Genomic DNA, 72,089 nt, shown 5'->3' on the forward strand with positions numbered 1-72,089 from the left:
CAACTCTTACCTACCCAGTAAAATTTTGCAAAATACTACCTCCCGAACCCTCTTACTACAATAGCACTATTTACGGAGGTGGGGGCGGGGGGAAGAGGGGTTTCTAAGCATCGCCGGATTTGGTGAGCAAAGTTTACACTGTCCATTAGGACCAGAATAGCAGGCATCCCAACGCACCCCACTCGGACGAAAAACGTCCGAAACGTGAGCCACTAAACAACGGAGGGAGACAGCGGCCAGCCCAAGGCCGCGCTGCCAGCGGAAGGGTCATCGGATAACGCCCGGCGCGTGAGGTGAGGCTGGGTGTGGCTGCAGCGGCAGGAGACCCAATTGAACTGTGGGGGCGGCGGGTAAGGAAGACCGGCCAACTCCCGAGGCTCTCGGGACACTCGAGGTTGCTCCGAGGGAGCAGAAAGAGCGAGCGTGACCATACGAGTTTTAAATTAGGTCCAGCGATCAAACAGCCCACTGCGGACCTACCTCGGGAAAGTGACCCTCGCAGTGCGCGGCTGGACTTCCCATTGGCCTCCCGAATTGAACACCCGCCTTCCCAGGGGCGGGACAAAGCGCCTCTGCCCACGCCCGGATTTTTGATTGGCAGGTAAGGCCGCCCAATGGTGGGCAGGAGGCCGCGGGTCGGTCCAATACGAAAGGCATTAGATCGCGGCGCGCGGAGTTTGAGTCTCGCTCGTTGGCGACGCTCGCTGCCGCTGGGAGGACGGGGCGTGACCGCGGCGGCTGGGTCGGAGGACGGACTCGAGGCTGGACAGTTGGTTGATGCGAGGGCGGGCGCCAGGTTCCCGGGGGCCTCTGGAGGGGCCGAGCGGAGCGAGAGGTGAGTGAGGCGGGCAGTGCCCGGGGAGGCCCGGCTTTCTGCCGCCTCTTTCCCCGGGGTGTTCACCAAGCCCCGGAAGCCGAGGCCCGGGGCAGAGAAACGGGGAAGCGGAGGAGGGTCTGGGCCGCGACCCGAGGCCAACCCGGTGTTCCCAGATCGACCACTAACGTGGCCTTGGATCTCCCTCCTGCCTCGGTTTCCTCTTCCTCTTCGTTAGAATGACCTCGATTAAATTAACCACGGTACTCCTTTATTCTCGAGTCTTCATGACGCCATTTGCGGCATTCTTGACAAAGATAGTGGAGTGGTCTGCCATTTCTTTCTCCAGCTCATTTTACAGATGAGGAAACTGAGGCAATCACAGTTAAGTGACTTGCCCAGGGTCACAAAACTAGTGAAAGGCCTTAGATCCATTAGTGTCTTAGGTCGAGTTCGGATTGGAACTCGGGTCCCCTGGATCCGCTGCTTCACCTAGTTGCCCATGAGTCAGAAGACAAGTTCAAATCCAGTTCCAGAAGGTTGCTAGCAGTGTCCCAGGCCTGCCTCTGTTTCTCTGCTCTGGGGTTACAGTTAATGAAAAGACTGTGCCTGCCCTCTAGGAGCTTACAATCCAATACTGTTTAAATGGTCGCAAGCCCTCACACCCGGAGCTAGTACTAACTGAACTCCGCATGCATCCCAAACAACTATTGTTTAAAAATGCTGACTGGAGAGCTCTGGCCTTGGAGTCAGGAGGATCTGAGTTCAAATTCGGCCCCAAACACTTTACACTTACTAGCTGTGTGACCTTGGGCAAGTCACTTAACCGTGATTGCCCCACCAGAAAAGCAAAAGAAAAAAATGTCAACTAGAGTAGGCACTTAACTAGTGTTTGTTTACTGCACGAGTAAACTACTTTATTTGTATTGCTGTGACTCTGGAAGACAAAAGTTGTTAGGGTTGTTCTCCCCATCGGCTTGATAAGTTTACTTGAATAAGCCTTTGTTCAGAACTTTAATTGGTTTACTTAACTTAAACACCAGCAAAACTATAATCGTATTTCGCAGGCCCCACCCTAAATGAATTGACATTCTGTCTCAGAGACCAAAAAAAAAAAAAATACCAAGTTGGGAGGAGGGTCAGCATTAGCAGCTCTTGGTATCCAGAAGAGCATTAAGAAGGTGGCATTTCAGCTAAGCTTTGAAGGAAACTAGATATTCTAAGGGGCAGTAATGAGGAAGAAGTGAATTCTGAACATGATAGATAAAAGGAAAGGAGAGGAGGACATGTGGTATGGTAAGTGAAGAACAGCAAGAAGGCCATTTTTCTGGATGATGTAATAATTTTGGTTGGGGACAGGTTTAAAGGTCTTTCAAGGCCAGAAGTTTATATTTGGCTCTAGAAGTAATAGCCCCTGGAATTGGAGTGTGTGGAGTGAAGAAAATCACTTTGGCAACTTGATAGGGATTGGAAAGCAGAGAGACTTGAGGCCAATTGGGAGGTCTCTTGTTTAAATAAGAGGTGATGAGGGCTTGAACTTGGAAGGTGGACACATGCCTCGATGAGAGGGGTGTTGTGTAGAGTCACAGACAAGATTTGGCAAATAATTGACTGCCTGGGAGGTGTAGAGTGAGGAGTAAAAGTGACTGAAATGACTGAGCTTTCAAACCTGGATGAGTGGAAGGAAGGTGAAACCCTCAGCTGAAATGGGGAAATCTGTAAAGAGGGAGGATTGCTAGGAAAGATAAATTCGTTGTTTTTCCTATGTTGAGTTTGAGATATTTATGAGACAACAATAAGCAGTTGATGATGCAGAGCTGAAAGTCAGGAGAGACACTCAAATAGTTTAAAACTGCACTAAGACTTTTGGGACACTGTAGATTTAGAATTTAGCCACATAGAGATGATAATTCAACATATATGAATTGATGAAGTCAAGGCTAGAGTGCGCGTAGAGAGTTGCACCTAGCCTTTCGGTGTATACACAGGGGTTGTGATGTGGATACTGATCTAACAAAAGAGACTGAGAAGGATTGGTCAGGCAGGAGGAAAACCAACAGAGACTAATTTCATGAAAACCCAAACAGGAGAGAGTATCCCTTCAGGTGGATAGGATAATTAACAGTATCAAATGGTGCACAGAGGTAAAGAGTGAAGATGAGAGACCAGAAGATATGTTGCTTAAGAGATAACTGGTGATTTTGGAATGCAGTTTTAGTGGAGTGATGAAGTTGAAAGCAACAGAAGGTTGAGGAAGAAATGTAGTTAAGGAAAATATTTAGCTTTTTCTCAGTTTGGCCATGATAAGGAGGAGACACAATTGATGGAGGGAATGTTAAGATCAAGTGAGAGTTTTTAAAGGATTGGAGGGACTTGGATTTGTTTGTAGACATTAGGGAAAAAACTAGATTACTTTGTACATTTATAAACACAGTAATTTTTTGTAGGGAGGGCAAAGCACTAACAGGGCTTTTTACAGTGGTGGCATTTTAGCTGATCTTTGATGGAAGCTAGGGTTGCACTCCCAGAAGAGGACGTAAGAAAGGATTGTATTTCAGCTCTACAGTGCAGCCTGTGCTAGGCAGAGGTGAGGGGCAGAATGGCCTGCTATGGGAAACAGCAAATAGGCCACTTGCCAGGGAGGTCAATTAGGACACTAGGTGTGGGGGAGTAATCACCTGGAGAGACACTTTTGAGAATATGAAGAGCTTCGGATGACAAATAGAGGACCTGAAGTCAGTAGGGAGCCTCCAGATATTACTGAACTGGAGAGTGTTAGGTGGCTTAACAAGAAAATTCCAGTGACCTAGTCTTGGAAAGCCTGAAAGTAAATAAATCATATACCCAAGTAAAAGGTCTAAATTTGAAATGGTTCAGCACGAAAATAATTAGTACATTAGCAAAACCTTATTTAGACTTTAAAAACTTCCTAATAATTAGAGCTATCTGAAAGTGTGATGAGGTTGTCTCTGGAAGGTCTTTAGTGATTATCTGGATGACTGTTGTTGTTAGGTTGTAGAATTGACACTTGTTCGTATGAGTTGGACCAGATGGCCTTTAAGGCCTCTTCCAACTCAGAGGTCATTGATTCTGTACATTCAATAGTAGTGAGAGCTAATGGAAGTTCTAGGGGTTTGCAGACCCTTGGCTACATAAGTTCCAATTAAAATATAATTCTCAGTTTGAACACATCACCACTAAGAGAGTAAATTTACCTTCTTTCTGGCACATTTCTTCCAATAACCTTTTTCCTTCCAGAATAAATAATTCTCTTTGAGGACAGAGTTGTTGGTGTTGCCTTTGGGTGCCTGCTTCATGTTCTTTAACCAATTTCTGTGCCAGTTTCTTTCTCCTATAAAGGTGTGAAGTCTCAAATTTTTCCACATCTGATGTATTTGTCCTTTTTATTTTCATTTTGAATAATATTTTCCAAATTTTTTCCTGAGTCCATTGTTTTATTGAACTTATATTCTACCATTTCAGTGTCAATGTCTCTCATGTTGAATCTCCTCAGGCAGCTCCTGGAATATTTTGGCATCCCCAGAGAACAGGTAATATATTTTCCCAGACAAATTACCTCATTGCACCTGTCTTCAAGTTGTTTTAGATAAATTTAAAATATAAACATTTAGTTTAAGGCAACATTTAAATTTCTCGTTAGGTAGGAAGGATGCACATTGCTTGGTATGTAATTTTTTGAGATAATGATCAATATGTCAGGTTTTCACTTCTTCTGCCCCTTCATGCAACAAGCACTGAAGTGTCCCAAACTGCTAGCTTCATCTGTTAGCACAGAAAAGACTAAGTTAAAGAACAAAGATACCATTGAGGAATTTTTATGAGATAGCTGGGTCAAAAAAATTATATCTATAGATCTGTGTCTATATTTATATAGATACAGATCTATAGATATATATGACAATATGTAAGCAATTATGAGATTTGTATTTATTATGTACACTAAACTGAATACATTTAGAAAAGTTCTTTGAAGGGGAGGGTTGATTGAGATACGGTAATAACATGGGCAAAGGCGTTTTGATGTCATTTGACTATCAGCAGTGATTTATTGAGTACCTTCTGTTCTAAGTAAGCATGTGATTCAGAAAATTGTAAGACAGTCATGGTCCTTAAAGAGCTTACGGTCTAGTAAAGATTGCAAAGCTAATAATCAGTCAATCAGCAAGCATGTATAAAGTGCCTACTTTATGCTGGGACAGAGAAGATATATTTTCTGTTCTCAATGAGCTTATATTTTTCATGGGGTCATGTGCATATATACAAGTATATATAAAATAAGGTAATTTTGCTGACCAGATCATAAATCTCTAAGGAGATCAGGAAGGAGTTCACATAGGAGGCAGTACTTGACCATAGGATCGTGGATTTAGAGCTATATGGGACCTTAGAAGCATCTTGTCAAAACCCCTCATTTTACCCATGAGGAAACTGAAGCCTACAGTTTTAAGTGACTTGCCAAGGTCACATAGGGAACAAGTGCCACAGGGATGTTTGAACCTTGTTCTGACCCTCAAACTATTTCATTTCTTGACCTTGAGCTGAACCTTGAAGGAAACTAGGAATTTCAAGAAGCAGAAATAAAGAGGAAATGCATTCTTGGTACCTTAGTGACTTAGTGAATATGGTGCTGGACCTAGAGTCCAGAAGCATTGCCTCAGGGCTTCATATCCTGCCTCAGTAGCTTACTGTGTGACCTGAGCAAGTCTCTTAACCTCTGCTTGCCTCAGTTTTTTAGAGGGTAGAATGGGGATAATAGCCCCTAGCTCATAGAGTTGTTTTGGTGATCAATGAGGTAGTATTTCTAAAGCATTGACCACAGTGCCTGGCACGTAGTAGCTGTTTAATAAATGTTTGTTCCCTCCGCATTTTCATACATAGGATTTATTTGGGGTATTTGGTAAACATGTCTTCCAAAATGATAATTGTCTATTACCATGATAATATGTCTGTTTTTTTTCTTGGGGCTTTGGAAACAGTTTACACCAATATGGGAAGCTCATGCAAATGGTCGAAGTATTGTTCGAGTCATAGTGACACGTTTATCTTCAAATCTCTTTTCAAGAGCTGACTTGTACCAGTTATGGGCCACTGTAAGTAAATATTAGCTTTTTTCACTCTGTTAGTGGCCAGAAGGTCTTTCTGGACTATTATTCAGTTTTCTCTTTGTTCCTTTGTTTATATGTAATTTTATTTTATTTTAATTTTTTTAAATTTTATTTTTATTTTCAGTTCTAAATTCTCTCCCCCCTTCCACTCCTCTCTTACCCACTGAGAAGGCAAGAAATATGATAGCCTTTATACATAAGAAATCATGAAAATATTTCTACATTAGCCACATTATGATGAAAAGAAGTAAGAAAGATAAAAGAATGAGAAAAAAAAAATAGGCTCTAATTTGCACTCAGAGTTCCATCAGTTCTGTCTGGAGGTGGATAGCATTTTTCATCCTGAGTTCTTTGGAATTGTTGTGGATCATGTATTGACCAGAGTAGCCAGGTCTTCCACAGTTGATCATCATTACAACATTGCAGTTACTATGCACAATATTCTTTTATTGCTGCTCACTTCACTTTGCATCAGTTCACATAAGTCTTCCTCAGTTTTTCAGAAACAATCCCCTTCATCATTTTTACATCACAAAAGTATTCCATCACCAATCATATACCACAGTTTATTCAGCCATTCCCCAATTGAAGGGCATGCATCTCCTCAATTTCCAATTCTTTGTTACCATGGAAAGAATTACTATAAAATTTTTGTACAGGTAGGTCCTTTCCCTTTTCTTAAATCCATTTGGGATACAGACTTAGTAGTGGTATTTCTAAGTCCAAGGGTATGCACAATTTTATAGTCCTTTGTTCTTAGTTGCAAATTGTTCTCCAGAATGGTTGGACCAGTTCACAGGTCCACCAACAGTACACCTACATCCCCATCCGAATTTGTCATTTTTCCTTTTCTGTCATGTCAGACAACCTGATCGGTATGAGGTGGTACCTCAGAGATGTTTTAATTTCCGTTTCTGTAATTACTAATAATTTAGAGCATTTTTTCATATGGGTATTGATAGCTTTTATTTCTTGTTTTGAAAACTGCCTGTTCACATCCTTTGACCATTTATCAATTAGGGAATGGCTTATTTTTATAAATTTGGCTTAGTTCTCTCTATGTCTGAGAAAGATGCTCTTTATCAGAGAAACTTGATGTAAATTTTTTTCCCAGTTTCCCTCTTTTAATTTTCACTGCATAAATTTTCTTTGGGCAAAATTTTTTAAATTTAATGTAATCAAAATTATCTGTTTTACTTTCCACGAGCCTCTCTCTCTTTTTTGGTCATAAACTCTCCTTTATCCATAGATCTGATAGGTAGTTTTTTCATGCTCCCTTAATTTACTTAAGATATCAACCTTTATTTCCAAATCATTTACCCATTTTAAGCTTATCTTGGAATATGTTGTGAGATATTGGTCTCTACCTAGTTTCTGTATATATATAATTTTTTTTATTGCTATCTAGATTACTTGCTGTTTGTATGTTAAGTAGAATTTTTTATAGCCCATTTGTCAGACTTGTAATTTGATTTTTGAGATTAGTAGAAATAGAACAAAATAAACAAACCAGTTCTTTTTTATAAAGTTTTCCTGGTCCTGTCATAAGTAAATGATTTTGTAATTATTGCCTAAACAATTTTTTTGGCGTTCTCCTGTAACTGCCCTTGGCACCACCCCATCCCCCTGGTTTTTTGGGGAGGGCAGTGGGGGAAATAACATGATTTCTTGGAATAAGTTTAAAGAATACTTTTATATTCTCTTACATATGTTAATATATATAAAAATTTTTGACAAATACTTCATGATATAATTGTGGAAAATATGATTTGTAAGCTGGTGATAGAAAAAAAAAAGGTAACTGATTAAGTGGTTGAAAGACCATACCTGTAGCATACTGACTAATGGATCAGTATCAGCCTGACTGACAATCTCTGTTAAAATGTTTCTGGGCTTTCTCCTTGGCTTTATCTTGATAGTTATTTTTATTAGTAACTTAGGTAAGAAAATAGATGCTATTAAATTTGCAGATAACACAAAGCTAATACATTAGATGATAGACTAGAATAATGGGGGCAAGTATAGGAAATCAAATTTAATAGGAATAAATGTAAACCTTTACAATTTATAAGTTTTTTTGGTGCTAGTACAGAAAGAAACGTAGCTAGAAAGTAGTTCATGTGAAGAAAATTTATGGGTTTTATAAAGTCCATTCCAACTCTACAGGCTTCAGTTTAAGGTACTTTTTGTATGTGTTGATGACACTAGATTTTAAATCAGTTTTCCAAAATAAATGTTTAAATACGTTTTTACGTTTAAATAGATTTTATCAATATGGGAAAATAAGGAATATGGATCTACTCGAAGTGTTGTTCGTAGCATTGGGAAAATTCTTCCTTTAGAACCTTGTCCAAGGCCTAACTTTGAGGTAAGTCAGTTATTCGTTGTTTGATTAACCATACTAAGTTCTGCTAAGGGCGAAGTGGAGGGGGTAGGGATAGTAGAGAAATGGAAAAAATAGCCCTTGCTCCTAGTGAATTTAAAATCTTAATTTGGAAAACAAGTCATTTTACTTTTGAACTGAGGTGAACTTTTTATCTTTTTTCCCAAATGCACTCCTTGGAGCTTCACTCTCACAGTAACAGTTGCCTACCAGACATTTCAAACTGGAAGTCCTGGAGGCATCTCAAAAACTGACCTCATTATCTTTCTTCCAAAAAATTTTCCACTTATCTAAAGTTTCTTGTCAAATGTGTCACCATCCTTCTCAGGTTCATATTGAAAATCTTGACATTATTCTCAACTTTTTTCCCTCCCTCATCCCATCTATATCCAAATCAGTTGAGCCACAACTTTTCTCACATCAGACCCCTTCCCTGTACTGCTTTATCTTAATGCTGGCCTTACTACCCCTTGCCCCGCTTTTTCTGTCTATTCTGAACTTCAGTACCAATAAAAAGAGCATTTCCTTAAACAGGATTACTTAGGAAATCTTGAATCTCAGTGTCGTAGCTGTTACTTTTAAAATGGTCCTTCTTGACTGTGCTTTGTTCTGAACTTCCTTTTCCCTTTTGTATATTTTAAAAATGTTTCACTAGCTTTATTTTTGTGCCCGTCTACTCACACTAATCTCTTTGCCACTGCTTTTTTATTGGTTCTGTTTATAAAGTGTTATATAAACTCTGTTTAGCTTTTTTTTTTTCATTTAATATTTTATTTTTTTTCCCAATTACATGTAAAAATAATTTTAACATTCTTTTTTCAAATTTTGAGTTACAAATTCTCTCCCTCCCTTCCCTCCCCCCCATTAAGAAGGCAAGCAATTTGCATGCATGTGTAGTCATACAAAACATATTTCCATGTGAGTCATGCTGTGAAACAAAACAAGGACAAAAAAACCGCAAGAAAAACAAAGTAAAGGAAAAGGATTTTTGATTTGCATTTGGGCTGTACCAGTTTTTTCTCTGGAGATGGACAGTACCTTTCATCTGTAGTCTTCCAGAATTGCCTTGGATCATTGTATAGCTGAGAATAGCTAAGTTATTCACAGTAGTTCATCATACAGTGTTGCTGTTACTGTGTCCAATGTTCTTCTGGTTCTCCTCATTTCATTTTGATTCACTTCATGTAAGTATTTCCGGATTTTTCTGAGAGTGTCCTATTTGTCGTTTCTTATAGCACAATAATATTCCATCACAATTGTATACAACAACTTGTCCAGCCAGTCCTAATTGATGGGCGTCGCCTTAGTTTTCAATTCTTTGCCACCACAGAAAGAGCTGTTATAAATATTTTTGTACATATAGGTCCTTTTCCTTTTTGTTTTTTAACTCTTTGGGATACAGACCTAGTAGTGGTATTATTGGTCAAAGGATATATGTGGTTTTATAGCCCTTTAGGTATAGTTCCAAATTGCCCTCCAGAATGGTTGAATCAGTATACAACTTCACCAGTAGAGCATTATAGTTTTATTTTTCTCACATCCCTCCAACGTTTGTCATTTTCCTTTTCTGTCATATTAGCCAATCTTTAAATTTGACTCAGTTTTCTATATATTTGAGAAATGAGGTCTTTACCTCCACAAATCTGCCCTCCTTTCTATTAGCACCCTTCCCACTCTTTCTCTCCTCCTTCCCCCCATTTATTTCCCCTCCTACTTTCCTGTATCGTAAGATAGATTTCTACAACCAACTGAGTGTGTATATGTTATTCCCTCTTTGAGTCAATTCCAGTAAGATTTACTCGCTATCTACCTACCCTTCCTCCATCTTCCCCTCCACTATAAAATCTCTTCCAGGATTCTTTTATGTTGGATAATTTGTTCCTTCTACCTTTCCCTTTTCCTTCTCCCAGTTCATTCTTCTTTCTCACCCCTTAATTTTATTTTTAAAAATAACCATCCCATCATATTCAACTTATACCTGTGCTTTCTTTCTATGTATACTTCTAACTGTTAAATAGTAATAAAATTTTAGGAGTTAAAAGTTTCGTTTTCCCATGTAAGAATGTAAACAGTTTAACCTTATTGAATCCCTTATGATTTCTCTTTACTGTTTATCTTTTTATACTTCTTTTGAGCCTTATGTTTGAAAGTAATATTTTCTATCCAACTCTGATCTTTTCATCTGGAATGCTTGAAAGTCCTCTATTTCATTGAATATCCATGTTTTACCCTGAAGGATTGTACTCAGTTTTACAGGGTAGTTGATTCCTAGTTCCTTTGCCCTCCAGAATATTATATCCAAAGCACTCTGATTCTTTAATGTAGAAATTGCTAAGTCTTGTGTTATCCCGACTGTGGCTCTATGATATTTGAATTGTTTCTTTTTGGCTGCTTGTAATATTTTCTCCTTGATGTGGGAAGATTTGGAATTTGGCTATAATATTCCTGGAAGTTTTCATTTTTGAGGATTCTTTCAATTTTTAATTTTAACCAGGTCAGTTTTCCTTGATAATTTCTTGAATATCTAGACTCCTTTTTTTTTTTTTTTGTCATGGCTTTAAAGTAGTCCAATAATTCTTAAATTATCACTCCTGAATCTATTTTCCGGGTCAGTTGTTTTTCCAATGAGATACTTCACATTTTCTTCATCCTTTTGATTTTGTTTTATTGTTTCTTGATGTCTCATAAAATCATTAGTTTCCATTTGACCAGTTCTGCTTTTTAAGGCATTCTTCTCTTTGTTGGATTTTTGTGCCTCTTTTACCATTGGTCTGTTCTGTTTTTTAGGGTGTTGTTTTCTTCACTACTTTTTTTGTCCCTCCTTTACCAAGCTTTTGACTCTTTCTTCGTGATTTTCTTGTATCACTCTCATCTCTCTTCCCAATTTTTCCTCTACCTCACTTACTTGATTTTTAAAAATCTTTTTGAGCTCTTCCATGACCTTGGGGCAATTCATATTTTTCTTTGAGGCTTTGGATGTGGGAGTTTTGACTTTGTTGTCTTCTTCTGAGTTTGTATTTTGATCTTCATGTCACCATAGTAACATTCTATAGTCCAGGATCATCTTCTGCTGTTTGCTCACTTTTCAGCCTATTTCTTGACTTTTAAGTATGCTAAAATGGGACTGTGCTTCCAGAGTGGAGGGGCACTATCACAATCTTCAGGTTTTTTGTGCAGCTATTTTCAGAGGTAAATATGGGGACTTGTATGTAAGTTTTTGGTTCTTCCAAGGTGGTATGTGGGAGAGATGTGTTTACTGCCCTCCTGTAATGTGCTTGTCTTTGAGCGACCACAAGCGCTCTTTCCACCCTGGAACTGTGACCAGGGTCCTCGCTCCCCTGAAGCCACAAGCTCTGGTGTGCTAATGCTCCTCCTTGCCCCAGATCCAAGTGTGGACAATGTGATAGAGCCCCCAATGCCAGCAGAGGGACCCCTTTAATCTCCTTCTGATCAATTGTTCAACCCCCTTACCCTCTGTGGACTGAGAGGTCAGAAACTGCCAATGTGGTCACTGATTCAGTTGCCCCCCAAGGCCTGCTCCTGGTTTGCTGGGGCCTGGTCTGCACTGGCATAGCCTGCACTGGACTGTGTCCCATTCTCAACCTGGGGCAACACACCTTTGCTGCCAGACTTCTCAGTTGTTTTGGGTTGGAAAATTGTTTCAGTCCATCCTTTTGTCAGTTCTGCTGCTCTGGGATTTGTTTTGAAGCATGATTTAAAGGTGTTTGAAGAGGTTTAGGGGAGAATAGGAGAGTCCCTGCCTTTTCTCTATCATCTTGGCTCCGCCTTCTGTTGAGCTTTCAAATCTCTTCACAGCCTAGTCCCCTCCTATCTTTCCTTCTTCATTAAATATTGCTCTGCTTCCTACACTTTTTCTACTCCATGAAACTGCCTTTCTCTCTGTGAGATTCCATTTCCCATCTGTGGACCTTTACATTGGCAGACTCATGTGCCTGGTATGCACTCCTTCCCTATATCTGCCTCACAAAGTCCTTTTTTTTGCTTTATTATTTAGTTCCCTCCTCTTCATATTATATTACCCTGATGCCTATCTTGTGAAAAGGTGGCTTTTCTTGTCAAGGCAAATCCCTTTTGTGTGCATCCTTCCTTCTACCCTAGCCCAGTCTAACACAGCACAGGATAGCCAAACCCATTCCATTTTCTCCAACAGATTGGCCCTTTTATTTTCTTAAATCTCTGTCAGTCTTCTGGCTCCTTCCCTGTTGCCTGCAAGCATGCTCACATCTCCTTTTCCTTAAAAAACCTTCACTTGATCTTAGAATTGCTTTCTTTCTAGCTCTTTTCCCTTTCATCTGCTAAATTCCTTGAGAAAGCCTGGTGCCTCTACTTATCTCATTCTCTTCTATCTGCCATCTGCCTTTCAGTATCATTGTTCTACTGAAACTGTTCTCTAAAAAGTCACCAGTGAACCCTTAGTTGTCAAATCTAATAACCTTTTCTCATCCCTAATCCTTGTTGACCTCTCTGTAGCCTTTGATATTGTTGATCACCCTCTTCTCCTGGATACTGTCTTCTCAAGTTTTCATGACACTACTGCCTCCTGGTTTCCCTCCCTTTCTTACCATTTCTTCTTAGTCTTCTTTGCTAGATCTTTATCTAGGTCATATTTACTAACCTGGGTGTCCCCTTTTTCCTCGTTACTATCTTGTTTAATGATTTCATCAGCTCTCCTAGTCTCAGTGATACTCTCTGCAGGTTATACTCAGATCTACTTATCAGCCCTAATCTACCTCCTGACCTCCAGACTCATATCATTATCTGCCTTTTGGACATCTTGTCCTAAATGTAGGCATTTCAAATACAGCATGTCCAAAACTCATTATCTTTTCTTCTCATCCCTTTTCTCTTTTGAATTTCCTTATACAGGCGTCAAGCACACCACTAGCTTTCCAGTCACTCAGACTCATAACCTAGATATAGTCCTCTACTCTTTACTCACAACCTAGGTGTAGTCCTCTGTTCACTCTGTATAGCCAATCTGTTGAAAAGTCTTGCTTCTAACTTCACAGCATCTTTTATATACAGATCTATTTTTTTTTTAAAGAGACCATTCTTTGCCTCATTTTTTAAAGCTTTAATCATTGAATGGGCACTGCCTCAGTCAAACTGAGACCTGTTAAAGACTTGAGCTTGAAAAGGCCAAGGTCTCCCACTGCCTCTTGGTCATCCTGATCCATATCATGCCACTAGACCCAGATGGCTCTGGAGGAGAAAGTGAGCCTGGTGACTTGGGTGTACCCCCCCACCCCCACACTCAAATCCAATTCATTTGCATGTCATGGCATCACCCACTGATATGGTCCTCTTTGAGAATGAAGGACAAACAGTTTATACTGTATTTTTGTTATCTTCCACTCACACAGTTGCCACCCTGGGGCAGGCTCTTAACACCTGATTGCTGTAGCCTTCTGATTGGTATCATAGACTCAAGGCTCCCCCTACTTCAGTCCTTCTCCTGATTCCACATCTTTTCAATGGCTGTACCTATGGTTGGAGTGCACTGCCTTAACTCCCTCCTGATTTCCTTCAAGTTATTGTTATTTTCAGTTGGGTCTGACTATTTGACCCCATTTAGGGTTTTCTTGGCAAAGATACTGGAGTGGTTTGCTATTTCCTTCTCCAGCTCATTTGACAGATTGAGGAAACTGAGGCAAACAGCATTAAGTGACTTGCCCAGGGTCACACTGGTAGGCTGGTTTTAAACTCTGCTCTTCCTGACTCCAGGCCTGGTGTGCTACCTAGTGGCCCCAAAATAATAAATGCTTATTGATTGATTCTGAGAAGCTGTTGGTTGTTCACCTGGAAGATCTGGGTTCAAGTCCTGCCTCTGACACTAACTTTGTGACCTTGGCAAATCACTTAATCTTCTTTGAGCCCTAATTTCCTTATCTGTAAAATGAGAACAGTGATATCTAAAGTGCCTCCTACACAAAAATTCTAATGAGATAAATGAATGTAAACTACTTTGCTAGATTTGATTTACCATAAAAATGTCAGCATTGCATTATACATTTTTCTGTGAGCAATAGGGAGCCACAAAATACAACAGTACCTACTGTACAGATATCCGGAGCTAGTTATTATCTTCTATATGACTGGTGAGGCTAATTAGGGAATGTTTACTGGAGAAAAGGAACAGAATATTACTACTTATTTAATTTTAGAAAAAAGAATAACTTAATCACTCCTAATCTTGCTAACTAATGGTAGTATTTTTTTTTTTAACTTTTGATCCTTTTTCACACTTAAATTTTAAATTCTTTTGTTTCTATGGATTATACTTTTTTCTTGGACGGGACACATTTATCTCTAGAGATTTGACCTTTTCGCCCCCTTTTTTATTTAGCTGTTCCAGTACTTGAACTCCTTAGACTATGATCAACATGGGTCTGCTCTGACTCCCATAGTTCCAACATTTGCTGATATCCTATGTGTGGCAAATGAAGACATCGGATTAGCCAAATTTAGGTAAGCTAACTGTTCTGTGTGGAACTTGGAAAGTATTGGAGTAGATAATGATCTGAATCTTTGCAAATTCTAGGTGTTTAATACATGTTTGAGTTGAATTGAATATCTTTGAAAATTTGACATTTTATTATATGTGCTTTTATGGTTTTGTCATGTTAATAAGTATTTGTCAAATCCAGTGTATATATAGGTAGTTATCTTCCCAATAAAGAATTAGGCTTAGTGGTGAATAATAGGTATAGGAAAGATCAATATTAATCAGAATTATCCTATCCATTTTTATTATATTAGATGCAAGCCTATTTCAAAGCTTGAATTTTTAGCCTTGTGGAAAGTAGTACAGAATATAACTTGATTTGCTCTATGTGTGGTAGAGGGCTTTTGCTTGGAGAGTTTGGAAGGTTTGTGTGTATTTTTCTAGGATGCAAATCTTTTCTTACTAATGTGGAAGTCTGAATTAAATTACTAGATATTATATAGTATAACTTGTGAATTTCCATGTTTGATTTATATAATTAAACTCATGTTACTTGTTATGTCATGGAATATTGTATTTAATCAAATATTCTATTTAATTTTACCATATTTGCCCAAGATGGAATTGATGGGGTATAGGCCTTGGGACACACCCGTACCCCCAGCTCTCTTTGAATTTCCCCACTTGATCAAGTCTCTTGCTTTCTCCTGAGGCTATAATCCTCTCATCTGGCCTTTCATTATTGCTAATGCCTAATCTCCCAATTCTCTTTTATCTCTCAGTTGCCCCTGGCCACTTCCCACCCTTAATCCTATCTAGACTTTATTCTCCCTTGGCCACCCACACAGTCTAGGTCCCTGGCCTTCTGTTCCTTTTCTGTTACCTCACAGTTACCTCAGACTACTTGGCCACTCATAGATCCCTCCCATAGTCTTTCTGTATATAAGGTCATCTTGGCTGCCATTAAGGTGCTCAGATTATTAAAATCTGGCTCATGGCTCAGATTTAATCTGGCCCACCTGCAATACAAATGCTTAGGTTCCTTAAGAGTCTGGCCAGTATGGCAGATATTTTGCTCTGTCGGTGTTCTAATAAACCTAGTCTTTGGCTGAAAGAAAGCTTGGGTCAAATTCATTCAGGCAGGACCTGCGTGTTGCTATTTCAGCATCCTAGCACCCCTAAACCTCAAAAGAATGCTCATTTTCAAGGAATTAGAATCTAGTAAACTTAACCTTAACATTCCTAGGGGCAGCTAGGTGGCGCAGTGGATAGAGCACCGACCTTGGATTCAGGAGGACCTGAGTTCAAATGTGTCCTCAGACACATAACACCTATTAGCTGTGTGATCCTGGGCAAGTCACTTAACCCTATTGCCTAACCAAAAACAATACCAAAAAAACCTTAACATTCCTTTTAGGATCTTCATGTTGTCATCGTGACTCTTCTTTATTATTTATTGTTGTAATGTTAAAGTGTTTTTGATATTAAAGTTCAGAATAAAGAAGTAAATTTTAAAAAGGGAATGGGCAGGATTTTACGGATTCAAAGATCATAACTCATCTTCAGATAATTGAATGGTAGTTATAGACCCTCCTATGTCTATTGTTTGTCAGTTACAAAAAAGCATTTCACTTAGAGATGAGTAGTCTTAGTGTGGTATTGGTATACACAATATAGTCCTCTGTCAGTTGGGTAGATCTTCTGTGGAGGATTTGTAGGAAGATAGATGACTCATAGGATGAGAAGGAGAATGTGTGATATGCACCAGTGGAGAGAGTGTACCTGCTGACATTTTAGTCATTTGTATTTGCATTACTCCAGATTCCTTTCCAAAATGAGTGTACTGATTCATGGCTCTACCAGCAATGCACCAGGATGCTTATTTTTCCCACAACTCCAGCATCAACTATTTTCATCTTTTATTATCCTTGCCAATTTGCTGAGTGTGAAATGAAACCACAGGTTGTTTTGATTTTCATTTTTCTTCTTATTAGTGATTTGGAACATTCTTTCATGTGGTTATTAATAGTTTGCAATTCTTTTGAGAACTGTTCATAACCTTTCACTGCTTCACGATGTAATAAGTTCAATGTATGAATATATGAAAGTTAAAATTTTTTTGTAAAATGATAAGGTAACTAGTACTAGGGATCAGAGAGTGACTGTAGACTGTCTCTTTGTAGGAGAAAATAATTTCCTTTTCCCTAGAAATATTTTAGCTGTTCCTTCTTCTCTTTACAGAAATTGTATATGGAAAAATTATAAGGACAAAACTGAATTATTCAATTCAGTGCCTCCATCTTTAATTCCTGTTTCAAGACAAAGAAAGCAAATAAATGATCTTCCTGTTACTGAAGCAGCAATTAAAAAAATAGCTGCCCTGGAAGATGAGCTATCCATTCTTCGTTCCCAGATTGCTGCAATTGTTGGAATTCAAGAAACAGAAAACAGTAGGTCTACTTTTGGTAAGTTTATTTCTGCTTTGGTTTTGACTAGATAATTCTCGACTAGCATTTGAATCAGCCTTGTAGTTCAAAGCACATATGAAGGTATTCCCTATTATAACATACCCAACAAGTGGTTGCCCAACCTCTGCTCTAAGTCCTAAAGAAAGGCTGGTTGATGATCAGAGTTTCTAATTCTTTTGAAGTTACTTGTTTTTACCATATTCTTGTCATTGTATAAGTTCTTTTCCTTCTGTTCACTTTCTATCAGTTCATATAAATCTTTATCATTTCTTACAGGACCATAATATTCCATTACATTTATATGCTATAACTTGTTATTCCCCAATATATGGGCACCCCCTTATACTCTTATTTTTTGCTGTCTTAAAAAAGAGCTTTATTTTTGCACAATGTTAGTTACGAGTTTATTTAGGACTAACTACTCTCCCACTAATTCCCCCTTCTCCCATTTCCCTGTTGCATGAGATGGATTTTTTTATCTGACTGTGTGTGTGTGTGTGTGTGTGTGTGTGTGTGTGTGTGTGTGTATGAGCGACCGTGTGCGTGTGAGATTGCCTTTCAAGTGTCAGTTCCATCCTCTTGCCCCCAATCTGCTTTTCTTGGAGGTGAGTCATTGCATAATGTCCCTCATTCTCAAAAATGGTTGGATTTTCTACCTTGTTTCTTTCAAACTACTGGTGGGTGTTTATAGGTCAACCTTAAGAACCTAGTTGTAACTTTCAAAGTCACTTACCACCTAACTTAACCAACCAACAGCTAGGTGGTGCAGTGGATAGTGTGCCTCAGACACTTACTAGCTGTGTGGCCCTGGGCAAATCACTAACCTTGTTTGCCTCAGTTTCCTCATCTGCAAAATGAGCTGGAGTTTGCCTAGAAAATTCCAAATGGGCTCTGAAACAACTGAAATGCAGAAAAATGATGAAACTTAACAATTCCATTCAAATTCTTTTCCTTTGTTTCATTACTCTAGGGACATACCTGCCTCCCTTTCTGCTTTGTACCAATCTCTGTTTCATTTATTGTCCCCACCCATCAGTCTACTCTGTTATTTTTTTTTTTTTTTTAACTCTCTAGCCTTTCATCTTTTTAACCTAGCAGTTGACAGTAGATAGAGCACCAGGCCTGGAGTCAGAAAGCCCAAATCTGGCCTCAGATACTTACTAGCTGTGTGATCCTGGGTATGTCATTTAACCCTGTTCACCTTAGTTTCCTCATCAGTCAAATGATCAGGAGAGGGAAATGGCAAACCAGTCCAGTGTCTTTGCCAAGAAAACCCCAAATGGGTATCACAAAGAATTGGACACGACTTATCGACCAAACACAAAAATTCTCTTACTTTGTCTTACTTTCCTTGCCTTGTCCAACTACCTTCTCTTTATTTGTCTATGTCTTGTGGCTCTACTCCCTAATTCCCTTTTTTTTTTTTTTTTTGAGGGTAAGGATTCAAAAACATTATAATTCCATGTTCGTTAAATACCCCAAAGAACATTTCCTTGTTCAAAGTAGGGTAGAAAAAGAGGATTGTATGTAAAACAGGAAGTCTATTGCTTGTAGCTTTTTTTTTTTTTTTTTTTTTGAAGTGACTTGCCCAGGGTCACACAGCTAATAAGTGTCAAGTGTCTGAGGCCAGATTTGAGCTCAGGTCCTCCTGACTCCAAGGCTGGAGCTCTATCCACTGCGCCACCTAGCTGCCCCTGCTTAAGGCTTTTTAAAGAAAGTATATAATAAATTGAACCTGTTACTTTCAAACCTGTCTTTTTATCTGTTTGCTTCTGAAATTATCTTTTATTAATATGTCCTTCTTGCTGCCTACCTCTTTACTTTATTGGAATAAATTTTTAAAAAAAGGAAGAAAGCAAGCCCTGAAATACTACATGCATAGACTGGTAAAGCAAATTTCCAACAAAATTCTTCTTTCTGTATTTTAAGTTCGTTGTTTTTCTGTCAGAAAGTGAGTGGAATGTTTCATCTTTAGTCCTTTGGGCTCCTGTTTTATCATTGTTTTTGTCAGACTTCTAAAGCCTTACACAGTTGTTTTCCTTGATAATGTTATCATTGTATATATATTGTTTTAGTTCTACTGATTTCACTCAGCATCACTTCCTAGAGGTGTTTCTAGTTTGCTCTGAAATTATTTTGTAATTTATTATGGCACACAATATTCCATGTACATTCATATACAACAATTAACTTAACCATTTCCCAATAGGGGGATACCCACTTAATTTCTAATTTTTGGTTAAGAAAAGAGCTGCTACATTTTTGTAAATGAGAGACCTTTCTTTGATTTCTTTGGGTTATAGGCCTAATAGGTTGGATATGCACAAAGGGTTATACATAATTTAGTAACTTTTGGGGAAAAAGGAATGGATCAATTCATAACTTCATCAACAGTGTGCTTGTTTTCCTCCTACCCCACCAATATTTGTTTTTTTCTTCTTTTGTCATATTATGAGTGTGAGGTTGAACCTCAAAGTTGCTTTAATTTGTATTTCTCTAATTGTTAGTAATTTAGAGAATTGTTATATGATTGTTGATAGTTTGGATTTCTTTTTGTGAAAGCTGCCATTTATACCTTTTACATCTATCTATTGGGTAATGGCTTTTAGTCTTATAAATTTGAATCGGTTATTTTGGAAATGGAACCTTTATTAGAGAAATTTGCTGCCAGTATTTTTCCCCTGTTACTTGTTTTCCTTCTAATTATAATGACCTTAGATTTATTTGTGCAGAAACTTTTAAATTCCATATACTCAATCTTCAGTTTTATCTCATGTGACCTACTATTGTATGTTTAGTAATGAACTCTCCTCTCTCCCCCATGTGTAGATCCCCAAAGTTAATTTCTTCCTTAATCCTTTAATTTGTTTGACATGAATTTTTATGTTGAGGTCATGCATCCATTTGGAGCTTATTTTGGCATATGTTGTGAAGTATTGGTGTAAGCCTGATTTCTTGTAGCCTGCTGTCTCAGCAGTTTTTGTTAAATGAGTCCTTCACCCAGTACTTGTTTTTTTTTGGGGGGGGGGTTCATTGAACACTATGTTACTATGTTCCTGATCCTCCTCATCCTCTTCAATTATCCTTTATCTTTTTATATCCTCTTAAAAATTGACCTTGTTCCTTTTTCTTTTACTCCCTTAGTGTGCATGATCTAGATGATTTTCCAGACCTCAAGATTATTCTTTAGATTTTCTCAGTTTTTCCTAAATTTTGTCAAATTTCTCCCCACCAAACCCATTTTCACCTACTAGTCCAAACTAGACTTTACTAGTCCAAAGCCCTCCGAAGTCACCTATGTGATTTTTTTTTTTTGTGACTCATATCCACGGCTTCTCCCATGGAAGCCAGAAATTGCATTGGTACCCTTAGTACTTTGGGCACCCATGATTTTATTGATATTCTACCTATAAGATTGTAATTATTTCACAACTTCCCAGGTGGTGTTTATAAATTGTAAATTCAGTCACTTGATTGTCAGTCTTCTAGTGCACACCATCCCCAGTGCACTTGGCCTGCTCTCAGACTGCCCAGCTTTACATATAGGTCATTGTCACACCATATTGAAGTATTTCCATGGTCACCTTCATACCATGATGAGGCATTTGATTAGCTCTTTTAAAAGTTTTGATGCATATGTTTTTGGAATTAAATAAAGACTATAAAATATCTATTTTTGTATGCTTCAGAGGAGGTGAGATAATCTAGAAAGACTCCCAGAATTGGTGTTACAAGAACTGAGTTGAAGTTCCAAGTTCACCTCTCTGTGCCTCAGAGTTCTCATCTTTAAAAGGAGGATAATTATATTTGCGTTAACCTCCTTCACTGTAAGGAAAATGAGTCCTACAATTGTGAGCTATTAATACTGCTGACCTATATTTAAAACAAAGTTGGTAGCCTTTATGCAAAAGATATAGAAAACTTTAATTATGTTGAGGTGGGTGGTGTTTCTCAGAGGAGAGACTTCCTAGTTCTCTTTAGGCATGTCTTGCTTCTCCTAGGAAGTTTAACTAACTTTCCCGTGTCATTTGTACATAACTACTTTTCAGGAATCATTCATTGTGTAAATTGAAGTTTGGTATAGGAATATTGGGTATTGCCCTGCTTAGTAGAACTTCAGGGGAGCTAAGGTGATTGATTTCTCTTGTATTGACAGAATTGGGTAAAATATCACTGTACAGGAGGTAGATGCATCAGGTTTATACTTGGATTTGTAAGTTAGTCTTGTTTATAGTACACTCATAATTTTTACCAACATTTAAAATTATCTGTTGAGAAGTGTAATTAAGATTGTGTATCATGTTAAGTAATAACACTTCATATTTTCCTTTCAAAATAGTCTTTGAAATCACATGTCATTAGCATTTTTACTCTGGATTGCTAATTTGGAATGTAGATTAAGCTTTCTGTTGACTTGCTTTATTGGAACTCCTTTGCAAGAGAATTTGCTTCTGCCCAGGAAGCACATAACTGTTTTAATAACATTTCAGGAATAGTTCCTAATTTGCACAGAAACCATAATGACATATATTTACATGTGATCTTGTGAGATGCTTTTTGTTTTTTCAAATTTTATTTATTTTTCTTACATTTTAAGTTCCAAACTGCCTCTCTCCTTCCCTCCATCCTCACCCCACACTAGAGAAGGTTACCATTCAACATAGATTTATTTATTTTTCCTCACTTAATAGTATTTTTTTTTCAATTACATGTAAAGGTAGTTTTCAGCATTTACTTTTATAAGATTTTAAGTTCCAAATTTTTTCTCCCTCACTTCCCTCCCCCATTTTCAAGATGGCAAGCAATCTGATACAGGTTATACATACACAATCATATTAAACATATTTCTACATTAGTCTTGTTATGAAAGAAGAATCAGAACAAAAGGGAAAAACCTGTGTGGTTGTGTGTTGGTGTGTCTGTGTGTGTGTGATGTAGTCGAGGTTAAGTGACTTGTCCAGGGTCACATAGCTGGTAAAGTGTCAAGTATCTGAGGCTGGATTTGAACTTGGATCCTTCTGACTCCAGAGCGGGTACTCTATCCACTACACCACCAACTGCCCCTGACACAGATTTATAAATGTATATAAAACTATATTATGTATACTTCTACTTTCTTTATCTGGAGGTAGATAGCATCTTCTTTCATAAGTCCTGTGTAGTTGATTTGAGTATGTAAAATACTTGTAATAACTTGGTTGTTCACAATTATTCTTCAAACAATATTGTTGCTATTGTATACAGTGTTCTCGGTGCTGTTTATTTCACTTTTCATTATTTAATGTAAGTCTTTCCATGTTTTTCTAAAATCAACCAGCTCATCATTTCTTATAGTAGTAGTATTCTTACATTAGTGTTTCTTCACAATCATATACAACAACTTGTCTAGCCATTCCTCAATTGATGGGTATCTCCTCAATTTCCAGTTCGTTGCCACCACAAAGAGAGCTGTTATAAACATTTTAGAACATACAGCTTCTTTTTGTTTTTCCCTGATCATCTTGGGAAACGGACCTAATAGAGGTATTGCTGGGTCAACGGGTATATATAGAGTTTTATAATTCTTTGAGCATAATTCCATTGTTCTCCAAAATGGCTGGATCAGTTCATAGTTCCACCAATAATGTATTAGTGTCCCAATTTTTCCACATCCCCTCCAACATTTGTCATTTTTTCCTTCTGTAATTTCAGCCAGTCTGCTAGGTGTGAGATGATATCTTAAAGTTGTTTTAATTTGCATTTCTCTAATCATTAATGATTTGGAGCATTTTTTCATATGACTATAGGTGTGGTTTCTTCATCAAAAAACTGCCTGTTTATATCCTTTGACCATTTATCAGTTGGAGAATGACTCACATTCTTACACATTAGACAAAGTTGTCTATATGTTTGAGATATGAGACCTTTATCTGAAAAACTGTCTATGAAATCTCCCTTGCCCTCCTCCATTTTCTGCTTTCCTTCTTTTCTCAGCTACATAACTTTTATTTGTATAAAAACTTAATTTAATGTAACCAAAATTGTCCATTATACATCCCACAATGCTCTCTGTCGCTTGTTTATTCATAAGTTCTTTTGGCCATAAATCTGATAGGTAATGTGTTCCATGTTCTTCTGGTTTTCTTATGATAATCTCCCTTTATAGTTAGTTCATGTATCTGTTTTGACCATATCTTGGTAAATGGTATTTAAAATATTGCTCTGTACCCAATTTTTGCCAAGTTGCTTTCCAGTTTTCCCAGTAATTTTTACCAAATAGTGTATTCTTATTTTATCCCAAAAGCTTAAATCTTTACATTTGTCAGATACAGGGTTACTCTGATCATTTACCACTGTGTATCGTGTGTCTACTCTGTTCCACTGATCCAGCTTTCTATTTCTTGGCCAATACCAGATAGTTTTGATAATTACTTCCTTATAATAGAGTTAAGTTCTGGTACTGCTGAACCTCCTTCCTGAGATGCGTTTTAAATGAAAACTTTTGTTTTTAGATTCCTTGACATCATATGACATGCCTGATAATTTGGGACCACTACCATCAACGACCTCTTCACACTCCTCTGTACCACGATGCTTTTCACCTTCAGTGATTCATCCCCCCCCTCCTCCACCTCCTCCACCTCTTCTACCTCCTTCATCTACTCCATCGGTATCTGATATCAGTGATTCAGGCAGTTCAAGAGATGGACTTATAAAAGAGCGCCATGTTACAAATAAGACCGACTCTAGCAAATGTGCAAAAAACCAGAGAACTAAAGATGTTCCCAGCATAATGGATGTTCTGAAGGATATGGATAAAGTCAAGCTGCGTGCTATTGAACGGTAAGTTGGTTTAATTTGATATACAAATAAACATTCCCCAGTGAGGATTTTGATTTAAATGAAATTTTTAAATATTGAAGAAATACAACATTTAAGAATTCATTGTACAGAACACATTATCTAGGCTATTTAGGTCACTTGATGCTGTAACTTAACTGTATTAACTTTACACAGAAAAACAATTTTTCTTTTAAAAAAATAAACTTTTACTGATATATTTTCATTTTTTACATCACTAGAATTTCTTTCAGTGTCCCTTCCCCTCCTGTCAGAGAGCCATCTCATATTAAAAAAAAATTTTTTTTAAGGAGGGGAAGAAGGGAAAAAAGCAAAACCAATCAGTATATTGCAAATGTCTGAAAATACATGCAGTGCACCACAACTGTGACCTCCCATCTCTGCAGAGGAGTGGCATATTTCTTTTTTGGGACCATGCTTATTCTTTGTAATTTTGCAGCATTCGCTTTTGATTGTTTTGCTCTTCCATTTACATTATTATAATGCTTTATGTGTATTTGTTGGCTCAGCTTACTTCATTCTGCATTAGATCTTGTAAATCTTTCTCTTTTTATTTTTTTAACATTTTATTTTTTTCTTCCAATTACATATTAAAACAATCTTTTAAACATTTTTAAAAAAAAGTTTTGAGTTCTGGGGGCAGCTTGGTGGCACAGTGCATAGAGCTCCAGCCTTGGAGTCAGGAGGACCTGAGTTCAAATGTGACCTCAGACACTTGACACTTACTAGCTGTGTGTCCCTGGGCAAGTCACTTAACCCCGATTGCCTAAGCAAAAAAAAAAAAAAAAGTTTTGAGTTCCAATTCTATTCCTTCTCCCTTGCCTTCCCCCTTGCCTGAGTTGGTAAGCAATCACATATAGGTTGTACATGTGCAATCATGTAAAATATTTCTATATTAGTCATTTTGTACAAGAAGACAAGAATGAAAGAAAGAAAGAAAGAAAAATAGCATTCTTCAATCTGTATTCAAACAATATCAGTTCTTTCTTTGGAGACAGATAGTATACTTCATCATTAGTCCATTGGGATTTTCTTGAATCATTGTATTGCTGAGAATATTTAAGTCATTCACAGTTCTTCATCAAACAATACTGCTGTTACTGTATATAACGGTCTCCTCATTCTGTTCACTTCATTTTGCATCAGTTCGTGTAAGTCTTTCCAGGTTTTTCTGAATCTTTCTCTTTTTAAAAAGGAAATTACTGATGAGTTTTGTTTTTCCGTTACCACATTTAGAGATTATTCCTATTTCAATGAGAGTTCTCTTGTAACAAAATAAAACAATTGAATAAGACAAATAATGCAGTGACTTTGTGTGAAAGTGCATACAGTGTTACATATCTGTACACTTCTCTCCTTTTATTTTTTTAAATTAACAGAAATCTGTTTTCTTTCTCTCCTACCCCCTCCCCATTGGATAAAAAAAGCAAATTTCTTGTTAACAAATATGCATGTCAAGCAGAACAAATTCCCTTAGTGGCTGTATATAAAAATATCTGTCTCATTTTGTACCGTAACTCCATCACCTGTAATGGATAGCTTGTAAATCCGTCCATGATTTTCTGTATTCGTTGTAATTGTAATTTCTTGTAGCACATTATATTCATGCACCACAATTTGTTTAGCTGTTTCCCAGTGATGGACATTATTTTGTTTCCATTTCTTTGCTGTACATATTTTGGTATAAAAGGGGCTTTTTATCAGTGACCCCTTTGAGGTATAAGCCTAGTAGCACGTTTTTTCAGGAATAAAGGGTATGGACATTTTAGACACTTTCTTGGTATAACTACAAATTGATATACTGATTCACAGCTCTATCAACAATGCATCAGTTTTCTTTCCACTACCCCTTTAGCATTTACTATTCTCATTTTTTATCTTTGCCAATTTGCTAGGTGTAAAATTAAACTTTAGCATTGTTTTGATGTGCATTTTTCTTATTCTTAGTGATCTGGAATTTTTTTCATAGAGTTGTTGTTAATAGTTCTTTTCTTGGTAATTTGTGTTTTCTGGTTAGTTGAATGTTTGGTGATTAATGTTAAGTTCCATTGTTTGATTCTTCCTTGTCTAGTCTGTTCTGTTGGTCTGTTTTAAGCATTACCAAATGGTTTTGATGACTGCCTCTTTATAATATAGTTTGAAGTCTGGAAGTTCTCCCTGTAACACCAATCTCCTCCTCCCCCTCCCCCTATTCTACCTTTTTTCATTATTTCCTTCATATGTTAATTTTTTTGTTTTTCCACATGGATTTAGTTATTTTAGGTTCTATAAAATATTCCTTTGATAGTTTAGTATGGCATTAAAGTTGTAGACTAACTTTTGTAGTCTTGTTATTTTTGTTATATTAGTATGGCCCAGGTATGACCACGGAATATTCCTACCATCATTTAGGTTCCTCTTTTTTTTTTTTTTTTTTTCAACAGAGTGAATCTGTTTTGTGTGCTTTGATAGACAGATACACAAATATTTGATCTTTTTTGTAATTATTTTGAATGGAATTTCTTTTTGTTATTATAGAGAAGTGATTTTGAGAAAAAATTTATTTCATTGGATACATGCTATTCTCAACTAAGCCTCTTTATAGATATTATTGGATACTAAAGGCCTCTCAGTTAAAATGAAGTGAACTGTTATCATTCCTGGGGAGAGTGTATGCCTTATTAGAAAGTAACTAGATTCATCTTCATATAGAAAGGAAAAGTATATTTTCATAGGGCTTTAAAAAAAATTCTCTGTATAGTTTCTGTGTCCACATGGAGGAATTGTTTTGGTACAGTATCATTTGACAAGTCTAAAAACGTATAGCAGATTTGGCATAGAGATATTTCTTGGGTTGCCAGATGCTTAACTTACTGTTTTTCAGTCAATTCTGTAGTTTAGGAAAGTTTCTCTCTTACTGTTTAGTTTTTAACTTCACTGTCTAGCTTAGGGTAGACTCCTCCTGTGAATGATTGTTCCACTATCTATTAATAAGGTACAATTAGCAAAGACAGTTAGGCATGGGGCCCTTTTAGGTTATGGTATGGGTTGAAAAATAATAGATTAGCAATGTGACTTAGAGATTAGAACCATAATTCGGGGAGCAGGGAGATAAAACTGTAGTGCCATCAAAATTTTGAGTTGAAAGGGACTTCAGAAATAATCTAGTCTAACTTCATTTAATACACCCACACACACACACACAAATTCATGTTTTGAGAAGTTAAGGTATTTGTTTAAGATTATGTAGCTTGTTAGTGGGGGAGCTGAAACTAGAACCCTAAACTCCAGATTCCTTCTCCAGTATGCTTTTCTCTTCTTGGAAAGTAATTTCTTAAGGTACAATATATTCCATTTCAGTCATATGTTTTCTGTGCTCTTTCCAGCACCCAGAAGCACAGTTAGTGCTGTCTCTGGATTATCTATACTTCTCCCCTCTATTACTGTAGATAATTAAGTTTCCACTCAAAATTCAGCCTCGGGTTTGAGTGATCTAAGTTTCTGTAATGAAGTATTAGTAGTACTTTAACCTCCCAGAGAAGGCTGGGGAGCTGAGATTAGAGAGGTGAGGTAGAAGAAGGTTTGCCCAAACAATTTAGGGATTAAAATATCCCTATCCAAAGTATATTTTTCTCCTGAAGGGGCCAAAAAGAGGTAGAATGTGAAAAATAACTTGGTAAATTCCTGCTGCTAAAAAAAAAAAATCAAGTTGAAATTTAATATGAGTTTTCTCTGGTACTTCGCCTTCTGTATCTTTTTGCATTCCCTCACTGAATTTTGGAGTTGGAAGGGCCCTCAGTGGCCATCTAGTCCTAGCCATATTTTATTTTACTTTTTACATGTGAAGTCATGCAAAACATTTCCATATTAGCCATGTTGCAAAAGAAGACACAAATAAAGTGATTATAATAAAGCAAAAAAAAAAGTAAGCTTCACTTTGCATTCAAAGTTAATCATTTCTCTCTCAAGAGGTAGATAGCATTTTTAATTACGTGTGCTTTAGAATTGTTTTGATCCAGAGGAGCTTTCACAGTTGATCATCCTGACAATGTTGCTGTTACCATGTACGGTGTTCTTCTGGTGCTGCTCACTTCATTTTGTGTGAGTTCATATAAATTTTCCCAGGTTTTTCTGAATCCATCTTGCTCATCGTTTCTTTGTAGCACAATAGTATTCCATTACAATCGTGTACAACTTGTTTAGCCATTCCCTAGTTGATGGGCATCCCCTCAATCTTTGATCTCTTTAGCCTATAGATGTAGTAGTGGTATTGCTGGGTCAGTTGTTCTCCAGAGTGGTTGAACTAGTTTTGATGGGGTGACAGGACCTGGACCCCAAAAGGCAAAGACCATGTCTCTGGAAGTAACCCAACCCCTTTCCCCCCCAAAAGGAAATCTCTCTCTATTGCCTGACCCTGTAATTCCTCAGATAAAAGCTGTCTCAGGGTGCCTGGCCCAAGGAGCCTGATCTCCAAGGACCGTACTCTGGCATCCCTTCTATCTTGTCCCCTCAACAAAGCTATCTCTGTTGACTCCCTTAGTTTTCACATACATTCCAGCAGCCTAGCACCTGGGACTGCTTGCATATACTGACCATTCCCTAATCTAGTGGGGGTGGGAGGCCCAATCACCTAATTAGCATATTTGGCATTCCTTTTCCTGTCCCTTTTCATATAAGCATTAGTATCATCCCCATTAGGTTGTAAGTTTGGAGCTTTGCCCGCATCACAGTAACTTTGCCACTTGATTGGAAGACGGTTTGTGTGTGTGAATTCACCTGTACTCGGACTTTCTCCCAGCCTTTGTAATTTTCCTTTTTTGTGATGTTAGCCAATCTGACAGGTGTGAGGTGGTGTCTCAGAGTTGTTTTAATCACTATTCAGTAGTGATTTTTAGAGCATTTTTTTATGTGACTGTTGGTAGCTTTGATGACTTTTTTATAGATTTGGCTCAATTCCCTATATATTTGAGAAGTGAGGCCTTTATCAGAGAAACTTGCCTTAAAGTTCTCTCCCCCCACCCCCAGTTTCCTATTTTCCTTCTAATTTTGGGTGCGTTAGTTTAGTTTGTGCAAAAGCGTTTTAACTTCATGTAATCAAAATTATTTCCTGTAATGTTCTCTATCTCTTGTCTGGTCATAAACTCTTCCCTTATTCACAGATCTAACGGGTGCATTTTTCCATGCTCCACTAATTTGCTTATGACATCACCCTTTATGTTTAAATCATTTATCCATTTTGACCCTATCTTGGTATACGGCGTAAGATGTTGAACTGTGCTTGTATAGTGCAATACAAAACTGAAATGGGCTGCCTTAGGAGACAGCAAGACCTCCTTCACTGAAAACCTTCAAGCAAAGGCTGAATGCTAGGTTGTAGAGGAAATTGTTTTAAAGTATGGCTTGGGTGCTTCTAGATTTCAAACTATGTTATAAAGCAGTAGTCATGAAAAGAGTCTGGTACTGGCTAAGAAATAGTGGGGGATCAGTGAAATAGATTAGGTACATAATATGCAGGAGTAATTGACCATAGGAATATAGTGTTTGATAAACCCCAAAGATCCAAGCTTTTGGGGTAAGAACTCAACATTTTACAACTTCCATCCATTGCTTTTAGTTCTGCCTTTTGGGCTAAGGAGAGCAAACCTAATCCCTCTTCTATGTGACAAAATTTTAAATGACTGAAGACAGCTGTCATATGCTCCCTAGTCTTCTCAATGCTAAATAACATAACATCCCTCTGCTGACGGCTGTTGCATTTTCTGTTCTTTGGGATGATAATGCTTTTTCAGTTACTGAAGAGTTGAGCTCCCTTTTAGAGATCTTTTCATTTACTTTATGCAATCATGCTTACTGCTCCCCGGTTCTGCTTATTTTGCTGCATCAGTTCATAACACGTCTTCCTAATTCCTTAGGTTTAAATTACTCATAATAACCATTTCTTACTGCATAGTTATATTCCACTACAGTAATATTGCAGTTTGTTCAGCCACTCTTTCAAATGATGAACGCTCACTTTTTTCCCAATTCTTTTTTTTCCATAAAAAGTGCTTCTGTGAATGTTTTCGTATATGTATATATATGAAACTTTTGTGTCTTTCTTTGACCTCATTGGAGTATATTTCCAGCAGTAGGATTACTGGGACATAAGAGTCTGAACAATTTTTTGACTTTTCTTTCATGGTTCCAGATTATTTTCCAGAAAGGCTAGACCACCAACTGTGTATTAGTAAACCTGTCTTCCCATATCACTCCAAAATTGATTTTTTTCCCCATCTTTGACAATTTGAAAGGTGAATCTTGATAGTTTTAACTTGCATTTCTATTGTTAGTAATTTGGGATATGTTTTCTTTTGAAAACTAGTCCTGTCCTTTCATCACTTATCTATTGGATAATGATCTTAGTGTTACAGTTTTGGCAATTCCTTATATGCCTCAATTCTCAAAATTTCATCGATGATAACTGATGGGAAAATCTCCCTTTACTTTTCTAAATATGAAGGTTTTTATATACAAAGCAGATTTGTCAAGCTCTGCCTTAAGTTTCTGTACCTAAATATGTGCACTATACCTATCAACAAGGTGATTAAAGTTTTAATTTATTGAAATTTCTATAGGTCACCTGGAGGGAGACCTGTTCATAAGTCAAGAAGACAAAGTTCTCATTGGGATCCAGTGTCTATAATTTCTCATGCCCTTAAGCAAAAATTTGCGTTCCAGGAAGGTGATTCCTTTGAAAAAGAAAGTAGTTCTTGGGACTCTTCATTTTCCAGTCCAGAAACTCCAAAGGTAACCCTATGATAGTATATCATCAAGATATTTTTCAGAAGTAAACTATTTATATGACAGATTTTTGAAGGTAGATCTTGTGTCCAAATTCTGTTGATGTAATTAAATATAATTGGCTGTATAGTTTTGTTGATGCTAATTACTATGTCTTATTTATCTCCACTGTAGCTTGTGACTCATAGCATTAGGCTTTTTAAACTGAAATACTTTGATTTTTTTTCCCTCTCAGTTATAATAATCATCTTATTCTTTGAAATTCTCATTTGATTCTCAAAACAGTACTGTCATTCCTTATATTTTATTTTAAGTGAGCTACCCAAGTTTATACAACTAGTGACTGAGCCACAACTTGAGATGATAATAATGCATGTAAAGTGATTTGTCAGCTTTTAACATAATAATAGCTGACATTTGCATAGTGCTTACTATATGCCAGTCACCGTTCATGTGCCAGTCACTTTACAGTTATTACCTTTTTTGATCATTAGAACAACTTTGGGAGGTAGATGCTATTGTCTTCTTTTTACAGATGAGATAACTGAGGTGAACAGATAGTTAATGACTTTCCAGGGTCACCCAGCAGCTCTTAAGTGGCTGAGGCTGGATTTGAATTCAGGTTTTCCTGACTCTCTTGACTGAGTACTCCATTCACTGATCCACCTAGGTATCCAATATGATATATAAATGTAAGCTTCTATCTGGTCGACCAAAAATAAATAATCATCAATAATAAACATTTATTGAGCACCTAAAATACTTTATTTTTAGGACAGCTCTATAGGCCCTCACTCAGATCCTGTTTACACTTTTATTTTGGCTTCAGTTCCACTAATATTGCTCATTTATTTTCCAGCCCATAGTTCTTTAGGAGCAGAAAATTAGATGTTGTCAAGGCAGCTTTAGACACAGATATGCAGAAAGTAGCTAGAAGTTACAGCTGATATCCTGGCAGTAAAGAAGGAGATATGAGGCAGCAGACATCCTCACATACTTCAGTAATTCTAAGGATATTACTGTATTGCAACATAGAATAGTAGCTAATATCCAATAAACAATGACTCAAAATAATTAAGAAAAAATTAAATTATGTTCAGTAGATTGTTTAAGAGGGCAAAGAAGATGGAAGATTTCCATGAAAATGGGTAAAATAAAATTTGAAGCTTAAAGTGATATTTATCCAAAGAACTATATGAAGATAGTAGATAAATCAGATGTTATTATACTATCATATATTCAAAAATTATTTCATACATGTTAATTGTTTTTTCATTAATTAGATTGTGAGTTCCTTGACAGTAGGGACCATGCTTTATGCTTACTCTTCATGCCCCTTAGCTCCGTGAGGTATTGAGATACTTGGCCATTGATTAAACATTTGTTTGCATTTTGTCTTTTTCACAGTATGTTCAATTAATTTTTGTGTTTTAAAATATGCTTAATTTTAGTTTGGACGTCCTATCTTGCAGCCGAATGGACAGTGTACCCAAGAAGAAATTGACAAAGTACCACAAAGGTGTCATTGTTAAAAGCTTTGTTTCTCTAGTTAAGAATGAGCCAAACTTGAAGGAAAATGCATGTGCTTCATAATGTGTTAAATAGTGGCAGGACCACTTTTTAAAGCAACTAAATAAAATTTGTGCACTGGAATATATTGATATGTAACTGTGAAAAACTCACAAGCCTACCTATGTGACCTCTTATAGATTTCCCAGCAGTCAAACTTCTGAATGAAATGTGTGAAAGTTTTTCTTTATTGTGCAGTTGTATCTTGAGAACAAATATTAGATGACCTCATATTTCTCATAATAGAAGGCTCAAGTGTTGCCATGAGAGGAACCATTTTAGTGTATAAATGAAACCTTAGACTGCAGTATAATATTGGAAAGCCATTTACTTGACAAGGTGCTAAGGAATCAGAACTCCTCTTCCAGTTTATGAAAACTGCTGTGCCAGTATCATGAATATCCCTCCTAATTTACTTGATTAATTCAGGTAGGTAGCCTTGTGCCTTTTCTTCAAGTGTAGAAATCTTCAGCTGGCTTTCAATTTTCAGTAGTCTGATGGTCTTTAAAGACTGTAAGATTATAGTTTCTTTATTCAAACAGCTGTAGGTTGACTCACTAAATGGTTGCACTTTGATACTTATAGAATTGTTAATATCATGTTCTTATGTTCACAGTTTGTTTTTTTGCCCTTAAATGTGATTTTATCGAAGTGCTGCAAATATAAATTTTTAGGGAATCTTTTGCTTCTTAAACATTGCATAAGCTTGTTATGTAAATGTGTATGTATCATGATTTTTTTCTCTGTTCTTTATTCATTTTCTAACATGAACTTTTGTAAATAGTTTGTGAAATAAATGTACTTTCCATACTTGTACTTGGTATCTATTGAAGTATGTTTATTTTGTCCTGAAATATATTTTGCTAGTAGGTTTGGGGTTTAGGAGTAAAGGAGAAGAAAAACATCACTTTCCCCTTCCTTAATAGATGTGCACATTTCTTTATAAATTAGATACTCTACATGATATTTATATAATGCTGAGTTTGAGGCTGCCACCTGACTGTAAAGTAGTCCAGGTATTCTGAGAGAAATGAAAGCTGTTTAATTTCTTTTAAGCTGTACAAATGATAATTTATTTCTTCTGTTTTAACTGAATGGAAAAAAAATGTGATCCTTAAACAAGACTTTCTTTATTAAATCAGTTATTCTTTGAATCACCTAGTAGTGATTAATTCTCAGTTTTCTGAAATTGTTTTGTTTGTTTCTCTTGTTTTTAGGAAAAAATAAAAATTTCTTTGTATTCTTCTGGAAATTGTGTGTAGGGGAGATTATAAGTGAGGAAGCTATTAATTGATAAACAAAAGCATTTAGTTGAAATTGCACTGGTTTGGGCATCAATAAACCTGGGTTCTGCCTGAGTCTGCCACCATCTAGTTTTGTGATCTTGCACAATTGTAATAAATTTTTTCTGAAATTTAGTTTCTCCATCTGTTAAGAGGTAGTGGCACTAGATGCTGATCTGCAAGGCTTCTTCTTGTTCCAGCATCCTATGATAAAATTATGGGTACTTGAAATACTGTTATTTTCTCTTCATTGATACAGATCACCACCTGTCTATAACTTAGTAGATATTCTTTGAAAGTTGCTGTAACTGGAAAATTCCCTCTGCAAATCAGCCTGTTGATAAGCCTCTGAACTCGTTCGTGGATAACATCTTCTGGCCCAAGTAATAATATTTTGAAAAAAGAAACCAAAACCCAGAACATTGTTGCAATTTTTTCCTCAACTAATATTTTATTCAATTCAGCAAGTATTTATTGATTACTAATGTAATGGCAAATGTTTCTACCCTTAAGAGGCTTACATTCTACTGGAGAGGAAACAACATAGATTAGTCAATACAAAATAAATACGAAATAATTTTGGGAGAAATGGCACTGGCAACTGAGAGGGAACAGCAAAGGTCTCTTGGAGGAGTCATTTGAGCTGGGTCTTCTAGGGAACTTGAAATGCAGAGTGGTTGGAGATAGAATATTGTGTATAGGGAACAGAAATTAGGACAGTTTGGAGTATAGCTTGTGAGGAAGATCATGTGAAGTTAGAGATTAAAACTAGATTGTCATTTAACCTCACTTTGCCTCTGTTTTCTTAACTGTAAAATGGGGATAACGTTGCAGGGTTGTTGTGAGGATCAAATGAGATTTGTAAAGCTCAGTACCGTGTCTGTACTCAGTAAGCATATTTTAATTGCTTATTCCTCTCCTTTTTCTTGATTGGATCTTCATCCAAGCCATGCCTGCTAATTGGGAGTGTCCCTCAGGGCTCTGTCCTTGGACCCTTTTCAATCTTTTCCTTATGTGCTGTTTTACTTGGTAATTTTATCAGCTTTTGTGAATTCAATTATCTCTGTGGTGATGGTTCTCAAATCTTACCTCACTTTAAGCATTCTGTTGACTTCCAGTCTCACATCTCCAACTGCCTTTCAGACATCTCAGACTGGATGTCCAATAGACATCATAAATTTAACATGGTCCAAAACTGAACTCATTTTTCCCTTAAAACCCTCCCCTCTTCCAAGTTAACTTCCCTATTATTAAAAGTACCACCATTTTCTCAGTTGTCCAGGCTTGCAACCTAGATGTCGTCCTTTGCTGCTCATTGTCTCACCTCGTGTCTAATCTGTTGACAGTGGCCTGTTGATTTTTACCTTTGTGAGAGTTCTTGCTTCCTCTTCCCCATTCTCTTCTGCCACCACCCTGGTGCGAGTCCTTATCATTTCATGCCTGGAGTATTGTAATAGCCTGCTGATTGGGCTCTCCCCACAATGGCCCCTGCTCCTCTCAGAGTGATTTTCCTCAAATGTAGATCTGACCATGTCACTGCCTTACTCAGACTCCAGTGGTTTCTGGTTAACTTCAGGATCAGATATAAAATGTTTTCATTCAAAGCCATTCATATCCTCTTTCCCCTCTGCTTCCCATACATACATACCTTTCCAGTCTTCTTATACCTTACTCATCCCCACATGCTCTGTGACCTAGTGACATGGGCTTCCTTGCTATTTCTTGTACAAAATGCTCCATATTCAGACTCCATGTATTTTAGTGGCTGTTCCCTCATGCCTGCCTGAAATTTTTTTTTTCTTTTGGTGAGGCAGTCGAGGTTAAGTGACTTATCCGGGGTCACACAGCTAGTGTCAAGTGTCTGAGGCCAGATTTGAACTCCTGTCCTCCTGACTCCAAGGCCGGAACTCTTTTCACTGCGCCACTTACCTGCCCCTGGGCCTGAGATTCTCTCCCTCTTAATCTGTGCCTCCTGATTTCCCCAACATCAAGTCCCAACCAAAATTCCATGTAAATTCCATTTACATGAAGCTTTTCTGGATCTTCCTTAATGCTAGTGTCTTCCCTCTATTGATTATCTCCAGTTTATCCTATATATATAGGATATATCCATTATATATCCTATATATCCACTTGCTTTGTGTCATGTTGTTTGTATGTTGTCTCTCCCGTTAGATTTTGAGCTTGAGGGCAGGGGCTATCCTTTGCTTTTCCTTGTATCCCCTTCAGTGCTTAGTACAGTGCCTGGCATATGGTGGGTACTTCAGTGTTTGGCTGAGGAGCCAAAATAGAGGAGCTGTCTTACAGTTTTAAGTAGTGACATTTTCCACCTTTGCCACAAGAGGGCAGTGTAATACCAATAACAAGAGTCTTAGCTTTTGCCTAGTTAAACTTGTACTGGAAAAACAATTCCCTCTACAATATTCTCCAGTATAATCATCTGGCCTCCCTTTAAGTGAAGATTTCTAGGGAGGGGAAACCTTATGATGGCAGTCCATTCTACTTTGGGGAAACTAATAGTTTGGAAGTTTATATTGAATTAAAATCTATCCCTCTGAAACTTCACTCCATTGCTTGTGAGTTATGTCTTTATGTGGCCCCATAAAAGAAGTCTTAATTCCTCTTTTTCCTTAAGACCCTTCAGATATTTGAAGATAGCCCCGAGGTCCTCCCTGAAGTTATTTCTAGGCTAAAAGTTCTTGGTTCCTCTAATTAGTCTTTGTGCGGTTCTCTTACCCTCCTGGTCACTCTCCTTTGCATGTATTATAGCTTGTCAGTGACCTTCCCAAAATGTAGTGCCTAGAAATGAACCAGCAGCTTTTATGGTTGCTAGCATCACATTATTGACTTGAACTCAAACTCATGCCACCAGTCTGGCAAGAAAGACAAACAGTATATTACTGTTGTCATCTAGGCCATATATTTACATCATGTCTTCAAGGATTGTTTAGGTTACTATGTCAAATGCCTCACCATAATCCAGAAATACTATATGCCCTATCCTGATTTACCAGTTTAGCATATCTGTCAAAAAATAAAATGAAGTTACCCTGATGTTTCTAATGAAGCCATGCTAGCTTACAATGATCACTGATTCTCCTGAGTATTCACAAACCATCTCTTTAAGAATTAAAAACTTTTGCCTGGAATCAAAGTCAAGCTTACGTTATGAGAAATCCATTTTCCTTCTCTCACCCTCCCTCCTCCAGTTGGGATCATATTTATCTATTTCCAACTCTGGCAGCTTTCCCATTCTTTAAGATGTATTTTTAAAAAAATTGATAGCTCAACAGTCATAGATCATTTTGGTATTCTGAGAAATTAATCCAGGCCTGGTGGCCTTGAATTTGCTGTTAGTTGTTAGGTTTACTCTTTGATTAAAACTTTCAGTACTGAATGTGTTTAGAAGTAGCTGGAAAAATATCTGTAAGTATTAACTCAAAAGCACCATATGTTTTCAGAAGAATATTTATGATTAAACTGATCACAACATGAATTCTCATGTTCTTTCTAGAGAACTATTTTCTGATTGTGTGACTGTATAGACTTAAAAATTGTAGTGAGATCTGAGATTTTTCATCATGAGTCTTTTGGAATTGTCTTGTATCATTGTATTGCTGAGAAGGGCTAAGTCAATCATAGCTGATCATCACACGGTATTGCTGTTAATGTATACAAAGTTCTCCTGGTTCAGCTCACTTCACTTAGCATCAGTTCATGTAAGTCTTTCCAGGTTTTTCTAAAATCCACCTGCTCATCATTTCTTATAGTACAATAGTATTCCATTACATTCATATACCACAACTTATTCAGCCATTCCACACTTGATGGGCATTTCCTCAGTTTCCATTTCTTTGCCACCACTAAAAGAGCTGCTATAAATATTTTTGTTCATGTGAGTCCTTTTCCCTTTTTTATGATGTCTTTGGGATACCGACCTAGTAGTGGCATTGCTGGATCAAAGAGTATGCACAGTTTGATTGTCCTTTGGGCATAGTTTCAAATTGTTCTCCAGAATGGTTGAATCAGTTCACAACTCCACCAACAATGCATCAGTGACTCAGTTTTCCCACATCTTCAACATTTATCATTTTCCTTTTCTGTCATATAAGCCAATCTGATATGAAGTGGTATCTCAGAATTGTCTTAATTTGCATTTCTCTAATCAATAGTGATTAAGAGCATTTTTTTATGTGACTCTAGATAGCTTTAAATTTTTCATCTGAAAACTGCTTGTTCATATCCTTTGACCATTTATCAATTGGTCATGTAGTTATTTTAAATGGAATATCTCTTTCTTTCTCTTCCTCATATCTTTTGTTGGTAATACACAGAAATGTTAATGATACTTGTAGCTTTATTTTATATCTTTCCACTTTGCTGAAGTTGTTAATTATTTCAATTTAGTTTTTTAGTTGACTCTCTAGGGTTTTCTATGAATACTATCAAAGTATCTGTACAAAGTAGTAATTTTATTTCCTCTTTGCCTATGTTTATTCCATAAAGTTCTTTTTCTTGTTTTATTTTTATAGCTAGCGTTTCTAGCATTATTGAATAGTAATGGTGATAATGGACATCCTTGTTTTACCCCTGATCTTCCCAGAAGGGATTCTAGCTTATCCCCATCACAGATAATGCTAGCTTTTGATTTTAGATAGATACTAACATCATTTTAAGGAATGTTCCTTTTATTCCTTATAACTCCTGTTTTTCCCTGCACAAGAATGAGTATTCTATCTTGTCAAAATTTTTCCGCATAGATTGATACAATCATATACTTTTTGTTGTTCTTATTACTAATATGGCAAATTAAGTTATATTTTCCCTAAAAATATTGAATGAACCTCGCATTCCTGGTTATAAGTCCAACCTAATCATAGTGTGTTATCTTTGTGATATATTGCTGTAGTCTCTTTGCTAATATTTTATTCAAAATTTTTGCATCAATATTCATTAGGGATCTTAGTCTATAGAGTTCTTTCTCTGTTTCAACTCTCCCTGATTTAGGTATCAAGATATTTGTGTCAGAAAAGGAATTTGGTAGGATTGCCTAGTTTTTTTTAGTTGATGTATATAATGTTAGAATTAATTGTTCTTTAAACTTTTGATATAATTCTCTTGTAAATTCATGTAGTCCTGGAGTTTTTCTTTGGTAGTTAATTTTTGTCTTTTTAGAAAATAGGGATTATTTCAGTATTTTATTTCCTAGGTTATTGATATGGGTAATTTATATTTTATTGGCATGGAGTTGGTGAAATAGCTCCTAATAATTTCTTTTGTTTCTTCATTTGTTGTGAATTTACCTTAAAATTTTTTTTGATACTATTATTTTACTTATTTCTTTTTTTAAATCAAGTTAGATGATCATGGCTATCTCTTTTATTGTGTTTTTTAAAAATAACTCCTAGTTTTAGTTATTAATCTTTTTTCAACTTTCAATTTTATTGATCCTTTTTTTTATTTTCATGGTGTTTATTTAAGAGTTTTAAATTTGTTCATTTTCTGTTTTCTTTTTAGTTATGTGTCCAATTTATTGACCTGGTATTTCTCTTTTTTACTGATGAGTGTTTAGAATTAGAAATTTCCCCCTAAGTACTACTTTGGCTGCATCCCAAAAATTGTGGAATGCTGTCTTATTGTCATTTGATTTAATGAAATTATTGTTTATATGATTCGTTCCTTGACTCACTCATTGTTCTGGATTAAGTTAGTTTCTAATTGATTTTTAATCTTTGCTTCAAAAGCCCTTTACTGAATATAATTTTTGTTGCATTGTGGTTGGTAAAAGATACATTTATTATTTCTGATTTTCTGCATGTGCATGAGGTTTTTATGCTCTAATACATAATCAGTTATTGTGAAAGTATCATACACAGCTGAGAAATAGGTATAGTCCTTTCTATTTCCATTCAATATTCTGTGCAGGTCTATCATGTCTTATTTTTCTAAAATTCTCTTCAAGTCCTTCATTTCTTTTTTGTTGGATTTTTCTAGATGTAAGAGGAATAAATTTACACCATTATAGTTTTTTTTCCCCTAGAATTCATTTACATTTTCCTTTAAGAATTTAGATGCTATATCATTTGATGCATATGTTTAGAATTGATAGTAGTGATACATTTTCTATGACACCTTTCAGCAAAATGTAGTTTTCCTATTTATCTCTTTTGATTAGGTCTATTATTTGTTATTGCTTTGTGTGAGACCATGATTGTTACCCAGGCCTTTTATACTTCAGCTGAAGCATATAATAGATTCTTCTCCCACCTCTTATTTTAACTCTGTGTATATCTTTGTGTTTCAAGTGTGTTTCTTGTAAACAACATATTGTTGCATTCTAGTTTCTAATTAATTTGCCTTTCATCTTTTGTTTTATGAGTGAATTCATCTCATTCATGTTCAGTTATGGATTATTAATTGTGTATTTCTCTTCATTCTCTTCTTAGATTTTTCCTTCTGTTTGTTTTTTCCACCCCCTTCCCAAACTCTTAAAGAGTTTGTTTTGCTTCTGAATAATCCCTCCTTTAATCTTCCTCTCTATCTCCTCCCCTCCCCTCAACCCTTTTTGCTGTTGTTTTCTCTATTGTGTGAAATTTATTTCTGTACCCAGCTGTGTCTGTATGTGTATTCTTCCCTCTTTTGACCAATTCCAATTGACCTTCTAATACCTTCCTCTTCTTTTTCCTTTCTAGTCTTTTCAGATCATCAAATATAACATCTTCTGTTTCTTTAGAGTTCTTCTGTCACCTCTAAGGATGATAGAGTTCTGAGAGGCTACATGTGTCTTCTTCCCATATAAGAATGTGAAGAATATGTTTATCCACGTTTAGTCCTTTATGATTACTAGCTCATTTTTACTTTGTTTTTTTTATGCATCTTTTGTTTGCTGTGTTTGTAAATCAGAGTTTCTACTCAGCTCTGGCCTTTTCATCAAGAATACTTGGAAGCCTTTTATTATTGTAGGTTGATTTTTTTCAGTTTTGGTGGGTAAGTTATTTTTTCTTGTAAGCCTAAATCTTTTGCCTTCAGAAATATCATATTCCAGTCTTTCTGCTCCTTTATTGTGGTGGCTACTGAATCTTGTGTGAACTTGACTGTGGCTCTTTTACTTGAATGAATTCTTTCTTTCTGGCTATTTGTAGTATTTTTTCTTTGACCTGGGAGCTTTGGATTTTGGCCAATATATTCCTGAGAGTTTTCATTTTGGGATTTTCTCAGGCACTGGTGGATTCTTTCAGTTTCCACTTTGCTGTCTAGTTCTAAAGAGATCAAGATGATTTCTTGAAATCTGATGTCTAGATTCTTCCTTTTTGTTATGGTTTTTAGGTAGTTCAATGATTCTTAAATGATCTCTCCTCAATCTATTTTCCAGGTCAGTTATTTTTGCTTCTCAATAGTCAGTAAACATTTATTAAGGACCTACTATGTGCCAGGCACTGTGCTAAGTGCTAAGGGGTGAGATAGTTTCTGCCCTCAAGGAGCTTACAGTCTAATTGGTGAATAAACAGGGGTGAGGGTGGAAAAGGGAAAGTACTCAGCGTAGGGGTATAATAAAGTCTATAGCCAGGTGGGAAATGAGATAAGCTATGAGATAACATATATTTTCTTCTATTTTTTTCAGTCTTTTGGCTTTGATTGAATATTTCTTACCATCTATTTGACCCATTCTTGTTTTCAGGGAGCTTATTGTACCTCTTATACTAAGTTGTTAATTCCCCTTCTAATTCTTTCTCCTGTATTTCTGATTTCTTCTCCAATTTTTTTTCTCTAGCACTCTGTTTTCATTTATACAAATTTTAAAGCTCTTTTTAAAACTCTTGTTTCATCTCCACCAGAAATTCTAGTTGAACTTGTGCCCAACCTGTGTTTTTCTTGAGTCTTTCCTTGTAGCTGTTTTGGAGTCATTCTCTTCTTTTGAGGTTGTGTCTTGAGTATTCTTGTCGCCATTATAATGCTTCATGTTGGGATTCTTTTTTTCTGTCGGCACATTTTCCAGCCTTCATCTTGGATTTGAACTTTATGGTAGGGGTAGGCTCTGGGCACTTCTGGAGGAAATGTCTGGGCTGATCCTGCTGCTTTCTTTGGATATTGAATATTGTAATATTCCAAGATTTCAGGGACAGCTCAGACCAGATATCTGCAAAATTTCAATATTCTCAAAATAGTCTGCTCTAGGGAAAGGCTGATCTAACAACAAATTCCCAAATTATGATCGGGAAATCCAGGAAAAAAGTCAGTGAGTAATTTTTCCAGGCCAGGTCACTTAGGGAGACAGTCTTTGGGGACTGTTGACAGGTTCTGGCCAAGAGCACACAAATAGAGCTTTTCAGCAAGGATAGTCTGGAGCCAGTCTGCTTCAGAATGTTAAATTTAGGAACTGAAAGAGTAGTGAGACCAGGCACCAGGGCAGGAAGAGATCCCAGGGGAATCCCTGAACCAGTTTGGGGTGTAGGAACAGGTGCCATCTGGCAGCCTAGTACCTAATTCCAGGTCACAGCTCCATGAGAGTTTGAAGAAGGGACCTGTCCTTAGAAGTGGCAGAGAACAGTGGTCACTGTCACGGGCCCTATCTGTGTTACTAAGCAAGCAATAAGTTCAGAGACAAACATGCCTACACATGTGGCTTTTATCCCAGAAGTAGAACAGGGACTCAGTTCTAGCCACCAGCCTGACTGAAGCCTGCAATGGAATAACCAGGGCAGGAATCCAATACCAAAGGGGAGCCTATAGTTCATGTCCTTTGAATCTGCACCCTCTGAGGGTTAATAGTTGCTCAGTCTGGCAACATGCCCCTGGAGCATCCAACCAGGGAGATGCAAGGCTGGGCCAGGGTCTTTGCAGTGAAAGAAAAGGAAGAGACAGTGAAAACTGAATGCTTGCAGGTCCTCAGCCTGAGTTGTAAAAGTAGAAAGACATGAGGAGAGAAACTCAATCTAGACATTACTCCCAGAAATGTACAAAGTCTAGCTCTAATATAAAGTCCCAAGTAAAAAAGCTGGCTGGCACAATGGACAAATAACAACAGAAAAGAATCCCACCATAAGTTGAAGACACAAACCCAGAAGAAAAGAATGATTCTAAAATATCTACAAGCAAAGCCTCAAAAATAGTTTGGGTTCCAAACCAAAATTCCAACCAAAATTCCCGGAAGAGAAAAAGCAGGAGTCAAAAATTATTTTAGAAACCAAATGAGAGCAATAGAGGAAAAAATTAGAAGAGAAATGAGGGATGTGGAAGAAAGCTACAAAAAGAGAATTAACAGCTTAGAAGAAGAGGTACGAACATTTTACCCAAGAAAATAACGCCCTAAAAATTGGAATTGACCCAACAGATGCTAATAATTCCATGCGACATCATGAAATGTATAAGAAAGCCAAAAGACCAAAAAAAGTAGAAGAAAATATGAATTATCTTACAGCCAAAATAACTGACCTGGAAAACAGATTGAGGAGAGATAATTTAGGAAGCACTGAACTACCTGAAAGCCATGACAAAAAAAAAAAGCCTAGACATCATAATTCAAGAAATCATAAAAGAAACAAAGATGGGGAGAACAATAGGATTAGATTAAGTAGTGACAGAGGAAGTACATCCTGGAAGTGATACAATTTTAAGGATGTTGAGGGATTGAAGCTTAACGTATCTGAAAAAGGGGAGGACCCCAAAAACTTGGATAAAACCTCTGACCTTAATTTTGCCAAAAATGTGACCTAGAGAAAATAAATACCAGCTCATATCTACTTTTTCTTTCCTGTATGTTTTTCTCTTTTTGTTGTTCAAGCTATTTTAAACATTTTAATATCCAAGTGTAAGACTTTACATTTATTTGCATTCCAGCCCACTAGATTTGATCCACTGTTGAATGAATCATGGAATTGTTCAAAGTAGCATTTGAATAATTTTAGAGTCTTTATTTTAAAACACAGACAAATTTCAGTCAGTAAAGATTTATTGAACATTTACACTGTGCCAAGTGCTAGGGATACAAAGAAGGTATTTGTTCAGTTTACAACCACAGGAACACACTAAACTTCAACCATCAGGATGTGGGAATTAAGCTTTTTTGTAATAGGATCATGAAGATTAGGGACACTGTTGGAATCACCATATAGAGAGACGTCCTGGTGTTGTAGGAAGAGGACTAGACTTGGAGTCAGGAAAACCTGGGTTTGAACCTCACCTCTGACGCTTAAATCAGCTTCCAGCTATCAAACAGGGATAAAGATGCCTATAGTACCTAACACAGGATTGTTGTGAAGATCAAATAAGATAATGTCCATAGAGCACTTTAAAATCTCTGAACTGCTGTAGAAAGGTGTACTTGCTACTGTCATCGTAATTACTGTGTTGCAGTATTGCCAGCAAAGTTAATCTTACTAATGACACCTCCATTTCTGTGTTTCTTTTTTTCCACATTGTGAGTGGAGTGTTCCCCAGCAGAAGGATATTCTGGAACCAGTCTGCTTCAGAATGTTCTTCTTAGGCAAGTACAGTTCAACGAACTGCCTTTGGCTAAAGGGTCCCATTTTCACAGTATTAAATCTCTGCTCTTCGTCTGAGCTAATGTCTGGCCAAGAAGATATATTACAGTCTTTTTGTAGAGTTTTCACTTTTTAGTCTTTGCTAGTTGCCTTTAAAAAACAAAATGAAGGAGTGTGAAGGCTTTGTCCTTGTCATCAGTTGACTGATCCATTGACCAGTCTATGTGATGCCATGATGTAGTAGACAAGAACTTGAAAAGCTGGAATTATTTAATGGTGAAGTGATATCCTTTCTACCTAGACCTATACTTTTCATATACGTAATCCTGGGTGGCAAAATGATGACAAAGGCTTCTTCAGTAATCAGAGGCTTCTATTGTGTTTCTGTCCTTTTAGGAGTACTTTCCTCACTTTACCCTCAAAATCATCTAGCATCAGTATGATACTGGCATGAAGGGGCGTTTTGTATTAGGGTACCACTATGCTTCAAGCTCAAACCTCAAAAGGTTGGCTTATGTCCTGTGCTTAAACCATCTCATTGTGTTGCTTCAAAAGCTCGTTAAGTTTTCTGTAAACATGTCTAGCTTCCCCCGACAGCCTGTTATATGCCTATTGTTGATGATTTATCTACCTTCCCCTTGAACCCATTGATTGATTCTCTCTGTAATGAGTTTATTTTTTCTGCATTGTTTGCCTCCCAGTCCTCCTGCTCACATTTTCCACAGGTGAAATCAGGTTACAGTGAGCATCGAGGGCTTCTTGGAAAGGAGAAAGAAGTCACTGAAAGGTTTCATGAAGCCCGAGGGTGCTGTGTATGGAAGGAGGAAGGAGTAGTTACCTAGCTTTACCCTGGTTGATGTCATATGGGCACTCATAAAGGATGAAAGTGGGACTGAAAGTAGTGGTATTAAAGGTTGATTTTATGTATATGAACCTCAGGTTATTTCTGAAATCAGATGGTAGAACCAACTCCTTCTCCTTCATGGACTACCTCTCTGAATGGCTGCCCATCAAATGAGAACAAATGAGAATATTTGTAAAGTACTTAGCACAGTGCCTGGCACATAGTAAGTGCTTAATAAAGGCTTGTTGCCTTAACCCCTTCCTTTCCATGTGTCCAGTCCCATGGGACTGCCTGAAGGACAAGGAGATACAAAAGTACAAGATATGGAACTTGTTCTCCACAGCATAGTCAAACTATTTGGGAAAGCATAGGTATGGCCACGTCACTCCTGGGCTTTAGAAGCTTCACTAATTCCATGTTGTCTCTGGAGAAAAAATATAAACGTCTATTTGGCACTTAAAATTCTTTACAATATCGCTCCAAACTATGTTTCCAGGTTGATTTCACATCACTCCCTTTCACATACTTTATGTTCAGCCAAACGGATCTATTTGCTCTTCCCTATGTGTGGCCCTCATCACCTCCTAGGTGGACTATTGAGATAGCCTGCTGATTGGTCTTTCTGGTTAAGTCTCTCCCCACTCCAGTCAATCCTCTTAGCCATCAAGATCTTTCTAAAGTACAGATATGATCATGTCACCCTACTATTTAATTAACTCTAGCAGCTCCCCCTTAAATATATAATCCTCTACTTGGCATTCAAAGCCCTTCATTATATGGCCTCTCCTACCTTTCTAGTCTTCTTACAACTTCCTCTCCCCTCCACGTGCTCTGTGACCCAGTGACATTGGTCTCCTTACCGTTCTTCACAGAAGACCCATGTGCATTTTCTTTGGTTGTTCATGCCTGGAATGCGCTTCCTCCTCATCTCTACCTTCTGGTTTCCCTGACTACCTCCAAGTCCCAGCTAAAATTCCACCTTCTGCAAGAAGCCTTTTCCAATTCCCTTTATTTCTAGTAGCTTCCTTCTTTTTGACTCTTTCTAATTTATACTGCATATATGTTGTTTGTACATCATTGTTTTCATGTTATCTCCCTTCACTAAACTGTAAGAGAAGGGACTGTCTTTTTTGCCTTTCTTTGTATCCCTAGCACTTAGTACAGTGCCTGGCACATAGTAGGTGCTTAATAAATGTTTATTGATGGAGGGTGGTAGCCACACGAGCGGAGAGAATGAGACATGAGACATTGTGGAGGTAGAATTGACTGGATGTGTGGAGTGAGGGAGAGTAAAAGAGTTGAGGATGACTCAGATGGTATGCTGGAAGGATGGTGGTACTTTTGAGAGAAATAGAGAAGTCAGAATTAGGGGAGAAGTTAAGGGTAAAGATAATAAGTTGTTGTAAACATGTTAAATTTGAGATGTCTGTGAGACGTCTAGGTGGAGATAGATAAGGACTGGATCTTAGGAGATCCAGTAAGGAGAAGAACTAGATATGCAAATTTGGGAGTTATCTGCATAGAAATCATAAGATGAACGCTGGAAGGAACCTTGGAGTCCAAACTCCTCATTTTGCAGATGATTTGCCTGAGGCTCAGAGAAGTTAAACTATGATAGTTTCATCCAGCCGGTTTCATCCAAATCTAGGGCAGGATTTGAGCCTGGGTCTTTCTGACTCTCAAGTCCAAGTCTTTATTCTGCCTTTTCATACTGCCCACTCTGCCTTTTCATACTGCCCACTCTGCCTTTTCATACCAGTTTAACTCCAGAGGAGTTGAGACCAGTTAAGGAGAAGAAAGTCCAGGACAGAGCCTTGGGGGTTACTCACACATGCAGAGAGGCACATGAATGATGGTTCTGCCAAGGAGACTGAGCAGAAGTAGTCAGATAGGTTGGAGAACCAGGAGTGAGCAATGTTAAGAAAACCCAAAGGGCAGAAAGTTATCTAGTGAGGGAGAGAATGGTCAACTATGGTAAGTGTTATAGAGAGGTAAAGAAAATTGAAGATTTGGGAAAGGCGTAGAAATTAAGAAATCAATGGCAACTTTGGAGAGAGCTATTTCAGTTGAGGGGATAGTGTCAGAAGGGAATTTTTAAGGGATGAAGCGTGGGAGGAGAGAAAGAGACAAAGGAGTATATATGGCTTTTTTTCTTTTTTTTTAGGAGTTTGGCTGTGAGTAGGAAGAGAAATATTAGATGGCATCTTCAGGTAGTGGCAGTGCCAGATGAAAGTTTCCTTGAAGGTTGGGGGCTACATGAGATTTGCAGTTAGTGCGTTTAGAAAAGAAAATAAAATTTGGAACAGACGTGGGGAGTGCAAAAGAGGGAAGATGAAAAGTATTGCTGGGTAGCACAAAGGGCCCAGTTGATTGATGCTATATAACATAAATTTGTAGTGAATCCAATCAGTACACTGAGTGACCTCATTCAGCAGTGGTCTAGTGTGAGATTAGGAATAGAGAAGGCAGATGGAAGGAATAATTCAGAGTTGAAATTTGGAGAGGGGTGAGCCATGATAGGATGTGGGGAGGCAATGAGTTCAAGAGTAGAGGATAATCTCACAGTGCCTGGCACGTAGCATATGCTTAATTAATGCCTAACTTGACTTGGCTAACTATAGGTTCAAGATTTCAAAGGGAATAAAGAGAGGTCAAGTAATAGGTGACAGTTTAGGAAAGTAGGACAGGGTGGAATGGCTGGAGGTTGAGAATAAGGGTTAAGACAGAGAGAGGATGGAAAGATAGGAGGGAATAGTATAATCTGCTCTTTGCCCTCCATTTACTCCTTTCCCACTTCCTTTGCCAAATACTTTCTTGGTTCTTCTCCTGTACAATGACTCCCCAATTGCCTTTACTACATCATCATCTCTCTCCCAACAACTGGGTGTCCCTGAAAGAATAGGGACAGGACCTGTGATTTTGTTGGCACGAGGAATTCCCAGGTAAGAAGACTATCTCTAACATTGCAGGTCAGCATCTCCTTCGCCACTCACAGTTTTAGAGGGTTTCCAGAGCCCTAAGAGATTAAATGACTTGTCTAGGGTCACAAAACCAATGTATGTCAGAGACAAGTCTTGAATGCAGGTCACCCCTGCCATTAAACTGGATTTCCTTTCCAGCTGGATCCGCTTTGCCCCATTAGGTTTAGCTCTCTTTTCCTTTTCTCCCTTCTTCCTTATTGACCTCATTAACTTCTGTGGCAGCCTGATGGATCAGCTGATCAGTATGTGTTTGAGTTACAAGATGTTGGAAGTCACGTAGACAGAAGCCTGCAAAGCTGGAGATGTTTATTGAAGGGTTCATAGGGCTGAGTGGAAATCAGCAGCTGCATGGCCCATTTCTACTAGTTCTGGAGTGGAAATTCAATTTCACTGGCCCCATGTTTCAATCTTCCTGCATTCTGTGGGCTCCACTAATCAAAACATGTGGTGACTTTCAGGGCATTGCACTGTCATTAAACCAACCTATAGTCCTTCTCAAAGGATAGATTTTTATGTTCCAAACAACAGCTGGATGGAAAAATACTTTCAGTGCTCCCATGTAATTTCCAAGGACAGTCTTGTGCAAGGTCCCTTAGGGGAATATGGGAAGAGGGGAAATGTAATGAGGAATATGACTTATTATCTTTGGGAGAAGTTTGTGGAAGCTGAGAATGAATGTACATGCCTTCCACGGTGGAGATTATAGGTTAAAGTTTTCTGAGCCAACCCACAGGCTATTGATTTTCTGCAGGCCTCTAGAATAAATCAATGAATGAAAAAGCATTTGTTAAGTACTTACTAATTGCTAGATATTGTACTAAGCACTGGAGATGCAAATACAACTACGTCCCAGTTGGTGCAAATAAGGAATCTCTGGTTGTGTGTATTTAAATTCTTACTAGTTGAAGTTAAAATTATGTAAAATATGGTAATTGGTTTTAGCCCAATGGAAATATACATTGCGAATTCAGATAATGCAACTACTTCATGGGATTCATTATTTGCACTAATTGAGTACTATCAGTATAGAAGAGAAGTCAGTTCTTGCCCTCAAGAATCTTGTATTCTAATAGGAAAAGACAACATATATGGGGAAGTGATGGCAAGGAAAGAATAGGAAAGACAAGAAAGTCACAGGACTGGTGAGGGAAGCCATAAGGCAGTAGGTTGAGATATCCTTTCCAAAAGCAATAGTAGTATTGATCTGACTATTCTCAGAGCAAGAAGTAGAAAGGGATGGAAAGGTAGCTGTACTGTAGCATATCAGGAAACTGGATGGAGAGAAGCATGGTCAAGGATTGGGGGCTGGCTAGATAGAGTGGGTTTTCATCAGTTGGGACAACATAGCCCCTGGGCAGAGGTTCTCCAGTTGTGTGACAACACAGGATTATAGATTTAGAGGTGGAAGGAACTTTAGAGGTCAGCAAGCCCTACCAGCTCATTTTACAGATGAAGGGAGTGAGGCTCAGAGAAATTAAAGGCCTTGCCTAAGGACACACAGCTGTAAAAGTGTCTGAGGGAGAATTTGAACCTCAAACTTCCCGACTCCAAGTCCACTACACTTTGCTCCTCTTGGACGTGGTCCCGGGGGTGTCCAGTTCAGAAGATGCAATAAGAATCAGAGAATCATGAAATTTTAGCATTGGGACTTCAGTGGCCATCTACTTCAACTTCTATCTGAAAAACAATCCCTACAACAACATACTCCACAAGTTGTCATCCAGCTTGAAGATCCTTAGCCTGGTATTTTAGGACCCTCCACAATCTGGCTCCAACCTTCCTTTTTAACATAATTTAAACCAACTTCCCTTTAGATATGACAATCCATTTTGGCCAAACTGGATGATCAGCCATTTCCTTATGACAATAATAAACACATTTATTTCCCTTGTTGTGTGCCTTGTTTGATATTAATACTCCAAAGGCCATTGAACAAAATTATCTTTGTTGTGACATCTTTCAAAGAATCTTGTATGATTTTGGCATAAACTTGGAGGATGCCTTGTTGGAATGCTCTGTCAAGTAAAAAAAAAATTTCTTTTTATAGTCAACAAATAATCAACATAGTGGGATATTTTGTCATTTCTCCCTTTCAGTCAGTTGGGTAATTGCAAAGATGTGGTCTACTGTAATGTGTTATTGTGAAAGATAGTCCATTTCTTTCTCAGACCTTCATCAAGGTTGCATTGATGCATGTTTAAGATTATTCTCAAAGATTTTTGTAGAGATGTGAAAGTAGGTGTATGAATTGGTAATTATTCATATTGTCACCTTTTTTTCCGTAATGTTAAGATCCAAGACTTTTTCCAAGCCTTTGTCACTTTCCCTTTTATCTGATACCTTGAGAATCTATCCCTCAACACATGCAAAAATATGCCCTTCCAATTTAGACTTCTTTTTCATCTAGTCTAGTTGGTCTTCCCATTCAGTTTTGTTCAATTCTGTTCCACAAGCATTATTCTTTGGCCATATTCTAACCGGTCTACCTTGCTGCTGGACCAGAAACTATGCCCTGGAGTACTCCATTCAGCTCTGAAGCTCCTGTCCTGGAGATCAACTCTCCCGATTGCCAAATGCCTCAGATGGTCTGATGTATGTAGCTGTACTCTATCCAAGCTTCATTTTGCTCTCCGGCCATCTTCTCTCTAGCCACCTGCTGGTCATTTACCATCTCCTTACCTCCCTCCATTTTCCTGTTCTGGAACTATAATAAAATCAATACTGCTTTTGCTATTGGGAGGAATGTATCAGTCTACTCTCTTATGGCTCCACTTATTATTAGGGTAACTTTCCAATCCAAAATACCCCTCCCAGGTCATGCCTCACATGTGTTATCTCCTCCATTAACACACAAGGTCCTTGAGGACAGTGATTCTCTTTGCTTTTGTGTTTGTTATGTTTGACGCTTCATAGAGTGCTTGGCACAGTGCTTGGCACATAAGCAACATTGAATACATGCTTTTTCATTAATCAATTCAGTGCCTTCTATGTGCCGGTCACTCTACAGGTTGGGATACAAAGTTAAAAATGGAAACATCCCATTCCTCAAAGAGCTTATATTTTGGAATCAGAGTGGGCAAGGAGGATTAGAGCAGGGAGCTGCAGGAACAATATGAGCACAGCTAAGAGAAAGAACATATGAATCTCCCACCTTTTGGTAGCTGGATGGTACAGTGGGTAAAGTGCTAGGCCTAGACTCGGGAAGATTTGAGTTCAAATGTGGCCTCAGACACTGATCAGACACTGACCCTTGGCAAGTCAATTAACCTCTGTTTGCCTTAGTTTCCTCATCTGTAAAACGGGGATAATAAGAGTATCTACCTTTCAGAATGGTTGATGATAAAATGAGATGTTTTCAAAGAACTTTGCAATTCTCTAAGTGCCATATAAATGCTAGCATTATAATTATTTTTAGTTCTTCATGTCGCACTTTAGAGATTGTGAAATTAGAGATCAAATATGGTGGCTTTATTATAATTGATAGAAAAAGCAGTCTGTTATAAGAATCCTTTTTTTGTTTTCCTTCTCTCTTCTTCATGCTTTAATATCATCGGGCTAATTTTGCATGTTTGAGCTTCTCACCAAGGTTTCTACATCTTATTTTGCTCTACACTGCCTCCTGCTGTTTGATGAGGCAATATTGTTGGTTAATCACTTAGAATTCAATTTGGAAATTTAAGCTGGTTGAAATCAGAGATATTTTTGGTGGCGATAGAATTACTATTATTATCATCTGGTTAATGAGGAAGGTTGGATTACACCGGCTTATGATCTGAAGCAAAACAAACATATCTTGCTTTTGTCTCTACCAGGAAGGAGTCCCCATCTGCATTTGATGTTGGCAGAAGCTGTGGGGTTTATAAAGATTACTCACCTATCTCAAATTCTTGGTAGAAACTTGAAGGAGCTGAAGGGCTTCTGGGCAGCATATTTGAATTTAAAGGCAAAGAAGTATTCTACCTTAAGTCTAAGGTCAAGTTAAAACCTTAAGTCTTTTTTTTTTTTTATTTTTTAGACTAAGTTAAGCGACTCGCCCTGAGTCACACAGCTAGTAAGTGTTATATGTCTGAGGCCAGATTTGAACTCAGGTCCCCCTATCTCCAGGGCCAATGCTCTATCCACTGCACCACCTCCCTGCCCCGTAAAACCTTCAGTCTTAAGACCTGTGTTCTTAAGTATTAGAGGTGTCAGCTTAGCCCACAAAGTGTTTGTTGTTCCTTGAATCCCATGCTTTTCGGTTGGGACAAAACTCCTTTCTTTAGAGCTAGCGGAGGGGGAGGTAGGTGGTGTTTGTCAGTTTCTTTGACTAGTTGCTTCCTGGCACAACCCTCAAGTAGATGTGAACTGAAGCTGTAGGTAAGAGCTGGGGCTTGATGTAAGATCTGTGGCTTGATGTAAGATCTGTATGCTGTATTGCTGGCATTTCAAATTCTAGTTGTTTGCAGGGCTGTGGTAGAAACTCCTCTGTTTCTTACTGATATTCTTTTGATATTGTTTTGAATCATTGATGCATAATGTTTTCAATTATTTAAGGAGAGCTAAGTTGGTTAGTTTGGAACCGATTCTATTCTGCTTTTCAAATTTATTATACTTTTCCCTTTCATCCAGAGACTGGAAGACTGGATAGCTGTTGCTTTGAACAGCAAGCTCCCTGTTTTCATCAATTTTGGTTTGGCTGTCCTTTCAGAAGCAGGGGCAAAGGTCTTTTGGCTGACTGCCTCTCATCCTGACCCCTGATTCTCAGCACCCAATTGTTGTCTGATTGGTTGGAAGAGAAGCCTCACTCTTTCCTTAGAGATCTTGTTTGGGGTTTTTGTGCCTCAAGTTTTTTTGGCTGGTTGCCTCCTGACATGTGGACACGAATGATTCCTTACTCTGTATTCCTAAATTAGGTGTGATTTCTTAACATATAGTATCTGTTAGCATCTGTAGCCCTATAAAGAAAAGCAGAATCTGACTACAAATGTTCAGTGATTTCCTATTGCACATAGGATAAAATAAAATCCCTTAGCCTGGTATTTGAGACCTTCACAATCTGGCTTTAACCTCCCTTTTCAATCTAATTTGAATCTCCCCTCTCCCTGTTCCTCCTCACTATACTCTGTTTCAGCCAAATTTGAATACCAGCTGTTCTCTGATCTCATCCTGCTCTTGCTTGCATCTATTTGTATGTATTCAGATGAGAAAAACACATAGGATTTAGAGCAGGAAGGGATCTTAGAGGAAGTCTGAGTCCAACTCCCTTATTTTACAGATGAAGGAACTGAGGCAAAGAGAGATTAAATTCCTTGCCCAAGGGAAGATGGCTAGTAATGTCTGAGGCGCAATTTGAAATCAGATCCTCTCGATTCCAAGTACAGTGCCCTATTCACTATGCCATCATCCTAACATCCTCCATATGTCTTCCTTTTCTTTCAAGACTCGGCACCTGTACCACTTATTTCATGAAGCCATTCCTGATCCCCCTAGCTGAAAGTGGTCTTCCTTCCTTTGGACCTCCTTTTTTCCCTCCATTGCATTCCATCTCTTATTACGCTTTCTTGTGTACATGTAGTATCTCTCTATTAGCCTACAAGTTCTTTGAGGTCAGGGATCATGCCATTTCTTATCTTTACATCCCTAGTGCCTGGCATATTGTCAGTGCTACTAAATGCTTACTTAATTAAACTGAATTGAAAAGTCTGTCTTTTTTTTTTATGTCAGCTGCTGATTTTTTGCTGTCAAATGTCAAAGCACCCGTGGTACTGTTGGAGTTCAAAAAGCAAACAAGGGGGCAGCTAGGTGGTGCAATGAATAGAGCACCAGCCCTGGAGTCAGGAGGACCTAAGTTCAAATCTGGCCTCATACACATAACACTTACTTGCTGTGTGACCCTGGGCAAGTCACTTAACCTCATTGCCTAGCAAAAAACAAACAAACAAAAAAAGGGGGGCCAGCTAGGTGGCGCAGTGGACAGAGCATTGGCCGTGGAGTAAGGAGGACCTGAGTTCCAATTCGGCCTCAGACATATAATACTCGCTAGCTGTGTGACTTTGGGCAAGTCACTTAACCCCAATTGCCTCACCAAAAAAACAGAAACCCTTCCAAAAAGCAAACAAGATGAAGTATTAAATGTGAACAAGAGATACTATTCTGTTGCTCCTAGATGACCAACACAAGTGGGTTTTTTTTTCTTTGAAAGAAAAGAAGAAGACAGACAAAAAGAAAAGAAAAAAAGGAAAGAAGAGAAAAGATCTGAACTGTTGAGGAATGGATGTGGAGGAAAGTAGAAAGAAAATAAAGCAAGACCTGTTTCTTCTTTCTCCTAATGGGCTCCCTGTCTTTCTGTCATCATCGGTCCCTTTCTGCCTCTGCTTCTCTGTTTGTCTCTTTGTCTCTATATCTGGTTCTCTTCTTCCCTCTCTTTATACCTTCTTAGATTTAAAAAAATTATTTTGCTTAATTTAAACCCTATTTAGTGTCTTGAGGAATTTTGCCTTTTTTTGTGGCTAGATTGCTTTTTAATTTAATATCCTACCCAGAAGGGACTTATTTCTCCTAAAAAATTAAGGAAGGATTCCCATAAGCTTGCTCTCCTTTCTACTTGTCACCCTTCCATCTCTTTTTTTTTTCTATAGCCTCATTTTTGAAAGAATAATTGTCTTTTCTCAACAAATGCTAACTTTTTTCCAAGTGATTTCTGTTTTCCATGATAAATCAGAAGCAGCCGCATCCTTGGTAATTTTCTTTTTATTAGTTGCTACTTTCTGAAATTAGGAATGTTTACAGGATTGAATTTTAAAAGATACAGTTAAAGCTCTTGATTTGATTCTTGACCTTACTGTGTAGCAGTCATGGCATTTTCACATAGTCAGATGCTTTTTCTCAGCATTGTGATGTGACATATGTATACACATATTGTGTGTGTGTGTGTGTGTGTGTGTGTGTGTGTTTCACAGCAAACTTGCTGTTTGGGACAAGTGAATTATTTAAGTGGAAAAAGTTCAGTAATTTACTTTAAATCTGGTCAGATCTTTTATGCTCTACTTGGAAAATTTTGATAAATCGAACATATATGCCAGAGTATTACACATGTGAGGGAGGTCTCTGCTCCCTGATGGATGAAGTGTCTCTTCCTGGGAGTAGGTACCAGCTCTTTTACATGAAGAATAAATAATAAATTGCCAATAAAAGAAGAGCAGTTATACTTTCAGTAGTTGTAACTCATTCCATGGTCTACAAAAATGAGACTTTGGAGATATTAAAGTTAGCATCTTAGCCCTTAAATAGTTCATAGAAATCACAGGATTATGCATTTAGAGCTGGAAGGGACCTTACAGGCGTTCAAGTTCAACCCCTTCATTTTACAGATAAGGAAAATGAATTTGAGGGAAGTTAAGTGACTGCTCAGGTTTGTACAGCTAGTTAAATGTTGGAGGCAGGATTTGAACTCCGGTCTTCCTGACTCAAAACCCAGCTGTACATGAAGTCTCCATAGTCAAATAGTCTCATCCTCACTACTTGTTCTGTGGCATAGAATCAACCAAAGAAAGAATCCAATAATTTATTCAGATTAATCCCTTCCACTTGTGATAACCAGGGCATCTATTCCCAGTTCAGTGAGTTGTCTTAGGAAATCTCCATTACAATGGAATATTCATACTCTCCCTCCATAACTGGGAGGCTGACCACTGTTTTTATAAGTTATTGTTTGGGGATGAATGTTGGTTAAACCATATTAAATGGAGATGTACTATTAAAGCAGGCAGGCTTTATCACCTGTTGGAGTTTGAGTTAAAAGAAAACTTTGGAAGCATGTAGATGAGCTATTTAGAAATAAAATATTTTTGTTATTAAAGCCCATGTAGACCTCTAAAAGGAATTTAACTACATAAGAGTTATAATTAGAAGAGGCCTCTGCTATCAATCATTTAGTCTTCTCATTCCTCCTTCTCTCTCTCCCCCTCCCTATTTTACAAATAAGGAAACTGAGGTTGGAGGAATTAAGTGATAAACCCAAGACCATACAGATAATAAATAGACGCACTGAGATTTGAGATCATTTCTTCTAGCTATGAACTGAATGCTTATTTCCCATTATATTAAACTACCTCATATGATATAGGGTGTCCCAAAAGTCTTAGTGCAGACTTAAGCTTTAATAACTTCAGAAGTATGAGTGCTACAAACTTACAAAAGTGTCATTTGAAAATTTATTTAAATTTCTGTTCAACTTAGCTTTTTACAAAGTTCAATTAGAGTTTTTACAGACTTTGAAAACTGCCTAGAACCATGGCACAAGAGTTATGTTGAATTTCAATAAGAATCATATCAGTATTAAAAAAAAATTAAGTAACTTTTGACATGTTCTTTTTGTAAATTTGTAGCATTTCTTCTTTTGAGTTATTAAAGCTTAAAACTGCATTAAGACTTTTGGGACACCTTGAATCCTTACAGATGGAAAGATTTCTCTGGTCTTTTCCTGTGCATCTGAACTGGGCCAGCCATATTGAATTTTGAATATGGTTTTCCTCTGGAAGTATGACCTGAGTTGTATTTTTCCATTAGGCTTTAATGGTTGCATTGATTGAGAGCACCCTTGAATCTCAAAAACTGTCCAGTTTTCTCTCTGTTATGTTTTATAAGGTTGAGAACTTTCACAATCCCACCAGCTAGCTTCTCTTTGTGTTCCAAAACCCATTTATTTTGAAAGCTATAGTTTCTCTTGAGACCATGACATAAATTTAGTTTGTTTTTATTAATAATGAAATCTCCATGGAATTGAATCCCACACTGATGACACTGTGCAAACACTAACTATTTAATTTTTTTTTATAAGTGACTTTTTCCTCCCACATGTATGACTTGCTCATTAGCACTGAAATTCTTGTAAACTTAGTGGTTGGCTCTCAGTGTCAGGAAGATTTGATTTCAAGTGAAAAGTGAGAAGTAGGTAGAAATTGATAACCAAATTAGCTTTTTCCACACCTCTCTCATTAGGACCCCTTTGTCTACTGCTGAAAAAAAATGCACACATACCCATTAAAGAAACAGTGAATCTCATCTCATTTGTTTGTTAAGTAGATATATTGAAGGACATGACTATATACTTTCTCTGTTTAAATATGAGAGTAATGATTGACACATAAACAATGTAGTGGCATTCTTGCCATTTTCTTTTTCAGAAGAAATGGTTTCCCTATGGAAATCATGTCTTTCCCGTGAAAAGATGACCCATCTTTAATCCAGTCATTTAGATGGGCCCTCAACTGCTTACCTTTGGTAATTAAAAAAGTCATCTAGATTAGTTACTTAGAGTTTAATTGAATGGAGCTTAGCAGCTATTGCTCTCATGCTCAGGAACTCACTAGAATGTTCTCAGGGTAGCCAGATAAAGAAAAATGAAGGAGAAATACTGAAAGAGTTAAGGATCTTTGCCATTATCTGGTTATATGGTGGGTTGATAGACATTTCACTGGGTTAATGAAAACTTGGATAGCCTGGCATGTTTTATGAATGTGACCTAACCTTTTTTTTTTTTAAATTTTTTAACTAGAGTTATATTCATAGTCTTCCCTAGTAAAGTCAGAAAACAAATAGGACCATGTTTCTCTGTTTTCTATGCTAAATAATGTTAACTTAAAAATGATGGAAGACAAAGGAGACAGACTCTTGTTTAATATAAAAAGTAATCCAGCTGCATCCGATTAAAGTAGCGTAGTTCAGATCCCTATACCCCTAATTCCCCCCACCCCCCCTTAATTACCTCAATTTTTTTGTCTGCATCTACTGAATATTTGATGGCTAAAATGGTCAGATCAAAGATATGATATAAACTGATTCTATCTTGCTTCAACTGCAAAGGATGAATAAATGTAGACAAAGGACCAGAAGTACAGCCCCAACTTCTTTGGGTGTTTTTTCCCCTTAAAAGCAAAAGCAAAATTTAAATTGGGTTAACACAGGTTACAGTGCTATACCCACAAGTTTTTCAGACTATTGTCTGGATGTGTGAGGCAATCAATTGATAATAATCTCTAACCTAAACTCTCTAAAAATCTAACTGGCTTAATACTAAAACCAACCATGGCTCATATCATGTCCTGTAAAAAGAGTCCCAAGTGACAAATAGGGGTAAAGTTCCTTATTTTTTCAGTATTCAGGTGGCTTGGTTTTCAACTGTATCCCCAGGAAGTACAAGTTTTTAGCTTTTTTTTTTTTTTAAACTAGTCATAATAATATCCTATACAACTGTATGTCAGGCAGTGGACATCAACTGAGAAGCTGCGCTGAAATGTGTAGTCAGTGAGGAACTGGATACGTCACGTACAATTTACTTCTTTCTGTGGGGACAGTAAATGTGGAATTCAGGAGGCACCTGGAGGCGATGATCAAACACTTGTTGCTGGGGTTTCTTGAGACAGTCCAGTAAGTCTCATCGTGGAAGAGAATCTGAGTAAGACAAAGTGACTAAAACCATATCTCAAGTGAATAATTTCTCTGGTTCATATACCACTAACATAGATGTTGAAGTGGACCCTAAATTTATTTTAAAAGATTGCTTTTTGGGGCAGCTAGGTGGCACAGTGGATAGAGAACCTGAGTTCAAATTCGGCCTCAAACCAAACACTTGACACTTATTAGCTGTGTGACCCTGAGCAAGTCACTCAACCCCAATTGCCAAAAAAAAAAAAAAGATTGTTTTTTGGCAAAGCTTTTTTTTTTTTTTTACATACCTGAGTTCATACAAAGCCAATTGCCCTCTAGTATACTGTAGGAGACCAATGGCATTGACAAGGATAGAGACCATTAAGTAATAGTTTTCCTAGTTGTAATTTAAGCAAGAGATTTCAGGGATCATTTTGACCAGCCTGACAAAGAAGTTAAAAAGAAATAATGAATCCAAGGTGATAGTGATTTTTTTTTTCTTTTCCAATTAACTAGGTAGGTCTCCCAATATAAAATAAATGGGGGAAAACCCCCCAAAAATTCTTTGCTGCTGTTTGCCCAGCATTTAAAATTTTCTTTTGGCCCTGGTTAATTGTCTCTTTGCAAAGTTAGTTCTAAGCCAGAAGCTAAAAGACTCTCAAGGCTCAGGGTAATCTGAGCGGGAACCTTTTGAAGCTAAGTTGTACAATACCGTGCTGCCTATAAGACTACTAGCAAGCAAAACGTTGGCTGTTTTGAATAGCTAGAGTTTATCTTCATTCACTCTATTAGCAGGCAGTATCTAAGGACAGACAAATCTGTCTCTTCCCATCTGGCTTAGCCCCAGAGATGTTCAAGGTTCAGATGGGTCCAGAGGCACTTTTGAAAAGCATGCCTGACCTTCACATTAGAGCACTAGATTTTGACTATTGTTTATTATTTCCTGGTATAGAATATCCGAGAGTGAAGGAAAGGACATTTTTCCTTGTAAACATAGCATGACTTTTTTGTTCCTCTAAGAAATCTGTAGGAATTTGACTGTCAAGTTTGATAAAAATGGATCTGTAATGATTAAATAGAAAGGCACCCAGGTATGACTGTGAGGGAACACAGAGTATACTGATTTTCTTCCTAATTTCTGGAAAGATTTGGGCATTTCACCCATTCCTATTGTACTCAGCAATTATCTTTAGGGGGCTATGATTCTGATATACAGGACTGTATTCTTACAAGTAGTTCTTTGAAATGGTCTTTTGGAGACAATTGGACAATCAAATGTATACATCATTGTTTCTATGCTCACGTCTCTAAGAGGGGAATCTGGCTTACTGTTTTATTTATTCTATAGGAGATATCTCAAGTGTAAGATGGAAAAAAGTATTCTTGGAATGGACATCGCAGTTAAATAGGAGGAGAGATTGTTCTTATTAATACATTTACTGGCATATCCTATTGCTATCACCCTCTATAGAATGAATGAACGTGGTAATATTTGTAACAGTGAAGCCGACCTGAGGAACCATCCTTTCCAGTTGTGGCTCCCCCCCTCCCCCCCACAATGAAACTGACAGATTGATCCTTGAAATGGGTGTATTTGTGAAAAGTAGACCATTTACATAGCATAAAAGTTTTATAGGAATTATCTTTATTTTTCACTATTCATCTGGAATATCCAATGATTGGAGAGGCCAAGGTTGGACAAAATTGTTGTTAGTTTTTGAAATCTAAAAGGTAGAGCTTTATTCAAAAGGATCCACTTATAATATTTTGCCTCATAAATTTGGGTGAGATCTAAGCTCATGTGGATGAGTCAATTCCAAACTGTTATTTGGTAACAGGTATCATGATATCATTGCAGAAGGTACTCATAACAGGTCATAATAGGGAATATCACAAGGTATTCAAAATAGTTGGCTACTATCAGCATCCCTTAAGCAATTAGGAAAGGAGCATAATCTTCACTTGAATTTAGGATAGTGCCCCTAGATGCCTACTCTGCCCGATCATTCTTCACTGCTACCATAATAGAGAAAATCAATCGAATGTCTAATCTCACCTAGCAACTATGTACTCTTTCAACTTGATTTTACTTTTCACTTTTGTGGCTTTTTGACTACTCTCTTCCAAAGAAATGAGGGTCTATTCCTGAAGATTCATGGACCATGGCAGAATGGAACAATAATAGTACAAATAAAATCCAATCAATCCAGTACCTTTTTTGTAACTAACAATCTTTTTAAGCTCCCCTCTTGAGTATGAAAGTAGCTAATGTGAAGAAGCCCCTAGAGGTGATTTTAGTTTTGCCACCTCCTTCCTTTGCCAGTCTTCTATTGGAGGTGCTAATGCCAGGCAACGTTTAAATAGCATGCAGTTGGAGAAACAGAATTTACAAAGTGGGCAAGCAGGCGCTGAATAAGTGACATTGCTATCTAGCTCATGCAGCATTGTTCAATTTGTTCACAACCTGTATCCTAGAAGCCAGCTCCATTGGGAGTTTTAACTCCTTAGGTATTTGGTAGTATTCTGTGGCATCCTCTTCCCCTCCTCCAAATTCTAAGGTTTATATTTATGACCCATACTTTTGCAATCTTGGATACTGTTAAAAATAAAAGCAACACCCCACAAACCTTATTCTTTTATTTAAATTATAATTTAAACATGAGGCATTTCTTAAACACAAAGAAGCCACACATCTAGCTACAAGAGATCTCACCTTCTTCTGCCTCTACTTTATTAGCCCCATGATTACCTTCCCTGATATGATCTTAAAGATGTTGAACAGTAGGCTATTCAAAAGCCCTCTCTACAACATCCAGCTAAAACTGGTAGGCTAGAGAGATTTGGGAGGAGGAGCCTATCCAAACTTTCCTTTACTGGTGTCCCACTAAGCACAGAGATGGTAAAGAACACTTTGAATTATTGTTGTATAGTCAGTTTGAAACCACTGCAGAGCAAGGAGAACTAATGTCATGTATTGGCAACAGTGCCCTCCTCATAGTTAACTTTTTTTTTTATGAACTTCAATGTGATATTCATCCATTTTATTCGATTTTCAATTAGATTAGATCACCTAGTAGCTTCATTTGTTATGATACCAAGACATCTCCCATTCCTAAATTTTCTATCCAATTTTAATTCTGCTAAGCTCACACTCTCTCCAAAGATGCTCATCATGATTAGGTCATCTTTCTAATGTATCATTATATAAAGTGAGAGGGAACTGCTGCTTTTTCGAAAATAAGATTGAGCTGTCCATAGCTGGGATTCCAGAAACAACTTAGTGATAGCAGATATGGTCGTTTTTTCCCCTGCAGTGTTGCTTAAAGGATAAAATAAAGCAGCATCACCTATTTTCATCTAATGTGATTTAAGCTAGAACTTGTGCGGCCACACAGCTCAATGCACAGAACTTGGCAGAGCAGTAGAATGCCATAATTGATTTAACGTGCAAATCCTTGCAAACAAAACAAAACACTGGAACTAAAAAGAGCAATCTAAGGTGACTATTCTAGCCAAAGCTGTAATTAGCCAGTGAACCTTTGACAGTAAGAATAAAGGCTTGAAGGAAAACATGTTTTCCTTTTAAAAAAAAAATAATAATGACACCCTTTCAACCAGAATTGTTGGATTGAGTGTTTTTGTGAAATGAGGAAATTAAAACCAGCTACTTTTAAGACCATAGAAATGAATCCAAACCGTAACGAAGGAATACTTTGGTACTGTAGCCATAACAGACAACTTCATAGGTGTAAAAAGCATGGAATCCCCAAACTGGTACATGGTGGCAGAGTCATAGGTGGTCTGGGACACCTGCTAGGTCTCCTGTGGAGATTGCCGACTGCCATAGCCCATAGCAAGAGTCTAAGAAACACAAGCACATCAGTTGGCTTGTCAAAATATAATGGGTAACATTGCTGTGTTGAAAAATTACTTCAGGCTTTGTGAAGGATCTTATTCATCTGAGGAAGTGATGTCAGGTGCCATAGATTAAACACTATGGTCTTGAGTGGAATGCATGTGAAGTTTCCAAAAACTCTCTTAAAAAGATTATTACACAGTTTTGTTTTATGATCTCAGCTGGAAAAGCGAAAAAGATGGGCATGGAAAGGCAGTTCAGAAACACATCTGAGAGGACATGAGTTCAGGAAGCTTTCAGAAGATGAAAGATGATTAAAGTTAAGGCCTTTATCTGCAAACAATAGTGTATTAATAAACTCTATACCATATTTACAAATGCTTTCTCTTGTATTAAAACTAACAATATTCTGTTCACAGTGCCATTGTTTATACAGGTAGCAATCCCATAATACTTATGGATTTTGGCATGGGAATCAGTAGCGCCTTGTATTTACAGGAAATGTACATGCATGAATATAAACATGTCATTGAAATGGAGGCATCAAAAATGATGGATTGGTTAATGGTGCGAAGGAATGGACTGTACAACACCTTCCCCGAAGATCTGACAGGAAACCACTGTTCCTTAAATTGAGAAGATGCCAGTCTCTTAACCTAAAGTGGCATAAAAATTATTAACAAAATGAGCCTCCTCTGGGACGGGTTGGGTAGATAGAGTAATCTTAGTCCAGAGTTTTAGGTCCTTTGTCTAGTGCACAGAATATAAAAGTTAAAAAGGTTTATTATTATTATTATTATAATTATTATTATTAAAATAAAAGATTCTTTCTCTTGCCCTCTTTTATGCCCACACACTTAAAACCAGTGTCCTCTGAGTTCCAAATTTGCTGGTGGTTTATTGTGCAGCTCAGTAGCCAGATTTTAAAAAAATTGTCCAGTGCTCTGGACCTATGAACTGCTGCATGTCACAGTATGACCAAGGGCAAATGGAGTTTGTGGCCAAGAATGCCTTCCTTCCTCTCCAATCTTCCCCTGATAGTTGCAAAGCCTGCTCCTGGGACCAGTCTCAGCACTTATTGAACGGAGTTCCTCACTCAAGCAGCTAATGATCAGAAGTGACAAATGGCTTTGATACACTTAGAAAAATGGGGACGGAGGGGGTCAAAGAGCACAGGAACAAAACCCAGAAGCAGACTGGGTTTATTGACAAGGACACCCTTCGAGATTCTGTTTCCTTTCATGCTCTCGATGGCCCTGTGCACACTGAGATTTCAAACTTCATCCTGACTAGCAGAGAGAAGATCGCAGTGCCAAAGGGAAGAGGGCAGGGCTGCTATTATGGGGTGTCTCCTTCATTTCCAGTCTGCTCCTCATTTTCAGTTCCTTGGCCTGTTTGGTCATTGATTTTGTTGCTATTACTGTCACTACTGCCACCACCACTGCTGGGTTGTGTATGTTGTAAACTGTTCCACTTGGCCAGGTTCCTTGTGAGATTGTTTATCATATTTTCAGCCAGGGGACTATTATCTGTAAAATGAGACCATTCCTTGAAGAGTGGCTCGGCAACGTGGGTCATGAAACCTGGAAAAACAGAATTCAAAGGAGATCATCACGAGAAGACTACAGGGAGAGTGATACTATGAAAAGAATACCTGTTCTAAAGTCAAAGGGCCTAAGTTCAAACCTTCTGATACGACTACATGTGTGACAGTGGGCAAATTACTTCAGCTCCCTGGGTCTCAATTTACTCATCTGTAAGATCGATGATCACTGAGATCTCTTCCAGCTCCAGCTTTGTGATGCTATGAAAAAAACCTCACCAACCTGGACCAAGTGAGAGATGAGGATTGTCTGATTAAAGTCAAAAGGTTGGATTATTGGATTCTCTCTTTAATTTTGTGTACAACCCATTTTACAATACAAAATACCTTTAAATATGTAGGCATCAATGACAACTTAACCAGAAATCCTTCAGTTCTTTCTGATCATACATTCACGTGTGTGTGTGTGTGTGTGTGTGTGTGTGTGTGTATAGCATATACTTTGTTTTTAAAGAGATATCATTTTGTTATTTTCAAAACTATACAAAACCTTGACCTAGACTAGCATAAGTTTATGTACTATTCCAATTTTTGGGTAGGGGCTCTTAAGGAGCTTGCTTTAATGAATTGATAAGACTAATTTGTAGTTAGCATCTAAGTTGTTTTCATGCAAATGAATGCTTCTTAACAGAGAACACACTGTTAGACATTTTAAATATCTTACATTATTAACTTATATTGTTTGCTAAGTAAAGGTAAACTTTCAGTAAACACAGATTCTGAATGAATAAGATTTTATTGTGCTTCTTTGGAATTTAGATGTGTAGGAGTTATAAATCAATGTGGCTAGATCCTCCTGTAAAAATACCACTATAAATATATCACCAACTTAGAATTGCTGAGGATATTTCAAACACCTGTTTTAGTAGACAGATATTAATTCAGCTTCTCATTGATGAGTTTCAGTTAGAAAAGAGCCAAAGGATATGCTAACTAGCACTGAATATCTAACTATCTTCACATAGTGTGTGAAAAAAAATCAGCTGTATGTCAGAATTCTAAAATTATAATCCCAGAATCATTTATACCTCATCAATCTGAGGGAAAACAAAGAAATGTGGGTTTCTATCTGGATTTAGGATTTTTGCAAAGCCATACCAGGGGATGCATATAAGATATTATTTTTTCCCCTTATATTTCTCTATTTCTTTTACTTCCAAGGTCCATCTCAGCTTTTAAAAAAATATCATTATTCTCAAAATAGTTTGCTGGTAAATATCTTAAGGTCAATATCTTTTGTACCATTGAACACAAAAAGTTTACTCTTCTACACTATTTAAACACCAACTTATTCTCCTACATGAGAATTGCCTCTATTCTTCAATCATCTTCACTCTATTCCTAATTTTCAATATATCCTTATTCATTGAATCCTTCTTTGTTGCCTACAACCTCCCCAGATCTCCCTCATCCTTAAAAAACGAAACAAAACCAAAACCAACACCAAACCAAACCAAACAAATAATACAAAACAAAACAAAACAAAAACTAAAACCCTTCACTTGACTCTACCATCCCCCTAACTTCTTGTCTAATATCTGTCCCCTAGAAAATCAAAAAGAACATTCTCTTCACTTTCTCATCTTCTACTCATTTCATAACCTTTTGTAATCTAGCTTCCATCCCTACCACTTGACTGAATCTGTTCTCTTCAAGCTCACCAGTAAAAGATCTTGATTGCTAAATCCAATGGCATTTTTTCTCAGTTCTTATCTCCACCATGCTGTAGTGTTTGACACTACTGACTGTTTTTTCTTTCTGGATAGTTTTTTCTTCCTGGGTCTTCCTCATAGCTCTGTTATGGTTCTCCTCTTACCTGTCTGAATAATCCTCTTTGGTTTTCTTTGCAGGGATATCACCTGTGATCTCCTCTTTATGTGTGGGTGTATCCCAAGTCTCTGACCTGGCCTGACTTCTCTTTTCTCTCCATATTCTCCATAACCTCCCTCTTGGTAATTTCATCAATGGGTTCAATTGTTATATTTATGCAGATTACACTCAAAGTTATGTATCCAGTCCTCATCTTGATTCTGAGCTCTAAGCTTGCCTCTGGACCTCACCCAGATGTCTCATAGATATCTTAAACCAAGCATGTCTGAAATGGAATCCCTTATCTTTCTTTCTAACCCCATCTCTTATCTTTCCCATTTCTGTCTGGAACATTTTTATTCTCTAGGCCATCATGTTTCTAATCTAGGAGTCACCCTGGACTCTTCACACTTATGTGGCCTCCATATGCAGTCATTTGCCAAGTCTTTATTATTATTTTTTTACCCCAGCAGCTTATCTTTACATGGATAAGTAAATACAAAATATGAAGGAATAGCAATTGAACCTGTGATTTTCTGGGTATAGACAATTATTAGGTGAGGAAACTCCCTTTGCCAATGTAGGTCAACACATTCTCTGTAACTTGTAGTCTTAGACAGTTGCTTAGACTACTGAGATATTAAATCACATGCTCATGGTCACACAGCTAGTATATGCTGAAGACAAGACTTGAATTCGTGTCTTCCTGGTTCAGAGACTAGCTCTTTATCCACTCTGCTGCGACTACTTCTCACCCAAACTGTATATCATTTCTACAATGCACGATGTCATCTTTTGAATTAGGGTGATTGTATTATGAGTGGAGGGAGAAGATCTGTGGAGCTAAGGATGTGAAGGATTGTGAGGCAGAGGGAAGAGTCTAGTATTTTCCTATGGTTAGATACCTGAGTGACTGGAAGGATGTCTTTAACAGAAATGGAAATTTGGAGAAAAAGTAGGCTTAGGGAGGAGGATAATAAGCTCACTTTTGGACATGTTGAATTTGAGACAGCTATGGAACAATCCTTAGGTAATAATATCCAGAAGGTAATTAACAATGAGGGACAGGAATTTGAGAGAAAGATTAGGGTTGGATATTTGAAAGTCATTTGTGTAGAAATAATGTTTGAACTCAAGGGAGAAGACAATATTACCAAGGAAGAGAATGGGGAGAAAGAAGAAAGGATGGCTGAGTAAACAGTCCTCAAAAAGGAGGAGAAGATGAATGACCTTAATTCTTTCAATAAACTAAAAGGCCAAGACTTTTGCTGACAAAAAAAGGAATGAGTGTGGCATTGTGTACATGTGGGGATATAAAGGAATGGAATAACTTCTGAGAAGAGTATGAAAGTCAATTAAGAAAGAATAAAAGGATTACAATGTCAAAGTTAAGATTAGATAATATGATTTTGTTGTGGATCCAGGGAGAAAACAGTGACGTGACTCCCCCCAGTGTATTTTGGAATGTCAGAAGTAGAAGCAGAGAAGGTGGAAGGTAGAGATGGGGTGATCTAAGATTGGGAATAGTAGGGTATAGGTGGCAGAAGAGCAAAGGCGCAAGAAATTCCAGAATAGAAGATAGTGTGCTGAACTGGCTAATCACAAGGTCAAAACTGTGAAAGAAGAAAAATGAGGTGGAGCAAGATGGATAGACAAGGGCAGAAGGGAGGAATGGAGGTTGTGGTGAGGATGAATAATAGGTTTAGAAGGAGTAAGGCTAATGGTGAGATGGAAAAATAGGTGAATGTCAAAGAGGGGAGATGTCAGAGTCCAAGATCATGGTGCTACACAGTTATATGTATATGATTGTGAGATTTAAAATGTTATTGTCCCCATGGGTAGTTGAGGTGGAGTGAAGATACAAGTTACTGGATTTCAGAAGGTTGATTAATTGGGAGGGGATACCAACATAAACTCTCAAAGTACAGAGGTAGAGATGTAAGCCAGGTAATGAACTTTTTGAGAAAGGAGGGAAAGTAACTCGAAGGCCCATCGATCCTTGCCACAAGAATGTGCCCTGGGTAATATAGATCCATAGAGTGAACCTCAAAGGAAGAGAGTTTGTTGCATGGAGACAAGGTATGTGTCAACTTCCCTTTCCCCACTCTCCCACCCCTGGCCTAGTGTGTTGGAAAGTATGAGAGAACACAAAATTACTGGAGATGGTAAGTGGACAGAGGCGCAACATTTTCCAGAGAATCAGATTTCCATGAGCAGAAGATGGAAAAAAAATCTGAAAAGAGGATGTTCTAGTGTGAAGAGAATATCACTGTCTGAGAGACTGAAGGTTCTAGAGGGCACAATGTAAAGAGAAGGAAGAGAAAAAAGGGGCGGGAGCTAGATGTGGATGACAGTACAGGGAGAGGTAACGGAAGGGGAGTTTTGCCTTTGGAAATAGTTACTACTTGACAAATGATATCTGCATGAGCTACTTCCTTGTGTTTTTGTAAGGAAAGTGTTTTTTAAAACATCCAAGCACCAGGCAAAAGTGGATTGTTATTATTATGGTTGTTGTTTCCATCTGATTCTATTCCTCTTCTGTTGTGAAGAGGAAGGAAAAAGTTGGAGGAAGAAGAAATGTTCTTCTGTGACCTCTATTTTTTTCCCCAATATCTGAGTCTTCTCTCCTATTTATTACCACGAAGGTGTTAATTCTCTTCTCCTGTCACACCCAAAATGTTGTCCAGGGTTCAAAAATTTCTCTCTACAATGGCTAGTCAAATTTCTTAAAAGTTATTATTTCAGAGAAGTGGTGATCTTTACTAGACTGTCTACCTCTGTTCCGAATTTGTTCATTCATTCATTCAATGAGCTTTTTTTTAAAGTACCTGGGATGATACCAAGGGAGCCTTTCATGCAAAAAAAAATGGGCATGATAAAAAAACAAAAATGGTAGGCACTTAACAAAAGCAGAAGAGATTAAGAAGAGGTGGCACAAATACACAAAAGAACTATAAAAGAAAGATTTTAACATCACTGATAACCATGATAGTGTGGTTACTGATGTAGAACCAGACATTCTGGAGAATGAAATCAAGAGGGCCCTAGGAAGCACTGCTAACAGTAAGGCTAATGGAGATGATGGAATTTCAACTGAGCTATTTAAAATCCTAAAAGATAATGATTTTAAAGTGCTGCATTCAACATAGCAGCAAATGTGGAAAACTCAACAGTGGCCACTGGATTAGAAAAGATAAGTTTACACCCCAGTCCTAAAGAAGGGCAATGCCAAGGAATGGCCAAATTACTTAACAATTGTGCTCATTTCACATGCTAGCAAGGTTATGCTTATGATTCTGCAAGTTAGGCTTCAGCAATATGTGAACCAAGAATTACTAGAAGAGCAGGCTGGTTTTTGAAGAGGCAGAGGAACTAGAGACCAAAATTTCCAACATTTGCTGGATTATGGAGAAAGCAAGGGAGTTCCAGAAAAACATCTACTTCAGCTTCATTGACTACAGTAAAGCCTTTGACTGTGTGGACTACAACAAAATGTGGCAAGTCCTCAAAGAGATGGTAGTAGCACATCATCTTACTTGTCTCCTGAGGAACCTGTATGTAGGCCAAGAAGCAACAGTTCCAAACGTGGAACAACTGATTGGTTTAAGATTGGAAAAGGAGTATGACAAGGCTGTGTGCTGTCATCTTATTTATTTACTTATATTCAGAATACATCATGTGAAATTCCAGGCTGGATGAATCAAAAGCCAGAATTAAGGTTGCTGGGAGAAATATCAACAATCTCAGATGTGCAGATGATGCCACTTTGATGGCAGAAAGTGAAGACAAATTAAGAAGCCTCTTGATGAGGATCAAAGTGAAAAGCTGACTTGAAGCTTAACATCAAAAAAAACCTAAGATCTTGGCAACTGGTTCCATCGCTTCCTGACAAATAAGAGGGAGAGGAAATGGAAGTAGTGTTAGATTTTATGTTCTTGGACTCAAAGATCACTGCAGACAGTGACTACAACCATGAAATTAAAAGATGCCTGGTCCTTGAAAGGAAAGCTATGGCAAATCTGGACAACATACTAAAAAGCAGAGTCATCACCTTGCTGACAAAGGTCCATATAGTCAAAGCTATGGTTTTTCCAGTAGCAAAATATGGCTTTGAGAGTTGGACTACAGGAAAAGCTGGGCACTGTAGAACTGATGCTTTCCAATTGTGGTACTAGAGAAGACTTTTGAAAGTCCCTTGGACAGCAAAGAGATCAAATCAGTCAATAAATTAATTTATTGATTTAATTATTTAATTAAAATAGATTAATTCAGGCTATTCACTTTAAGGTCAAATTCTGAAGCAGAAGCTTAAATACTTTGGTTACGTAATGAGAAGATGGAACTCACTGGAAAAGACCCTGATGCTGGGAAAGATTGAAGGCAAAAGGAAAAAGGGACAGCAGAGGATGAGATAGATAGATAGTGTCATGGAAACAATAAACATGAACTTGGACAGACTTTGAGAGATAGTGCAGGATAGAAGGGCCTGGTGTGCTGTGGTCCATGGGGTCACAAAGAGTTGAAAATGACTGAGCTACAAAATTATATGCCAGGTACTGTACTAAATGCTGGGGATAAAAAGGCAGAAATGAAACAATTCCTGCCCTCAAAGAGCTTCAAATTAACTTCATGGTAAAATCAAATTAGGTATTTATTTCAAAGTTACAAAACTTTGAAGGTAACTCAAATTATACATCAAATTATAAAAGCAAAAAAAAATTTTTTTTAAACTTGAGAATCATGATAAGGATTGAGATGAACATAAAACTGACTGAGGGTTATAAATGTCATAAAACATATAATAGAAGTTTCAATTGATAATATGGCAGGACTTCCTCCTCTACACCTAGCCATTACATAAACTTTGCAAGTTTAATAACAGGATTAATTCTGTAGGATTAAGATGCTACTAATTAGGGAAGTGTGCTGAAAGAAGTATTAAAAAAGGATTGAATTTTGTGAGCTTCTTACTATTTTTGTTGATTCAATTCTGAACTGCCGAGCTCATGCAGCTTAATTCATGTTCTTCAACAAAGCCTTTGCCCTGTTTTTCATGTTTCCTTTAAATGTGCATATTTTAATAAGTATTGTATATATGCTTATTTAGTTAAATAACCAACGGTTTATATTCTTTCTTCTCACTCTGGGTTCAACCATTCAAAGTGATCTTATCAAACTCCATTTTCATTCTTGCAGACCTGTGTAGGGGTTTGTTTATTTGTTGTGTGACTCCTGGCAGTGGGTCCATGATAAACTAAATTAAAACGAAAATTCAAGGTCAGCTTACCAATTTGTATACTAGGGATTGAATCCTTCTGCTGATTACAAAGAGGACTTATTTCCAGTTCGAATTTCTGCTCGAGGTGACCTAAGAAGAAAGGAGAAGAGGATATATTTGTGGTTTGGCATTCATGAAAATGAATTTATAATTCCTAACCACCTGGTTGGGAAAAGAAATTCCAGAAATTGGTGCTTGGTTTGTTATCATCATCAAAAAGCCTTTTTTAAAAGCTCACTTGCTCTGCCCTGCCCTGCTCCAGTAATTACTGTGAAATTTTAAAATGTCAGGGAATCAACAGTCAATTCAGGTTACTACAAGGTCTGCCCAACTAGTCTCAGGATCAGAATTGGTCTTACATCAGCAATCACAGAACCTAAAGCAGGCTTATGTGTTAGGAAAGAAGGTCAAAGGTCAGTCTTTGAGTTACTAGTTAAGAAGATGGATTTGCACATAATGGTTTTCTTTTTTCCAAGTGTAGCCAGGAATGGACAATAAACTGGGACTGGGGAGGCCTGATCTTTAAAAAAAGCAACAACAACAAAAAAAACCAAAAACCCTTTCCTTTGCAGATATCCCATAACTCATTTTAACAAAATCTACCTTTATGTGCCTGTTAGCCTCTTTAAATGGATGACCATTTATGGATTCTGTTTTATATAATAAAATAAAAGACAAAAGGTCCAACTCTTTATAGGGATGGTAAATGCCTTTTGTTAGCTAGATGGTAGAAGAAAAAGAACCCTCATGAGAAGCTGACCTTACAGTGAACAGTACCTACACGTTCCCTTTCTATCCTCCTCCTACATGGGGAGATTGAAGGTATTTTTTGAGGTGGCTTGATTAGACTAGCCATTCAAAATGTAGTCAGTAACAGAGGAGTATTGATTGTAGCCAGCTGTTATAAGGTACCTTTAAGGATGGCAGGAGGGCCTTGAATTCCACACTCACCTAGGTGACCTCTTCAAACGTGAAGGACTTAAGCTGAAGCAACATTAGGAATTTTCTAGCCCTTACCAATCCAGTCCACATTGTTCATCTCTAGCTATCCCCCAAATCTTTTACCCCTAGATTTCCAGAAGGCATGCAATTCTCCCATTAAAGAGAAAGTCTTCTTAAATT

The 72,089-nt window shown here is 37.5% G+C and overlaps 2 protein-coding genes across 3 annotated transcripts in view; one reads left to right on the plus strand and one right to left on the minus strand.

Moving 5' to 3' along the window:
* The first annotated feature begins 505 nt into the window (after window positions 1–505).
* MTFR2 (mitochondrial fission regulator 2) lies at window positions 506–33,097 on the plus strand. 2 transcript variants are annotated; one of them, XM_027850756.1, is made up of 9 exons: window positions 506–601; window positions 4,298–4,365; window positions 5,812–5,925; window positions 8,204–8,308; window positions 14,691–14,812; window positions 17,031–17,254; window positions 23,749–24,079; window positions 30,691–30,862; window positions 32,308–33,097. In XM_027850756.1, exons 2-9 carry the CDS (start codon window positions 4,303–4,305, stop codon window positions 32,386–32,388), a joined length of 1,212 nt encoding a protein of 403 aa, XP_027706557.1. In that variant the 5' UTR covers window positions 506–601; window positions 4,298–4,302; the 3' UTR covers window positions 32,389–33,097. The 2 variants fall into 2 exon arrangements, with proteins under 2 accessions (XP_027706557.1, XP_027706556.1); XM_027850755.1 differs by lacking the exon at window positions 506–601 and adding an exon at window positions 751–835.
* Window positions 33,098–60,080: 26,983 nt separating this feature from the next.
* PDE7B (phosphodiesterase 7B) overlaps window positions 60,081–72,089 on the minus strand; it is a 185,336-nt gene continuing 173,327 nt past the window's right edge. Inside the window, exons 11-12 of the mRNA XM_027850736.1 lie at window positions 70,977–71,057; window positions 60,081–63,860 (exon numbers count right to left, since the gene is read on the minus strand). Coding sequence (XP_027706537.1) covers window positions 63,616–63,860; window positions 70,977–71,057 — 326 coding nt within the window. The 3' untranslated portion in view covers window positions 60,081–63,615. The remainder of the gene's footprint in view (window positions 63,861–70,976; window positions 71,058–72,089) is intronic.

This window comes from Vombatus ursinus, unplaced genomic scaffold (genome assembly GCF_900497805.2).
Source record: "Vombatus ursinus unplaced genomic scaffold, bare-nosed wombat genome assembly UNPS02009132.1, whole genome shotgun sequence".
In the NCBI taxonomy this organism is placed as follows: domain Eukaryota; kingdom Metazoa; phylum Chordata; class Mammalia; order Diprotodontia; family Vombatidae; genus Vombatus; species Vombatus ursinus.

Coding starts and splice junctions, on each gene's coding strand:
- MTFR2 (XM_027850755.1), top strand. CDS start 778: ATGCGAGGGCGGGCGCCAGGTTCCCGGGGGCCTCTGGAGGGGCCGAGC. Junction 17,255..23,748: donor AAACAGTAGGTCTACTTTTG/GTAAGTTTATTT, acceptor TTTTGTTTTTAG/ATTCCTTGACATCATATGAC. Junction 30,863..32,307: donor CCAGTCCAGAAACTCCAAAG/GTAACCCTATGA, acceptor GCTTAATTTTAG/TTTGGACGTCCTATCTTGCA.